The sequence below is a fragment of the Ylistrum balloti genome, unplaced genomic scaffold, assembly GCF_031769215.1.
Source record: "Ylistrum balloti isolate Yb309-2 unplaced genomic scaffold, AGI_CSIRO_Ybal_v1 Utg370416, whole genome shotgun sequence".
Classification (NCBI taxonomy): domain Eukaryota; kingdom Metazoa; phylum Mollusca; class Bivalvia; order Pectinida; family Pectinidae; genus Ylistrum; species Ylistrum balloti.
Window position 1 is genome coordinate 588,709 of NW_026782282.1, and position 72,089 is coordinate 660,797.

General features: G+C 33.5%; 3 protein-coding genes across 3 annotated transcripts; 1 reads left to right on the top strand and 2 right to left on the bottom strand.

The window, feature by feature from the left end:
- Nucleotides 1-1,490: 1,490 nt before the first annotated feature.
- Nucleotides 1,491-15,850, bottom strand: LOC132554558 (uncharacterized). The gene is made up of 10 exons (XM_060218883.1): nucleotides 15,811-15,850; nucleotides 11,092-12,139; nucleotides 10,585-10,786; nucleotides 9,878-9,907; nucleotides 7,617-7,705; nucleotides 6,074-6,088; nucleotides 3,645-3,715; nucleotides 3,001-3,103; nucleotides 2,034-2,064; nucleotides 1,491-1,793 (listed from the first exon to the last, which is right to left on the bottom strand). Exons 1-10 carry the CDS (start codon nucleotides 15,848-15,850, stop codon nucleotides 1,605-1,607), a joined length of 1,818 nt encoding a protein of 605 aa, XP_060074866.1. The 3' UTR covers nucleotides 1,491-1,604.
- Nucleotides 15,851-16,148: 298 nt separating this feature from the next.
- Nucleotides 16,149-27,676, top strand: LOC132554513 (nuclear protein localization protein 4 homolog). The gene is made up of 15 exons (XM_060218829.1): nucleotides 16,149-16,213; nucleotides 16,665-16,748; nucleotides 18,311-18,423; nucleotides 18,688-18,903; nucleotides 19,508-19,556; nucleotides 19,891-19,985; nucleotides 20,129-20,252; nucleotides 20,694-20,873; nucleotides 21,251-21,412; nucleotides 23,943-24,069; nucleotides 24,528-24,688; nucleotides 24,955-25,134; nucleotides 25,447-25,563; nucleotides 25,981-26,092; nucleotides 26,971-27,676. The coding sequence occupies exons 1-15, from the start codon at nucleotides 16,193-16,195 to the stop codon at nucleotides 27,132-27,134; spliced, it is 1,905 nt and encodes a 634-aa protein (XP_060074812.1). The 5' UTR covers nucleotides 16,149-16,192; the 3' UTR covers nucleotides 27,135-27,676.
- A 2,988-nt stretch (nucleotides 27,677-30,664) lies between these two features.
- On the bottom strand, nucleotides 30,665-31,408 carry LOC132554569 (probable GH family 25 lysozyme 3). Its single transcript, XM_060218894.1, has one exon. It carries the CDS (start codon nucleotides 31,406-31,408, stop codon nucleotides 30,665-30,667), a length of 744 nt encoding a protein of 247 aa, XP_060074877.1.
- Nucleotides 31,409-72,089: the final 40,681 nt, after the last annotated feature.

The window sequence follows — 72,089 nt, forward strand, 5'->3', positions numbered from 1 at the left end:
TTGTCTTAAGGAAAAGTTTATAAAATATGATGCAGCCATACATTATACTGGCCTACACTTGAAAATATGAAGAAAAACAAATATGGAAATCAAAGAGCAAAGATATGCAGGTTATCAAAAAGAGTTAAAATTTGAATGATCCATACAAGTTTCTAGATCAAGTATAATTAAGTACACTGCATTACAAATGAAATTGAAGTTTCAAAAAAGTGTAACAGTGGAAATGTGTCTAACAGAAGAAAACAAAAAACTTTTCAACTTTTACCTACAAATACTCGTTATTCCTATGATGAAAGAGCATCTATCGAAATGTAATGATACAGTCTGAGGAAACACTACACATTTATTGACTGGGTTTGAGGTCAACATGTGTTATGTTGAACCAGAGGACTTAACAGTTGTCTGAGGCCAAAGGCAACAGTTTGGTTTTATAAGTTTCCTTATCTAATTTCAACCCGATAAGAAGTTATATTTGGCAAAATAAATGTCTATAGTGTAAATAGTAAATGTGTTAAGTATTCATAATTCTGATGTTTCATAAGACTGTCATAATTTCATTTTCACAGGAGGAAATAACATTGTAATGTTTCAAGATTATTCTGGTAGCTTGTATTCCATCTATAATTAATACAGAGTTATCTGCTTCTGTAAGCAGGTATTGACTGCTATGTCATTTTTTTGTGAGAGCAATTTCCTGAGAAATCAAAGCAATTTTCTTGTGCAAATTTATGACGTAACAATTAAAACCTGTACCCAAGAGAAATTAACTCTGTTTTACAAAAAAAAAAAAAAAATGCAATTGGTTTGCGTAGAGAAATATTTGAGGAAGAAGCATGTTAACTACCTACTTGTAACCTAAAAAGATATAAAAAGAGATAAAAAAAGATTTAGAAAAACATAAAAACAAGCAAAATAAATGATTTTTTTCAAGATATCTACTTAAGAATATAGGACAAACATCTACTGAAAGTTTAAACCTTATGACTAGCAAATTACTTTGGCAATGTGTACAATATATGCAATACTTACTGTTTAAATGAAAATATATGTAACATTAAAAAAATGTGAAATTAAATTTGTCTGAAAAATTTGTTTCCGGCATAGATATTCCTTAGGAGATTAATTTCATATAAAACTTTTTATTTATGTTTTATAAGTTGTCAATTCAACCTAGCCAGTTATAGATTTTAACACCATTGTTTCTTGCAAAAATTATTTTGATCAGAGCACTTCAGTGTGCAAAAGCTTCAAGTTCTTGTGTCTTTTTCACATTTACAGTCGGCAAACATGCGATACATTCTAAAAGTTACTGAACCTTGATGCACAGAAAAAACAATGATTATGTTTACTGCCTTACTTGGTAAAGCAGAATAAGAATTGAAATGTCTTGTAATGTTGTACAATCAAAAATCAGTTCATTATACCACTAAAAAAAAACAAAAAAAAACATGTAAACTATTTTATGCATTAACAGAATAAAAATTGTTTTGGCCAGTAATAAGTAACAATTGAGCAAATTATAAATTAAAAACAACTTTATTGACCAGTTTCAAATTTAAATTTGAAAATTGTTTTTTTTTAATTTTTTGCTGTACATATGATGTTTAAGTATCATCACTTACAACACTCTCATCTGAACGAGGCAGATGAACTTGATGTTTGAAATATTTCCTTTCACTCTCGATTCCCGCGTCCACTTCCAGTGTTGCGAGCTCCTCCAGACAGAGTTTATGCTGCTCTCTGATCTCATGCATTATGTCATCATGCTGTCGGCAAAATTCTTGAATTCCGAACTAAAAGTAGACCAGTGAATCAAATGTGAATCACAAATCTTTTTTTATTCTTCAATTTTCTTTTATTTATTATTATAAAGTTTTATCAGAATTTCAGAACTCCATTTATCCAGCAATTATAATTATATAATTACTATTGTATTGTCCTGTAATAAGCCCACCACCCTTGGATCAGAAGTTATAAATGAATATGTTGACCTCCGGGCTGATTGTAGATTAGTTACAGTGAAATGTACTTACTGTATCTGTATGTCTTGGAGATTTTAACAATCTGAAACATGTAAGAAAGAATTATGACCACTAGGAACGGGAAAATAAATCAAAACGTAGTGAAAACAAAGCATTAAAATTCATAAAAACACCGAGTGACGTTTCTGAGCTGTATTCTACCATAGAAAGCTTACTTGCATACACCTGCATGGACTTAAATCACAACAGATCTACTGAAATGATCAGTGGTATGCTACACACTGCCTAAAAACGATATAATTTTTTGTTTCTTTGTTTGTTGGTGTTTTTTTTCGAGACACCATTCTAATGGTATTTAATATATATGAGTGTACCGCTCATCTAATTTCACACAAAAGAAAAATTTACAACACTTTATGTGCCATAGACAACACTTTCACCGAGAAGGACCAATTTAAATCCTGTTTAGGTCAGGAATTGAATTAGCATCAATCTGCATACTGGCTGATCATGATTTCAAACAACCAAAGACTTTGCAGCTAAAAGATGGTATATACCGATATTTTTTTATTTCAAAAGGATCAATTTTTAAACCATTACCAAGGACATACTTTTTTTGATAACGAACTTGATTTTGTAAATAACTGTAAACGTACATGTTCTAGCTAAGTTTCACTTTACCACTTTTTGCATTAAACATATTTTACTGATTGCACTCTTTGTATGTTGTAAAAAACTGTAAGAAAAAGTGTGAAAGTACAAATTCATTTTTTATGGCACTAATTGGTCCAAAATTTCTGTTGCGCTGACTTTTTAATACGCCAAAATAAAAACATTTATATATGAATAATAACAAAGATTTACCAATACATTTCTAACTGATGGTCAAATACAGTACCAGGAGTCTTTATTCCGAAATGGAAGGATTGGCAAGTGGCCTGGAAATTTGAAAGGGTAAAAAGAGTAGATGATGCAGAGCTTGAAATGATTTCTGATTGAAGAATCAGAATACACTCACCTTTCAGGAATCAGAGCCATTGTTTGTGCGTGTGTAAGTCTATATTTGTCAATCTCTGCTTGGTACTTTACTATTGAACAGTCGGTTTCCAGTGTCCCAATACCTGTAAATGTGTCAAAGACATAGCTGGTGAGATCAAGGTACTTGAAAAACTGGAATATCTGCATTCTTTGTACAAGGCATAGTGTTATTGAGTGCAAAAAGCCAATTTCATTCTTTGATTTTTTTTTTTTTTAATTAATTTTTTATTTCACAAGTACACGGTGTGTAACAAATATTTGCCATTGCTCAATTTTCTAAATATCATAAAAATCTAGAGCAAAGTTTTCACTGTCTTGATGTCACTTTTACAATCAATGAGACATATACACTGGAGCCTCTTTATCTCAAACACTTGAAACTCGAAGACCAAGTTTAATGCAAAGCGTTTTGTTGATCCCAGCCTAACTTTACACAAAACATTAGCACTCACTTAAACTGAATGCTTGGTTGTCTCAAAAATTTCCCAAGGTCCCACCAAGTGTGAGATTTAAGGTTCAACTGCATTGATATACAGAATCAAAATGTACCTATCATTCCTTTATCAGAGTAAATTAAATTTTCATCAATTTCTAAGTAAGCCCAGTGTAAAGAAATACTGTCACCTTTCAGCAATTCTTCCAGTTCTTTGATCTCCCTCCTTATAATACCAGATGTCCTCTTTCCTTGAAAACGTCTACAACGGAAAATTGATTATGATGGAAAAGATCAATTATGGTACATAGATATTAGGTTAAGATGGTGCTAACGCCTGAAGTAAAAATTTACTGATAAAAAAAATTCTATACAAAATAAACTCATACCCCTCCCTCAAGTTTGAGATGAGTTATGACTTATATTCTCTTTTTTATTCAGATAAGAAGCAAACTGATATTGAAATATACACTAAATGTGTTGTTTTTGTTTTGAGCTTTTGCTGTGAGCAATATTTTGGCATGTCTATTTTTCAACTGTCGGTACACATGTGTCAATATGTATTTAATCATGGTCATGTTAGAGTACTGATATAAATCCAACATCCCATAATAGTTACATTTATTTCATAAACACACTAAAATTCAATCCTTCCAAAAAATTATGAAGACTGAGATTTCTTTTCATTGTACAAAAGAAGAGATAAAAAAAATTCTTTCTAAAAACTTTCGTCCACATGGTGCTTTTTACTCACGGAATCATAATAAAATATGAAACCTACAAAGAAAAATCTGAGTTTTTTGTTTATTTTTCTCAGCATTAGGCATGAAATCGATATAAAAACACAAAAAGTGCAATGTTAATGTAAAACAACCATTACCAGACACTATAGTTCTAAAATCTATAACCACCACTAGTGATAATGGTGGATCGCACAAAATAAAAGGAATAACACAGAATTTAGATCTAATAAACGACGATCTGTCCTATAAGGACTAGTAAAACACCTATACCTACAGAGTACATCAAATTCTATTCACTTCCTTTTAAACCAAAGAAAGCTTTATTTGTTTGTTTACAACCAGAGTTACTTGAGACAGAATCTGATTGTAGCATTGTAGAGGCGGCTACCACATTGAATATCATGCAGAAGGGCCATCACATGCAATTAAGAGCAATCAGAGGAATGTGTCTAGAACAAGGACACAACCACAACTGCATAGGACAGTCCATGATCTAAAAACTGCCCTGGGTAGGAATTGAACCATACACCTCAGATATCTTCACTTGAAGTTATAAAGTCCTCTGTTCTAACAACTGAGGTGCCATGGATCTGTCTAAATATAGCACATGCATTAAACGACATGCATGCTGAAATATAAGTCATGCAGAACTGGAAAAAAATACACGTATGAAAAATAGCAAGCTCTTTAACTGGCAGCTTCGAGTGCAGTTTATGACAGCATCACACATCCAATTGGCCTTGACCTTTGACATTCAAGTATAAAATACTTGGTAACAATGGTAACTGTTTTAAACAATTAATGGCATTTGCAGTTCATAGCTTTTGTTGGAAATCTCTGTGATAGAAACCAGAAGAAATCAGAAGGAAAACAAAAAGAAAACAACAAGATGGCCTTTACTGTCACCTCAGTGACAATGCTTTTGTCTTAGAAATAATCTTGTTAACAAGGTAAGATAATCAAACTACATTGTACATGTAAAATGTGCCACTCCATAATAATGCTTCTAACCATGTTGGAGTTACAAGAGATAAATTCATCCATCCACGAAGAATTTATCCTACCATGAATCTGGGTATCTAGAAGATTTTTGAAATTTGAGTAATTTTGACCCCATTTTAGCCTCATCATCAGCCCCTGGGGTCAACCAGGATCAATATCAATTATACCATAAAATTGTCATCTTATACTAATAAACATCTAACAATGTTTGAATTATTTCCCACGAAAATCAATTAAATAATGTTTAACAAGAGGTCCATTGGCCTTTACAGTCATCTGACTATAAAGACCTTATATATGACAGAGACCAAATGCTTCCACCACTAAGTCAATTTCTGCAAACTTGAAATTCTATTCCTTTGTACATGCTAATATACAAATACCACGACTTATGACCAATTGCTTGTTGAAAGAAGAAATTTTCAAGTTCTCAAAATATTCCCGTCTTTAGAGGGCTTGATACAGAAATATTGGGAGGAATATAAGAAATTTAGTTAAAATCTTCTGTAAGGAACTGCAGACTGACCGACTGACCAACAGACCGACCAACTGACTGAAAGGCAGACATACAGACAGACAGACAGACAGACATACAGAAAGACAGACAGACAGACAAATACCAGAATGACCTAGAAATAAAATTGAATAAATCTGAAAACAATAGTGAAAATGTATCTCTAGCTTTCATTAGCACATGCATCTTGCTATAAATGTAATGAAAAAACATAATGTATATAAGAAGACAGAAAAGTACGACAGTGTGTTGATGGTGCCGAGAAAATGATCTCTAATATAGCCCACACAGACAGTTTCCATGCTACATATACCACTATAGACTTAAGTGCTTCTAGACCATCACAGGTGCTACTACAAACCTTCGAGTTTTTTTTCTGGATAAAAATGAACAAATGTCAAAATGATATAATGTTTTATATACTACAGCTATGAAAATAAATAAAAATCGAATTTAAAGACTTGCTGAAACAGAGAAAATAATTGCATTTCTATACAATGTATGTTTGAAGGATCTATGCATTCAAGATAAGAAAATAACAGAAAAAAAGTTGTGGTAAAAATATTCATCTGCTTCTTGTGAGTTCCTGGTAAGTTTTCAAACTTTCCACAGAAAGTATTCCTCTTCATACCGTAATTCATGAATCTTTCATTTATTTGGATATTGATAAAGTGAATCAAATTGGTTCGCAAATTGTAGAGAACAAATTATCAAAAATTTATGTTCTCTAAATAAAATGGAAGTGTTGTCCATATGAGCAAAAGCAGAAAAACAAATTTTCTATTTATAGTAACAGTAGCCTTGACCTTAAACTTTCCCACCTATAACAATCCAAAGCGAATATGTTTTGGTAAGAAAACACTGTATGAAATTTGACCCAAGGAAACTCGACAAGTCAAATACAGATATCTGACAACAATAATGGTACAATGTTGATCTCTATATGTTACATTTACAGGCGACATCACCAAATATATTATTTGTGACATTGTCACTATATATATTTTTCATGTACCTACACTGTAAACAGACAGCATTTCTGTTTTAAAAAGCAGATTTAACTCTAAGCCAAAACATAAAGATTTATTACAGATAAATAAGATATTGATCGAATGACTCTTCTTTTGTAAGTGCTAAACTTTGACACATATCTCAGACTTTTCTGTATGCTCATATAAAATATGTACATTACTATCATATCTTATTTTTACTACACCAGGGTTAAATCCAATATTTATTGTAGACTTTGGTATAAATAACTGTCACTAGAACCTCATTCTCATCAGCTGAAATTAATATCTAAGGTAGATCATCAAGAAAATTATGAATTAAAAGTTTTCCATATCGAGGAAAAAGTTCCAAAATTGTGGTCCTTTAGATTATTCCACTGTTACAAACTTAAAATCCTTTAAATTATTCCAATGTTACAAACTTAAAATCCTATAAATTATTCCACTGTTACAAACTTAAACTCCTTAGGATTATTCCACTGTTACAAACTTAAACTCCTTAGGATTATTCCACTGTTACAAACTTAAACTCCTTAGGATTATTCCACTGTTACAAACTTAAATCCTATAAATTATTCCACTGTTACAAACTTAAAATCCTTTAGATTATTCCACTGTTACAAACTTAAAATCCTATAAATTATTCCACTGTTACAAACTTAAACTCCTTAGGATTATTCCACTGTTACAAACTTAAACTCCTTAGGATTATTCCACTGTTACAAACTTAAAATCCTTTAGATTATTCCACTGTTACAAACTTAAAATCCATATTTTATTTGATGTCCTTCTGAAAATGAGTGTCACATTATGGTATTTGGTTCCACATATGCCTGAAATTTAAAGATATCATTGTTGAAATAAATTTTGATTAATTTAAGTGAGAATACATACTCGTGCAATATACTGCCATCTTCTCCATAAATACGACTGTGACTTTTGCTGTGTTCACAAACCCAGTCCTCAACTAAAGGCTTTTTATTCTACAAAATACCAAAACCACCAACCATTTAACAGTCAAATCTTACACAGAAGTCTTAAAACTTTCACCTTGATGATAAATCTTGAAATATCTCACAGCTAGTTAGAATATTGTAAAATTCTTAATCAATTTACTGTGTAATGAAAACAACAAATCATTGTATTTTGATAAAGTTTTATGTTTGTAGTGCTGATAAAGAGGTTTGACTGTAAATTTGCATACAAGGGACAATACATGTTAATTTACATATTAATGTATGTGACATACAAACTGAATGATACAATGTATGTTACATACATATCAGTGATCAAGCACTGATGTTTGGATGGTTAAACAAATGTAGTGACATTACATATAACCAGATACCATACACAAAACATGCTACAAATAATATACACTTATTGACAGCTAAGAATATGTTATATATACAACCAAAACATGAGTTGGTATTATTCAGCTTATCTGTAATAAGCCCAAAGGGGTTGGGGTTGGGGGGTGGGGGACTGGGGGAGGGGCAGGGGAAGAAGGGGCAAGGAAAACTCAAAGTTAAGTGTATTGACTTGGCTTACGGGTGGAGAATGATAAAATACCTTGGTAACAGTTGCTAGTATTTTTACTGGGTTGGGGTATTATCAGATATGAGTTAATTGCTGACTGTATTTAATAAAATGGGGCAGACATGTTGTGTTGACCTCTGATTACTATAAGTCTGATAACAGGATGGACATTTTTTTAAAAATCAAACATAAATTGATTAAAAGTGATCTTTCTTTCTTGAATTTCAATTAAACAATAGCAGTCAGTGGGTTTTAATAGTCTGTTACATAACATAACATAAACAATAGCAGTCAGTGGGTTTTAATAGTCTGTTACATAACATAACATAACATAACATAACATAACATAACATAACATAACACATAACACATAACATAACATAACATAACATAACATAACATAACATAACATAACACATAACATAACACATAACATATCATAACATAACATAACACATAACATTACATAACATAACATAACACATAACATAACATAACACATAACATAACATAACATAACATAACATAACATAACATAACATAACATAACACATAACACATAACATAACATAACATAACATAACATAACATAACATAACATAACACATAACATAACACATAACATAACATAACACATAACACATAACATAACATAACATAACACATAACATAACACATAACATAACATAACACAACATAACACATAACATAACATAACATAACATAACACAACACATAACACAACACATAACACAATATAACACATAACATAACACAACATAACATTACATAACATAACACAACACATAACACATAACACATAACATAACATAACACATAACATAACATAACATAACATAACAGGTCATTATGACAAGATTCATGTTGCAATTGATTGCTATTACATGTATAGGTCCGTATTTCCGCACCTGAGTATAAGCGGCACGGCTAGTTTTAAGCAATTTTTTTTTTTCCATTTGATCCACATATAAGATGCACATGAATATAAACTGCACCCTTTCTTACAATGTGGTAACCGTAAAGTTTGTTGACATAACAGACAATGGGTATATAACTGGTACAGGCAGGATAACATTTACCAAAACATATATATTGGATATGTATTGGTATCGGATATGTGAAGGATAAACCGAGAAATAAATCACTAAAGTTCAAATTTGCAAAATCTTGGAAACATTTTAAAAAGGGAGTAAAAAATACTGGACTAAATTTTACCAAATATTTACTATAAATCTACACTGATTGTGAAAAATTGGCGACTTTTATTTATCATTTAATCAGTAAAGACTGTGTTGACGTTTATCTACAATATCAAGAAATATAACAGGCTGCTTTTGATATTTTAGTTTTGTCAAAACACTGGAGAAGCCAATCGACAGGCTCTGTTAAATAAGCACCATGTGTAAACAAGAGATAGGGTTGTGTCATCTTTACTGTTTCATCACTTACAGGCTGTGAATTACTTCCCTTTATGAAATGGACTTGCAGGTCCCCTGGGGTTGACAAAATATGAAAAGTACGAAAAGAAAATATTTCTAAATTGCTTTGAATTTAGATATTTGTAAAATATGCTTCTTGATTATATCTATACTTACAAATGAAGGGTGTTCATATTTCTTTGGTGTCTGAAATGTAAAACAAACAAAAATTTAATCAACATTAAACTAGTTGGACGCTACTTAACAAGCATAAAAAAAGAATATATGTATTTTATATCATAACCCTGCATTGACAGATATCTCTATTGTCTCCTGCTTGTATGATATTTGTATTTAAATATATATTCATATACAACCATATTTAATTTCCATGTATATTGTCTACTAATGTATTATTCCCTATGAAATCCAGATTTAAATATAAACTTTTTTATTGTACAACAATTGTAAAACAAGTTATTTCAAATTATACTAATCACTCTTATTGGCCCAGATGTACTGGTTAGCATGTAAGGGGTCTAACTGTGGGAGGAAACCGGAGTAACTTGGGAAAACCCACACAGTCAGGCAGATGACCTCTAACATAGCCATGGTAAAGAGAAGCACTACAGCATTTTCTTACTAATGAACTTTTTATCATCAATTTTTTTTTCTAATCACCCAGATTCATTCATATTAACACATAAATAGCAAAAATAATGTCTGGGGTTGGGGAAATTTTGGGTGGGGCAAGAGGGTTCACTTCACCATGGCCATGGTAAAGTGAAGCATTATACTTTTTTCTTACTAATGAACTTTTAAAATAAATACAATATAAAGGTAAGTTAAAAATGCTGAATTTGTGAACAGCTTGAGAACAATACCTCCGGAGGAAGGATTTTTTCCTTATATGGTAACTCTTCTTCCATGCTCTGAGGAGGGGGAACCTCTGGGATGTCTGTCAGATCCTGTCCTATCAAGGATGGCAAGAACACCAGACATTTCTTTGGATCTACACCGATAAGCTCTTCCATTACATCTTCCATTAGCCAGGGCCTTAGTGGCTCCAAATCTTCTGGTATAGGCCTGTGTTATAAAACCATCAAATCAATATATGTTATACTTAATCATGTTAGTTAAATCATCACATACAAAATGTACTGATTATGGTCTTCTGAAGACTAGAAAGGTAGCTGTTTTAAAGAACAATGGCATTAATCAACTTGATCTCATAAAAATAATTTGATGATTTTTGTCTTGCATTTAATTTACAAACAGATGTATCTAAATTTTCAATTTTTGATACAAATAGAGCATTGAAAGTAATTACTATACATAATTCTGTGTATGAGGAAATATTATTTAAGTCATCGTCTCCTGAGATCTTTTACCTTTTCCTGTCCTCTGATCCATCTGTAATCTGGAGCATGCCTTGTGGTTCTGTTGATAACTTATAAGGAAAATTCTCTGTAGTACTTGGACTGTCAGACTCATCAGCAGAGCTACCAAATATCTGTCTCTTTTTCTCTAAGCCAAACACTGATGGTTTTAAACGACCTTCTTTTTCTTTGTCTTTTTCATCACTAAGCTCCTTAGTTACATTTGTATCGGTAGAAAAAACATCATTCAATACACTTTTCTCAGCCATTTTATTTGTACAGGGTGTATGGAATGGTTTTAATTTTGGTTCATTTTCTACATGTTTAGAATTCACAGGTTGCTGGTAGTTATACACAGGAACGGGTGCGTCACCGCCGATATCAACAACAGGCATCTGCCTTCCATTGATAGGAACCATTGCCATTTCGCAAGCATCAGCAGCAATTTCTTCATTGTTATTGATTTCTAGGTTTCCTAAACCTTTATGAATGTTTAAAACTGATGAATCATTACTATATTTATATTGCTGACTAGAATATCTACTTCTCGCACTATTTGTCCTTTTGGCAGATGGAATTCTCTTTTTTGTTGTATTTTTATGTAAAACAGATGATGAACATCTTGGTGTAGTTCTTTCATGACCACTATGATTCAATGACCCATTTACAGCGAGGTTCACTGATCCATGAACTGCGGCATCACTGTGATTCACTGATCCATTCACGACTGCACTGTATGGTCTGTTCACTGTTTTCCTTTCAGTGTCTTTGACAACATTAACATCAGCACCATTTCTGAAATATTGAGCATTCTTTTCCAATCGTCCTGTTGCACTTTGTGCCCTGTTTAAAATCTTTGATTTGCTTACAGATGTTGGAGGTTTTCCAGCACACAAACAATCTCCTATCAAGTTCCCAGTACCTTTATCTTGATGGAGGGCTTCTGTCTTATGTGTGAAAAGTCTGTTTTTATGAGTAGTCGGAAAAAGAGAAGAATTCCTGTTGTGAAATCCTTTCACTGAGTAGTTTGTTAAATGTTCTGGCAGTCCTTTCTCAGCACCTAAAAATACATATCAATAGAATACTGTCAAATATTTACTAGTTTTCTAACTCCTAGAAAGTTGTAAATATTTACATTTACCCGGACTGTCAATTACATACAATGGCATTTTCAATAAAGCCATATTCATTCAGTAATAAGCCCACCCACATCTGTTGTAGTTTTGGTAGATTAATGCCAAATTATATGTCATTGTCCTGTAATTAGCTCTGTTCATTACTTTGAGTCAGAGACTACATAGTGTTGACTTCAAAGACTTTTTTGTTTTTTGTGTCTAGGTATCATTCAAACCATGTATATGGGTTAAGTGACTCATAATATTGATACATTAGTGCACTCTGACTGTAGATAATAATAATAAATTTATTCAGGAAAGATCTGCACAAATGTATACAAAGCATGATAAATAAAATACATGTTACATAGTACATAAGGTGAAAAATTGACATAAATAAAAAAATGCAACACCGGAACATAAAATCACAATAAAGACAGCTGATATATATGTTAAACAAATCTATCCAAGGATAGCCCAAAAAGCTTAACAATATAAGCTTATTTCCGTTGGGGTCCTGGGCATAAACATTAGATCTTATAATGATTATACTGGTGTGAATGACTGTCCGTTACCAGCTGATGCTCGACCACAAATAATTTGTTGGAATTTCATTTCAACAAAGTGTCATGAATTTTGGCTTTTCTTCCATCACAAAAATATATATGAACCACATGTCTTGCACTATACATACTTATCATCTATGTATCTTTGGAATGTGTGGCATAAAAAAATCAAACGTTTGCATTTCACCATTTGATTGGTTCCAAACAAAACACCTGATCATAGCTAGGCTTAGCTTACACCTGTTCTTTGAAGACTATAAAGAAACACTATGCAAATCTGGTTGGTTTGGGGCTGATCTGTAGTAATGTCATTAGATTGTTTTTGCAACAGTTTCTCCTCTCTGCTAAATGTATTTTCGGTGTAAGGTGTACTGTACAGAGTTCTAAATCTACTGAAACATGCATGTATTCTGAGGGTGCAGAAAAGATATGTATTGTATATAAAAGGAACTTATTTCTGCATCTCTTGGTCAGTTCATGGATTATCACGCTGGAGATCCTGGTTTGATTCTTGCCAGAGCAATTCCCTAGAATATGTTTCTGCCTGTTCTATTGTAGATTAGCCACATTTGCACAGTACATGGCAGAGTGAAAAAATACTACAACAGAAGGCATCGCTCTACAGACAAGTTAAAAACATCAAATGGAAAAATTATCACCAACATCAAAAAGAAAGTAAATGCAAAATCCAGTCAGTGAAGTGGACATACATCAACAACACTTTATCAGAGGGACTGAAAAACTATTATCACTAAATCTTCTGGAAATATGTTAAAAAAAACAAGACAATATTGGTGTAGCTCCATTACAAGAGAAAGGCATACTCATCAACAATATTAAAGGCAAAACAGAAATATTGATCAAACAATTAATGTCTATATTTAGCAATAACAACACAGACAATATATCAATGAAAAAGAAATCAAACATGACATCCCAAATCTAGTCATCAATGTGGACAGGGTCATAAATCTATTAAAGAGCCAGACCCACTCCGTTATAGATATTTTTTATATTTTATTGACTGGAAATGTTGTATACTAATAGATAATATATAAATAAAGACTTGTGTAAAGTTTCGAACTTGAAATTGAATGGGTACCAGAGATATCGGTGCCAGAATTAGTCTCATTAATCAACACCAGGATATGAATATTGATGAGGAAAAGTCATGTGATACGTTCAGACACGGTCAGAACCAAAACAAAAATGGAGGAAGAGGTGAGTAGCACATCTATGTGACATCGCTTGTAAAGAGATTTTACCGATAAATGCAATCAATACTCTATATATCCTTTATGGAAATCATCTAACTTATGTATTGATCACATCTTTCAATGCTTAGATATGACACAAAAATGTGCAGATTACAAGAAAAACTATGATTAATTGCATTCCATCTTTCCGTATGCTCGCCAATATAAATCTTTGCCTTTGATATGTCACGGTCTCGTGCAATCTTCCTTCTTTTCGCCTCTGAGTCTGTCAAAACACGTTTTCTTCCCCGCTTGCAACCTTTCTGCCATGTTGGATGATGGCAGATTTATTTAGTTCTTTGCGCATGCATCAGAGGGCAGGACTTCCCGCATGATTATGAATTAGCACTGAGTCATTTCGAATTCTTTTTTAAAACTATTTATTACATTAGATTGGTAGCGATTTACTTTAAAATTACAGTATCAGAGGGTTAGTCCGAACTTTTACTACCCATGAAAAATAGAAAATCATGAATTTTTTTTTTATATAAAATAATATCGGTCGAGGAATTGGTCTGGCTCTTTAAAGGGAAAAAAAAAACATACCAAAAGCTGCTGGTTGGATAAAATACCAAATAAAATACTCAAAGAATGTGCAGAACAACTAGCTCCCTGACTAACATCAAAACATATCAAAATAGATAAAGGCAAGTTATCATAAGACTTGCTCAATTGAAATATATCATGCATCTTCAAAATGGGAGATAAACACTCTGCAGAACACTACAGACCTAACTCCTTAACATCTGTGCCATGTGAGATCCTAGACCATATAATATGCATGCATATATTACTATATCTCAAAAGAAACACCTTCTTAACATCATTAAGGCATGTAAGCATATTAGACCTTTCAAAAACATTTGATACAGTACCTCAAAACAAACTGCTGTACAAATTAACCAATACAGATTCATGGAACCCATTCACTCTTGGCTGACCACATTCTTAACAAATATGAAAATGTGTGTCGTCTTGAAAGGGGAACACTCCAAAGAAGTTACCATATACTCTGGAGTCTGACAAGGGACATTACCTATTCCTGTGTCATATCAATAACCAACCAGGCTCGGTTAAGTCATCAGTTCAGTTATTTACAGCTGACTGTCAACTTTAAAGGAATTTACAAAAAAAATTCCAGACCATGTGACCCTTTAAAATGACCCAAAAAAACCTGGAAATTGGGGCTGAAGAATGAAATTTAGTGTCAAAAAGTGCTAGATACACAGCATTGAGAACCAATTTCAAAACTTATATACTTTGAACAGACACTTTCTCCAACAAGTACAACACAATCTTTATCTTGGCCTCTTAATTTCAGAAGACCTTAAATGGAATAAGCATATAATGAACATGACCAGGAGAGCAAATTTGACACTAAGCTTCCTAAGACAAAACCTGCATCATTGTAACAGAAAAAAAAATGCTGGTAACATTTGTTATCTTTACCCATCAGCTGATGATCATCAATGATTGATCAGTTATCCATAATTAACGTGGAAGAAACAGTATGCCGAAATCAAAAGAGTAATCTGCAGACTTTACAGTACTGTGAACCAGTCAATGTCAACTGACAAACTGCTGTGTTGGACTTGGAGGATAAACTGACATTTTGATGCTTTCATATTTGCACCCTCAGAATACATGTATGTCATAAAAAATGTAGAACTACAAATGGTTGAGCCTTGTTATCTTTTTATGTCAAAGATGTATTTATGATAGTTATTTGAAATACGACATGTAACGCCGACGTTGAAGTAAGTGAATATCGCAACTATAAGAGAATATACATACAATTCGCTTGTGTGAAATCCACTGTTCGGACAGACGCCATATTGTTTACATTCTGACAAGTGCTTGCCGACGCAGAAAATGTTGTCGAAAAAAAATGAAAAACAAATAGTTTTGTTGGCAATTACCTTAAGTAACTTCAAAGTAAGGCGTAATAAATATTATACTATTTGATATATATTTTCATAAAATTTACGAATTATTTTATTTATAAGGATGATTCGGGCAAAACACCGGCATGTGATCTTAATCAGGAGAGCGCTTGACTTTTGAGGAGAATAGTTTACAGAAGATAAGGTTTCATCTCATTGAGACTTTCTTTAGTCACAGCTGTCTGCTTGGTCCAAAAAACCCTAGGAAAAGTCGTTACGATTTCTACAGAAAGATGTCAAAATCGAAAAACATAGTAAGTTTAGTTTGTATTTTCGTCATGTTCTTTCGAATTAATCGAAGCTAAGCCCGTGTTCATTTGTATATTTTAGGAAAACAACACTTTGGCTTAGAACTCATTTTTGCATGTCATGACAATCTGCGATGCTACTGCAATGCGTAAAGTCTAATTTTATTCATTGACACACTCTCGAGAATATTCGACGACGGAAAACACAATTATATACGACAATTTCAACCTGATTTATCCGATTCCATGGAGCCTACTGTAACATTCAAATGGGAATAATTCCCACTTTCATAATAAAGCCTACTGTTGACTAATAATCATCGGGTTATTATAGACACGTATGATGGGAGTACTGCTAACTCCACTGGTAAGTTATATGATGGAAACCCATAGTTGATACAATGATTGTACACTTTATTTTGTTGATTTTATGTATGTATTTTCTTACACTCCACAGATTGTTCGTGTTCAGTCTCCAGATCATGGAACCAAAAGAGTGGAGGCCAGACAGAATGAAACAATTGCTGATTTCTTGAACAAGGTAGCAAACTTTACGTCAAAGAAAGATGTCATAAACTGACAAAGAAAAAAAAACATGATATGTTGTATATACAACAAAATGATACAATCTTTCTGGCAGTAGAAATTTGTATTGTAGCATGCTGTGTATGTGTTCCCATTAATTTGAAGTTAGGTCATATTGCACCATCCCCGAAGAAAAGTTAAAAATGAAACTTTGAAACGGTAGGCTAATATCAATAACCTGTGAAATTAGTATGTAAAGTAGTTGGTAACATCATGAACCATAATGGCCAAAAAAACATCGTAAATGGCTTAAATGACATGTAGATAGACCTGTATCTGCTTTTCGAATTCTTAGATGCTGTCATAAAAATCTAGGTAATAGGGATCAAAATGAAATGTTATAATCCATTTCGCAAGATTATCTGATACTGTTACTGCCGTATCAGCAAAAAAGGGTGGATTAAAATCCTTTGTTTTAGGAGGCAGGCTGTTATTTTAGAAAGGAAATGACGTTATTAAAAGGCATCCATCAGGACTCAGATTAAGATTCGCTTCCTTTTGATTTTCCTTGATAATCCCAAAATTCCACTTGTTGTCTCATCACTGATGATACCATATTGCATACCTTACAATAAAATCTTCAACTTATGTCTTCACCTTCAACAAGACCTGGACAAATCATCACGTTGGAAAAATTCATTGAAAATGTCCTTCCGCTCCTACAAATTGCAATGTCTATTTCTAACAAAAATATATATAATTATATTACACGTAATCTTATGACAAGGTGTTAAATCATGTTGATTAAGTGATCAATGATACTCATTGGAACCTGAAATGGGAATCAGAATCAGTATCAACAATATCGACATTAAAGCAAACTCCAGTCTGGGTTTTGTCTGAAGGAACTTTTGAGATCATGTACCGTCAAGGAGCAGGCATATAAAACCCAATAGTAAGAACATGTTTGCTCAGTTGAGGTTCCATATACCACAAAAAGATGAATAGAATTGATACTGAAAAGAAAGACAAGATATGTCTCAAGCACAGATATATTTATTAATCAGCCATAATTTGTTATAGAGACCAACTTTATTCAATTTAAAAAGTATTGTCTATTATGTGTGCTTAAAAGATCACTACCTGTCTTCTCCAGTAGACCTATGAATAAGGATGAAAAATTTCCTGAATGGTTGAAGTCCATGATTTGTACTACAGGTTTTTAGGGACTCTCCTATATAGATACATTGTTTGGGGAGTTTCAAAATATAAAAGGTAATACTGTAATTCATAGATTCCAGATTTTTCTAGTGCATTTAAGGTAGTCCTGTATCATTTTGTGAGATTCCTGGCTCCCAGCATACTACATCAAGAGATAATTACATGTTTGTACTTGTAGCAAGATACTCATTTTATGGTGGCAGACTAGATTACAAGGAAAACAACAGAAAAAAAAAGAAAAATAATGTTCATGTCAACCAATTCCCAGATAATTTCATAAATAGTTTTACCAAAAATGGAAAACAGCTTATAAGGAATTGAGAAATTTTCAGATTTAAACTTTTCTTTTCTTTACAGCTTCAAGCTGAGTTTGGACTAGGTGACACAGGATGGAATGTTTATAAATCCAGGGACAAGAAAGACTGGATCAGAACATCCCGTGCTAGAACACTGGACTCCTACAAAATAAGGTAAAACAGTGTTTGAAAGTATATTGTTTGATTGAGAAATTAATATTATCTAAATGCTTGTGATGCTACATTTTAGCTGTCTTTTACTTTTACCCCATTTGTGATACACTGAAGTTAATGACGAGGTGGTTAGCTTTCAGACCTTAAATACAGTTTATGTTTGAAATTTCAAGTATTGTGAATGTGTTATTTTACCCAGGTTTATAAGCAATTAATATGCACAAAAAGCAATGTGTATTGAATTGATTCTAATTGATGTTGTAGACATGGGGACATGCTGTATTTATTTTTGTCTGGCAAGACAACAAAAAATCAGGAGTTCTCTAACATAGGACAGAATATTACGGTATCAGCTGGCTCCTCCCAGATGTCATCTGGTTTGGTTTTACCCATACCAGGTCAGGGAGTTGTTGAGGATGAGGTGGACCAGATTCTGGACAAAGAGGATGGCAAGATCTACAGAAAACGCAACGAACAGCTGTGAGTACTGACATAAGAGATTGGTACATAGGCAGTAGATAAGGCCAACAATGACTGCTGAAGCTCGGAGTCATATTTTAGATTGTTGCACAGAAACTCTCTGATAACGTGAGAAAAATAAACTTTTGAATATTAATTTTTTCATTAAAATTTGGTGTTACTTAATATGAATTTATTTACAGATCACAATAAACAAAATAAAATCCTTTTATTCCATCAGATTATCTGACAATATTCTTTAAACTGACTAACATCTAACCAATAAATTTTGCTGATATCATCGGACAGATGTTGTCCAGTTATCTCTACCTTCATTCAATATTCTTTGAAGCAAGCATAAGGGTTTATCAGACTCTCAATATGCAGATTGTGTCCTACTTCGAGGTAATTTCCTCCCTGAATTTTATAGCAATTTGTATGTACCCTGAAAATATGGTTATGTAATCTCAGAACTTGGAACGATATTCAAGATTTGTCCTACACTCAGGGAAAATTATACACATTTTGGCTATGGTAAACAAGCTGTAGAAGGGGCGAAAAAAAAAAACCACTTAGGAATATTTTGATTACAGATGACTAATTGCTTTGTATTATTTGATTTTAGATGTCATCATGGTCCACAAGGAAAATGTTTGCACTGTGTACCACTAATGGTAAGTATAGAGATATTATAGACATTCATTATTCTTTTTTTCACACTTATCAGTTACCAAGGAAAATTATTCATAAGGCATTGCCTGTCTACTACAATGTATTTCATTTTCTGATGAAATAGGGATATTTGTAATCTCCATTTTGATACTCCTGTGAATTGTATTCTAGTTAGCATTGTATTTGCTTAAATTAATATGTTTTATAAAGAACATTCCTCAATTTATAACACCATCAGATTCTTTATACCAGACAGAAATTTGTTTAAAAAAAATAGACTGCAGTAATGAATTTATGAAGATTTTTTTTGAAGTATACAAAATTCTTCTTCTTCAGCCCTATGATGAGGAATTTCTACACAGCTGTGATCCTCCAATCAAATTCCTCTCCTTCCACTCACACTTACGTAAACTGACCGGCGGTGTGGACAAGTATGTACCACTACATATTTCTTCTTCATCAAAAGTTCTTTGCAGAATTGCATAAATGTCACTTTTAGAATAGATGCTTTCTTCAAATTATTTGAGTTGAGAAAGTAAAGATTTGCATATATGTTTACTTTTGTGTTGTCCAGGGGGAAATTTGCTTTCTTAGAGAATATTAGCTGTAAAATAAAGACCGGATGCACAGAACATCCACCGTGGCCAGGAGGCATCTGTACAAAATGTCAGCCTAATGCAGTTACGCTTAACAGACAGGTAAAGAGTGTGACAAGGTTTTGATGCGTTTATCATTGGCAATATTTGCCAACACTTAAAATGTTGAAGAATGATTTTTAATGTATTGTAATACGAAATAAGAAATTGTGTAAATAATGTTAACCAATACCATACTGCTGATACACCTTATGGTATTTCTTCTGTATGGTACTGGAATATCGGAAACTTTAAATAAGAGACAGTATCCTTTCTGATGGAAATCAAAACTAGGATATGCAGTAATTTTTCACGTAGAGTTATAGGCAAATTTTTATCTTAATTAACATTTTCTATGTCTGACATAAAGCAATGACCAAGTAATAGAGATTTACTTTCTGAACTAGCCAGATGAGTGATGCAGGCCCCTTGGGCCTCACGTTCTTGTATCAAAAAAATACCTGGGAATAAGTAAAACCTATTTCATGTATTTTTTACTTACAGAAATACAGACATGTAGATTACATAATGTATGAAAACGCATCTATTGTTGACCGTTTCCTTAACTTCTGGAGGACAACAGGCAACCAAAGGATTGGCATTATGTATGGAAAGTATGAACAACACAAAGACACCCCATTGGGTATAAAGGCCACTGTTTGTGCTATCTATGAACCACCGCAGGTAATTAAGGGACTTCAATGATAATTAAAAAGAGTTATTGCTAATTTAAACTCAAATGTTTAGATATTTTTTACACCAATTATGTTTCAGGTTGGATTTCTAATTTCAATTTATTTTAATTAATGAACTTTTTAAACATATTGTGACAATTGAACTTTACTATTTACCAAGGTCTTTGATATTAGAAATTTTAAGTCTGTCACTTCACATTTAATGTGTATTTCTCAATTTATTGTTTATTTTATTTATTTTCTGATGACAGTCCTCTTGCTTTAATAGTTTACAAGTGTATCAATATGATGGGTGATATGTTTTGTTAACATGATTGTTTGTTTAAAAGAAACATCTTCAAGAAATATTTTTACTTTGTGTTTCAGGTAAATTCAAAGAGCAGAGTTGAACTTCTGGATGACCCAAAAGAAGACCAGGTCAATAAAGTGGCAGATAGACTGGGTATTGGTCCAGTTGGCTGGATTTTTACAGACCTCATTGCTGACGATCTTGGAAAGGGCACTGTGAAGCACTTCAGGGGAAATATTGTAAGTAGAGGGATCATTCTTAATATTGTTCTGTTTGATTTCTTGTAGTTTGATAAATTATGTAGGTTATTGAGTCTATCAAGTCTGATTGGTGCTTAGAACATTGTAACTACCTTTACAAATAACTGTACCTGTACTTGTATAGCTGGTAGTATTAGAGATTTGAAAATTCTTTTTTAGGTATGATTGTAATGTAACTTGTTTATATGTATTAGGGTCACTTTTCGATATTTCTCACATCGTTATTCTGCATAAACTCTGTCACCACTGTGTTAGATTTGTTTTTCATTAAATTTGTTTCATTGATCCTACCGATTCAAATGCTTGCTAGCTGAATCAGGAATTATTGTGATTTCAATAGTTAGTTTAGATATTTCAATAGTTAGTTGAGATATTTCAGTAGTAAGTTGAGATATTTCAATAGTTAGTTGAGATATTTCAGTAGTAAGTTGAGATATTTCAGTAGTTAGTTTAGATATTTCAGTAGTTAGTTTAGATAATTCAATAGTAAGTTTAAATATTTCAGTAGTAAGTTGAGATATTTCAGTAGTTAGTTAATTTAACAGTTAGGTTAGATATTTCAATAGTTAATTAATTCAATAGTTAGTTTGTATAATCAATAGTTAGTTTGTATAATTCAAAAATAAGTTTAAATATTTCAAAAGTTAGTTTAGATAATTCAATAGTAATTTTAGATATTTCAGTAGTTAGTTGAGATATTTCAGTAGTCAGTAGTTAGTTGAGATATTTCAGTAGTTAGTTTAGATATTTCAGTAGTTAGTTTAGATAATTCAATAGTAAGTTTAAATATTTCAGTAGTAAGTTGAGATATTTCAGTAGTTAGTTGAGATATTTCAATAGTTAGTTGAGATAATTCAATAGTAAGTTTAAATATTTCAGTAGTAAGTTGAGATATTTCAGTAGTTAGTTGAGATATTTCAATAGTTAGTTGAGATATTTCAATAGTTAGTTGAGATAATTCAATAGTAAGTTTAAATATTTCAGTAGTAAGTTGAGATATTTCAGTAGTTAGTTTAGATATTTCAGTAGTTAGTTGAGATATTTCAGTAGTTAGTTGAGATATTTCAGTAGTCAGTAGTTAGTTGAGATATTTCAGTAGTTAGTTTAGATATTTCAGTAGTTAGTTTAGATAATTCAATAGTAAGTTTAAATATTTCAGTAGTAAGTTGAGATATTTCAGTAGTTAGTTGAGATATTTCAATAGTTAGTTGAGATATTTCAGTAGTTAGTTTAGATATTTCAGTAGTTAGTTTAGATATTTCAGTAGTTAGTTGAGATAGTTTAGTTGAGATATTTCAGTAGTTAGTTTAGATATTTCAGTAGATATTTTAGTTTAGATATTTCAGTAGTTAGTTTAGATATTTCAGTAGTTAGTTTAGATATTTCAGTAGTTAGTTTAGATAATTCAATAGTTAGTTGAGATATTTCAGTAGTTAGTTTAGATATTTCAGTAGTTAGTTTAGATATTTCAGTAGTTAGTTTAGATATTTCAGTAGTTAGTTTAGATATTTCAGTAGTTAGTTTAGATAATTCAATAGTTAGTTTAGATAATTCAATAGTTAGTTTAGATATTTCAGTAGTTAGTTGAGATATTTCAGTAGTTAGATATTTGAGATATTTCAGTAGTTAGTTGAGTCAGTAGTTAGTTTAGATATTTCAGTAGTTAGTTGAGATATTTCAGTAGTTAGTTGAGATATTTCAATAGTTAGTTTAGATATTTCAGTAGTTAGTTGAGATATTTCAGTAGTTAGTTTAGATAATTCAATAGTAAGTTTAAATATTTCAGTAGTTAGTTGAGATATTTAGTAAGTTTAAATATTTCAGTAGTAAGTTGAGATATTTCAGTAGTTAGTTTAGATATTTCAGTAGTTAGTTTAGATATTTCAGTAGTAAGTTTAAATATTTCAGTAGTAAGTTTAGATATTTCAATAGTAAGTTTAAATATTTCAGTAGTAAGTTGAGATATTTCAGTAGTTAGTTTAGATATTTCAGTAGTTAGTTTAGATATTTCAGTAGTAAGTTTAAATATTTCAGTAGTAAGTTTAGATATTTCAATAGTAAGTTTAAATATTTCAGTAGTAAGTTGAGATATTTCAGTAGTTAGTTTAGATATTTCAGTAGTTAGTTTAGATATTTCAGTAGTAAGTTTAAATATTTCAGTAGTAAGTTTAGATATTTCAATAGTAAGTTTAAATATTTCAGTAGTAAGTTGAGATATTTCAGTAGTTAGTTTAGATATTTCAGTAGTTAGTTGAGATATTTCAGTAGTTAGTTTAGATATTTCAGTAGTAAGTTTAAATATTTCAGTAGTAAGTTTAGATATTTCAATAGTAAGTTTAAATATTTCAGTAGTAAGTTGAGATATTTCAGTAGTTAGTTTAGATATTTCAGTAGTTAGTTTAGATATGCTGTTTACAGTGATCTAATAAAGACTATAGGAAGTAGCATCAAGTTGTAATGCATGGTTAAGATAATGTCAGCAGATTATTATATCATTTGTATTTTCCAGAATTCACATTTTCTGAGTGCTGAAGAATGCATCATGGCAGCTGATTTCCAGAACAAACACACCAATCCATGTAAACTAGCTACAGAAGGCCACTTTGGCTCCAAGTTTGTCACAGTTGTAGTCACAGGTAAAGATGTCATTACTGACACTAAAGAAGACAAATTCATAGATAACTTACAAGGTTGGGAATTTCACATTGATATGATATCTGTGATACCATTTTTGTTGCTGAAGTAACCTACATTAACAGTAGCATTGTTGTTCACTTAAGTATTGGTTAAGGAAAGAAAATTGTTTTAAACTGAAATTCAGTTTGATCTTGTATGAACCTGTCAAGGAACAATGTTGCTGGTTATAAAACCAGGGAGACAATACTTTCAGATCATGGGATGAACTTTTTACACAATAAGGAAACCACAATTGTTGGTAATTCTAATGAAAGACAGAAAATGGATGGGCTTATCACCAGGCATGGGCTTATCATTGGATAAACATGGTATTCAGTTTTTTGGGTCCTGAATAAAGCAAGTTTGACTGTACCAATAAATTGTTTCTCTATAAGTGACATACATCATATACCACCAGGTGATGCAAGTAATCAGATCCATTTTGAGGGCTATCAGGTATCCAACCAGTGTATGGCATTAGTAAGGGATGATTGCCTGATACCCACTAAGGATGCTCCAGAACTAGGCTACGTTAAAGAATCGTCGGACAAGCAGTATGTGCCTGATGTATTTTACAAGGTAAGATTTACTTGTATAATTCCATTTCTGTTTCAAAAACCAATCAATCATAACATATGTGTATGGTTGTAATATTGTTAATGACAGAATATTGTCATCAGAAGATTTTACATGTCATGTTTCTTTACAAAAATTCATTTCAATACTTTATGAGATATCAACTTAATTTTAACATTGTCTTATCTTTAATTTATTGCCTTCTTTCCACTCCCATCCCACTTTTTTGCTGCTATTTCAAATTGAATGAGTTTCATTTTTAATTGCAGGTCAAAGATACTTACGGCAATGAAATAACCCAGCTAGCCCGTCCCTTACCTGTGGAATATCTACTTGTTGACCTGCCTGCAGCCTTTCCACTCACAGCACAATACACATTTAAGGCCCATCTACATACAGAGATAAAACCGTTCCCTCCATCCAACAGGGATCAACTTGGGGAAGCTCAGGTAATATAGCTAATGCACATCAGAGACCAGCAAGGGGTAATGTGTACAACAAAAAAACTAGCCACAAACAGGTCAAAGGTCACATTTACACAAAAAAAAAATCAAGCAGTCTCATTTTCAAAAAAAAAAAATTTAATCTAATGTCTTTGAAGTGGGCACTCCTTGATTTGTTTGGAGCTATGTGATATTTTTTATGTGTAGCAAGGATTTTTGCATATAGAAATTAAAGAAAAAAAATTAAAAACTTAAAACTTTCTTAGTTTGCAAGCAGCTTCAGTTTGAACTTTTAATAATCTTCACTTCTTGCTTCAGGATTTCAATGCTCTGGTGAGTTATTTGCAGCAGTTTCCTCCAAACCGATTCCTTGAAGCCATGTCCGACTTCCATATCTTGATATTCCTTGGAACCTCTGATATGTTACCAGTACAGGTATGTGTACAAATCAAATATATCTCTATGAAATCACATTTTCAGTTCAAATATAAAACAGCTTGAAACTTGTTTTGGAATTGCTGATGTGAATTGTCATTTCAGATATTGAGTGCTAATACTATCAGGAAATATCAACTTAATTCTTTTTAGATTTTCAAGGTAAAAAGAAAATGCCAGGAAACATTTTGGGTTTTTATCAACATCAATTTGGCATTAGACCATGAGATAGCATATGTTTGTTCTGAAAGTTATATTTTAGTAGTAAGAATAATTCTTCTTTCTAAACACTAAGTTATTTTCTAGCTGTTGAAATGGTAAAAAAATACAAATTGTCAAAAGGTGGGTTTTTTTTCTCTCTTTTAATTACAGCTCTACTCGCTTTAAAAATTTATGATGTTATTGATATCTTGACAGGAGAAAATTGGAATGCTATTAGATGCTGTTAAAACAAATGATGAGAAACTTGCTTCTGATTTCAAAAAGACAGAAGAATGGGCAACAGTAGAGGAGATGATGGCTGCTCATGGTAAGTGAATCAAAGAGTTGCCCTAAATATAAATGTATCGGTAAATGTTCCTGCATAAAGACGTTATAAACAAAGGTGTAGAATTCAAGCATGAAGGTCATCAGAACACTTGCGTTTGATCGGTGAGATTATACCTGGCAAAAAGGAGGAGTCATGGAGACGGAAAACCTGTAACTATCGAAATGTTGGATTTTATGCCAGAACTACCCAGTGTTTTTAATACTCTGATCACTCCCTTGTAATACCTACCATGGGACAAGCCTTACAGTCGTATGTCGTTATCTCGAACTCCTATTAAATTGATTACGAGGATAATCTCCAATTTTTCCAACGGTCAAGCCGACTTCAAAATAATGAAGTTTGACTGGTTGTTTTATAAAAGGAGAGGTCTTTCCTTGGGGTTTTGGTATTAAGTAGGATAATATAAACTCTTTGATGAATTATTCATGAAATAACTATAATGTACCTGCATAGCCTGTTAATTAGGAAAATGCACCAATTGGATATGAGTGTTTAAAAAATGCTGAAATTAATAATTTTAAAATGTCTTAGAATTTTAAAGTTCATTAAAATGTTTTTTTGTTTTTTTTTAATTTTCCAAAATAAATTATATTAATTCATTTAAATCCTAAAGATTGAAAGTTGCTTATGCTAACTGTATCTTTTTAATTGATGTTCACTGTAAATGAACCACAATCATACTTGTTACACTATAGCTCTGATAAGCTGAAAAGGAAAAGCACACTTTTGATAAAAGTCTTATAAGCAATGTTGAGGATGATAATGACGATGTACTCTGAATCTTTCACTGAAGATAATGAAAACTCCTAGCATTATACAATATACATGTATAAAGGAGATATTTTGATCCGTTCCAGAACCATCTCCAGGCCTGTCCAGGGAAAGATCATATGTAGGACCCGGAGCATCTCCCCTCCCTCCCATCGGGGCATCACCGGGGACATCTTGGACATGTGCACACTGCACATTTATAAACTCTTCGGACAAAAGTGCCTGTGATATGTGTTCATTACCAAAGTAATTTGCATCGCGTGTGTGTGCTTGATGTCAATGAACAACATTTAAAGATTGAAAAGTATTTATATTTACTTAAAAGAAGACGAAAGAAAAGTCTTTTGCTAGACCGTTAACAATGAATGAAGTTTCACTAAACATCACCTGCGCATGTAACCCTATTTACTTGTTGAAATGTGTACGTGAAAATGACTTGACTTCTGCAAAACAGATATATTGAGATCCTGTAAGGCCTTGATAGATTGTTTTTGTGTTCAGATCCATTTGTTAATCATTCCAACCTTCAGATCAGCAGAGTTTTAACAATACATCAATTTCTCTCTTTGTTTCTTCAAACTTTAAATCTTTCAAACGTTAAGATATGATTTTTATCAAAACAGCTACTAATCAGGAAAAATCTGTATAGATGTAGTATTTATTTTCTATCACTTATAATGAGTTCAAACCTTGTACTTCACTTATTTATACCTAGCCAGTTTGAGTCATATTGCACACATTTGTACAGTTGTAGCCTTACTTGTTTCTGATTAAACTAAGTGTGGATAGGTCTTTTGATTCTTTCATCTTTGTTATTGACATATATGTCTTATTTTTTTTCATGTTTATTTCATGTACACAAATATAGCAAGGTTTGTAAAATGTATTGAAGGTGTGACATTACAAATACTATACAACATTTCAGGACACACTTTGTTAGACACAATCCTAAGTATTGTGTTTTTTAAACATTCTCATATTTCAATCATATTATCAAACAAATTCTTAAATAAAATGCACATCTCTCTTAGGTCTGATGAAAGTTTCAAAAAGAATTTTTTTTTTTTTTTTTTTTTTTGAAGATCATCATTTACAAAGTTGAGCAACATAAACGTCTGTCATTTTTCAGGGCTTTTACTTTCACTGTTTAATAATTCAATTGTAAAAATAAAAAAAAATCTGAAGTGGAAATTTCTGTATCTTAATGTTAAGGTCTGTGAAAGAATATATTACCAGACCAGAAAACAACTTTAGATGGGAAGAAGATGTAAGGAGCAAGTTTAGCATGAATCCATATCAGAGATTTCATTCTTAAATTTACAAAGAAAAAAATTGCATCTGTCAGAGAACAAAATGTCTTTGCATTTATAAATACCTTGTAGCATTTTTTTTTTCAGTTAAGTGAAATATTATAAAGAACAGATAGCTTTATTGTGAATTAATAACGATGTATAGAAATCATGAATATTGACCGTGTTAGTGCATTGTGATTTATTATCAGGATACTCTTCAGTGTTGGTTATATACATGTAAGATGCAGAAATGTAATGTAGAAAAACATGGTATGAACTAAATATACATACTACAGTATTATTGAATTAAAAAAAATCAGTGAAAAAAGAGTGAGGGTATGGTATGGGTTTATCACTGAATAGTACACTATTTTGGAATGGAAATAAGATGCAAACTGAGATTTTTTTTTTTTTTTTTGCTTTTTGCAAATGATATAAAAGCACCTTTAACATTTTCCAGACTCCAGACATTAGATATATCAACATGGTGAAAGTATAATTCTAAGACTTTAATAAAGTACTTTCAGACACAGACTTCAGTAAGTCAGTGGTTAGTGCATTTTTTCAAATGTCAGATATAATTACAGAATGTAAGTACAGCATCAACCAGTGTGCAATCTTATGGGGTCAGATTTTTACCTTTGAAATTTGTCTCTCCCTGCAGACAGGTTGAGTATGCTTAATGTTATTAAAGTAGAGTTTGAATTACACTTTACTTGTAAATAGTACTGATCTTTTGTTCTCGATATTTATATACAATTTCTTCACTAAGAAATAGAATTAATTTTTGTAATCAAAGTCATTGTCAAAGACACAGAACAGGAGGAGATAACTCATAGCTACTTCTCAATAACAGTTTATACCATTACGGAATTAATTATAGGTCTCTGATTAAAAACTTTCATTGATTTTTCTTTGCTCCATTTTTCATATTTGTGCAGAATTCCTAATGCCATCATATGTCTATTAATTGTATTTCATACTTTGGTATAAAAAGACATTCCCAAATCACATAAGTTTTAAACTTAAAAAGAAATACAAATATCAATGGTTTATCTTGAACTGGTTAGGTTCGCTACATTCTTTCCGAGTTTTGTAAATTAGTTATTGAGTGAAATGAAAACAATTCTGTAAAGATTATAAATATATATAGCATTGGAAGTCAATTTGTTTTAAGAAATGTTATTTATCTTCATGGTATATTTGAAAGTAGAAAGTTTGAAATCAAAATATGAAGCAATGATTAAATTCCTTGGATAAATGATACATTGTTTTCTATAATGTCCCATTAAAATTGGGAAATTTAAGATGCTATACATGTACGAAATGTCCCATTATTTCTTTTGTCATGTCCCAACTTTTAAAAATGTATATAAATCACTGACAAAGTATCAAAGCACATTTTAACAACAGCAACCTCAATCCCTTGTGAAAAGTCCAGAGAGACACACATTCTGATCTCATTTGCCTTTATCCTATATAACAACCATTAAATGCAGGATTTGGAATTTAAGAAAGAATTAATTCTAACATGAGTACTTTCCATCCTACATCCTCCTTAGAGAGAGCCTCATTTTGACCTCAGTGACCCTTCCTACTCGACAAGAATGAATGTTTTTGGGAGCCTCATTTTTAGTAGCATATGTCCATTTACATGACTAAATATAATTAGAGATAGAGTCTAACCTCATGCCCCTCTTTTCAATGTGTTGCTCCCTGAAGTTACAGCTTGAAATGTTACAGTAGGATGAAGCCTCACATTTCTGTAGCCAATCTTTATAGAAGCGAAACAGTCAATGTTGTGTCACTAAACATTACAACATCTGATTTTGTTTCAGAAACTAAAATGTACATACTTTTGTAATTAACATATCCTCATAATCAACTGTTTTCAAATTTTGAAACATGTACATACCTCATGGTCACTGAGAAATACATTTTGAATTTTGTTTCATCTACTGTTTTGTAGGATACGTTATCATAAGTATGAATACATGTTCAAAACATGTTATTTGTGTGGTATGTAGAAATGCCAATAAGATTTCTGCGATTCTTATTTTCTCTGAAAGGAATTTTTGGTATACTCTTGGTTAAGACGATACCTAGAACATGTGGTATTTTTTTTTTCAAACTGAGTAACAATGATTGCAATTTTAACTAAGTTATGTAAGAAATTAATGTAATACATTAATGACCATTTTGTTGCAATAATACTTCAAATATAGTGCTATCTGTAATGAGTACCCTGTGTAAATAGTTACTACCTTACAGTGTGTAGAATATTGCATACCTACCTTGCCCTTGATAACAGGAACATTGGCTAAATATAATTTATTAAGGACAGATAAATAATCATACCTGTACTTATACCTAACACAAAGGCTTAATATCAATCTATAACTAAAGAGCAACAGTAAAGATGGCTCATTTTCTTAAGTAACCTTCAGTGGTGAAAGTACAACCATGGGAACCGTAACAAGAGAGAGAACTATGATGTACCCTTACTGGACCTTGATGTACCCTTACTGGACCTTGATGTACCCTTACTGGACCCTGATGTACCCTTACTGGACCGTGATGTACCCTTACTGGACCTTGATGTACCCTGACTGGACAATGATGTACCCTTACTGGACGATGATGTACCCTTACTGGACGATGATGTACCCTTACTGGACGATGATGTACCCTTACTAGACCGTGATGTACCCTTACTGGGCCGTGATGTACCCTTACTGGACCCTGATGTATCCTTACTGGACCCTGATGTACCCTTACTGGACCCTGATGTACCCTTACTGGACCCTGATGTACCCTTACTGGACCTTGATGTACCCTTACTGGACCATGATGTACCCTTACTGGACTCTGATGTACCCTTACTGGACTCTGATGTACCCTTACTGGACCCTGATGTATCCTTACTGGACCCTGATGTATCCTTACTGGACCCTGATGTACCCTTACTGGACCTTGATGTACCCTTACTGGACCCTGATGTACCCTTACTGGACGATGATGTACCCTTACTGGACCGTGATGTACCCTTACTGGACGATGATGTACCCTTTCTGTACGATGATGTACCCTTACTGGACCTAGATGTACCCTTACTGGACCTATATGTACCCTTACTTTCCAACAAGATAAAATTTGTATTAATCCAATATAAAGGTTCTTGGCCTAGTAAATCTACATGAACATCAAAGCTTGTCATGAATAGGTCATTCATGTATTTAGGCTGCTATGAAAAAACTACTCATCATTCTTGTATTCTCAATTCCTTACTCAGAATAACTCACACCAACATCATTTTCATTAATCTAATGCTTTTTCTATCTTAAGTTTTAATATCTTTTATTCCATGAGTTTCACATCAGTTACAAAACGAACATGATGTGTTGGCATATTTTCTTCCAACATCATATCTGCAGTGTTGATATTGCCTAACTTAGAATGCTTAACTTATCTACTATTTTGTATTTTGTGCTCAATAACAGAATTTACCTGGTATGTTTTGTTAGTATGAATGCTATAGAAATAAAATGTTCTGTCTGGAATCTGTAAAAAACTTGTTCAGTTCACTCATATACTCAATATTTATGCTTTTCTTAAGCATTCTGTATATACACTGATTTCATAACATGTCTTGATTCCAATCGCCTCAAATGAGTTGGTCTTGGATTAAGCTAAGTCTACATCATTACATATACATCCTGTTGAAAGAGTTAACAATAATCTGTCACATTTGTTTCAAAATGCTTGAACTTCTGGAATATCCTGATGATGAGAAATAGTCACAAAAAGTAGATGAATATCACAAGCCAAACGTTTTGTTTTCTGATGTTAAACGGACCAAGAATTAGAAAGAATATTCTATAAAAAAAATATTTGTTTCCTGATGTTAAAAGAACCAAGAAATAGAAAGAACATTATTATTTTAAAAAAGTATTTATTTTCTGATGTAAAAAGGACAGATAGTTGAAATCAAATGCAGTTTCGAGTAACAGAGATAGACATTGGAAGGAAATATTGCTGAAGATTGAAATAGTATAAGTTGTAGAATGGTTGTTGTACAATGAATATAGATGTACATAAGGACAACTGTATAACTAAGATAACATTTGGGGTTATTACATAATTGACCTGTATCCAGTAATATAGCTTTAAGTAGAGGTGTTTTTGTTCCTGTTTAGCCTAATGATGGACGAACCTTTCTTTTATGTCCTTTACAAGTTAAACAATCTTTTACAAGTTAACAATCTTTTACAAGTTCAACAATTCTAATCTGATCATATGGGAACAGCAGCTGATGGAGAGACTACCAGAGTGCAGACAGGAGAAAGAAAGGGCATATTCAAAGTGTTAGACATTCAGATCAATTTTTTAAATCTATAATATCCACTAATGCATGTGTCGAGTAGCAATAGATCTTGCATACCTTTTACACATTCCTTAGATAATTCTGTTAACTAACAGCTTACCTCTGTACCACCATATGTACATGTAGTCCCAAACATATTTACCTTTAAAGCTTTCAACTGACAATTTGTGTCTTAATCAATCTGTAGTCCGTTTCTCTAACAACTTGAAGCCCCAGATTCTATCAAAATTCATATGTACGAAATGGTTAGATTTTGTTTGTTTTTTCTAGGCATTTTGCATCGATGTATGTGAGAGTTGAAATCATCAGGACTGGTATTTCAAAAATGTTAGAAATATTGAACATAAATTGATCACTTGCAGACAACAATAGACCTCATTGAAACATGTTCTTTGTTTTTGATGTCGGTATTTTATCAATAATGCTTGTGTTACACCGGATATGAAGCGCCAGTCAATAGATCATGTTTCAAACGTCAAGGTCTTGTGGTTTTATTAAACTTAAATTGGTTTACTGATCTGTAATCAGAATTATCTTTGTACAAGGAGTGAATTCAACTATGTACTTACACTAAGATCAGATATGCATGTGACAGGATTAAAAAATTGAACATAGGAAAGAAAATCACCTGATTTTACAGGAACCCTGAGAGATAGGGATTCCTCACGGGATGCACATTAAGTCTCCTCTAACCAGATGCAGTGGGATACAGAAGGCAAATTCTATCACGGGTTAAACACAGTTCCTTATCAGCTAGAAGAACTCAAAGACAGGTTTGTAATTATACAAAAGACAAACAAAACCCCCACATGTTTCAATACTAGACGAACTACACTACATCCATCCTCGATAATCCAGGGGTTACGATCATTTTCGCTCTCTGCACCTTGGAACATGTCATTGCAAAATCGAAGATTCCATGTGCAACACCTTGTGGACAAGACGAAAAAACTAGTGTAATTCTTTGATGTACATCAAACGAATCTTGAGCTCACATAACAGTATAATGTAATGGCTCTGAAGTTTGGTGTCACTTTTTAGCTAACCTGGCCCAAAGGGCCAAATGAGCTTTTGCCATAGCGTCCTACGTCCGTCAACTTTTCATTTAAACAACTTCTTCTGAAATACCGAAAGGTGTATAGTTATCATATTTGGCTGGAAGGTTCCTTTGATGAAGCCCAACAAAGTTTGCAAAAAGAAATGACCTTGACCCATATTCCAGGAGGTCTAGAATCATTATATATGGCTGGCAGGTTCCTTTGATGAAGCCCAACAAAGTTTGCAAAAAGAAATGACCTTGACCCGTATTCAAGGTCACAGAGGTCAAATATGGTATAACCTTTAAACAACTTCTTCCAAAATACCAAGAGGCTTAGAATCATAATATATGGCTGGAAGGTTCCTTTGATGAAGCCCAACAAAGTTTGCGAAAAGAAATGACCTTGACCCATATTCAAGGTCACAGAGGTCAAATATGTTAAAACCTTTAAACGACTTCTCCCCAAATACCGGAAGGTCTAGAATCATTATATTGGGCTACTCTTATGGTGACCTACAAAGTTTGCTAAAAGAAATGACCTTGACCAATCTTCAAGGTCACCGGGGTCAAATGTGTTATACGTGGAACATTTGCACAAATATAGTACTGTTGGTCATAAAGATCCAGATGAGCGAACAGGACCTCGGGGCCTCTTGTTTGTAATCTTCAAAAGGAGTGTATGAGCCTGTGATTGGTCAGTTCTTTTCTCCTAGAACCAATCACGTTACTCCGCTTGTGTCTTCAGTTTAGCCACGACATGTTCCAGGGGTAATCGTAAATCCTAGAGTAACGAGGATGCACTGCATCATACAACGGCTTCCTCCTAAGACTGAAATCTTTGAGGCGAATGAGGTAAAGACACAACAGTGAATAACACCTTTAGATATATATTTAGAACTAGTTACAGTACAGCCAAATATGGATTAAATCACAGAATACAGCTGTTTCGTCCTTCATTGATTTGTTGGAGATTCTAAGGACCTACAATTTAAAACCTGAGAGGTGAATTTGAAAATTCGAATTGAGGAGGTACGCTAACCCTACAATTCAATAAATAAAAAAAAATGTCTATCTATTTATGACAATTTTAAAGAGTGTCAGGTACATGTGTACGTGTATATCCTGTACTATATTAGAATGAATAAAAAATGGCACGCAGGTTACGACAAACGCCGGGAACTGAAAGATTGCCAGCAGTGTCTACCACCTATAATCTCGAAGAGACATGGGCCAGTTCATGTAGACTAACCCCACAATTGAATAGATTCCAAAGTGTTCAATATTGGATTGACCTATCCCAGAACCAAGAGATTAGTCTTCGTTGTTTCACTTAAAAACAAACACACACACACACACACACACGCACCCTCCACCACCACCACCACCACACACATACACACATATATACTGCGAATAATGTAATGGGTCCGGTGTTAGGGATGAACATGTAAATTACCAGAATGTATTCTGCAAATGAGCTCGTGCTGTATAAGCTGCTGAGCAGGTGAACAATACAGGCTCTTGGGACCTCTTGTGTTGATTTTACTACAGTGGACATCACCACTTCCATATACTGTATAAATAAGATGTCCGTGTACTCATGTTTCCTTGGTTGCCTAAGGCATTAGTATACACATAAGTCTTTCACCTATGTCTTATTCGTTTCTGTTTATTTTCGTGGGTTGTCCATGGTAGCAGAAGCAGTGAATACATAACGAAGATTTCGTGTTATAGTTTAGCTCAACAACTTACAATTTGCGCTTATCAACCGACCATATTACAAATCCATCAGATTTTTCATTTACGCGAAGACAAAATGTACACAGCAAAACATACAGATTTGAGTTTTTGCACAATGCAAACCGTCCAGCAAAGACTCAATTAAAAAAAAAATATCTGAAATATTGATCATTAAATGGCTAAGTACAGACAACAATAGGTTCCATTAAAAACAAGCCATTCTTTGTTATGTCGTGTCCTGGTTTACAGTTAATACAGATGTTACATTGGATACAGGTTACTCTACAATAGAAGATTTGTTACATCAATATTTCAAATGTCCGCTCGCATTAGTCTTAATCCACTTAAAAAGGTCCTTCACACAGTGGGAACACAAATCTAACCAAGGCTGTTTTGGAAACTCTTGAATGACCACATCGGCTTTAACGTCATCGTTAAGGTCGATGGTTAGGAGGACACCTAAAGAAGGACATAAAGAACAGTCACAAAGTCAAGATATAAAGGAAAACAACATGATATTTGAATATATGGGTGACAAGGAAATCCCTACTTTCAAGGGTCCTTGTGTCACATAGGGATTCCAATTTCAATGACGGCCACACATTCTATCCCCGCTCCAGCACGGGTTAAACAAAGTTCGTCCTTTATTCAGTTAGGAAACCACTTGGGAAGGTTTTGTTTCTAGTATAAACTTTCTTTTAAACAAAGTCAGTTTTCTATGTAATGTATAAACTTTGACAACGGTAGTCTGTGCATGCAAAGGCTAGTTTAAAACGCACACAGAACGGACGTCACCTTTGAATAAAAGAAACACACAACAGTTTCGTCCTTGTAGAACTAGTCAGTGATGGAACTTGATTTTTAAAATTGGAAAGGGACCGAAGGGGAAAAATGACAAAAATAAATGAAGACCGGATACATATTTTAAGAATTTAACACGGCTTTGTGAAAAAAAGTCACACGTTAGTTGAAGAACTTTCAAGCTTTAGTGTTTAAGTATAGCGGGGTAGAACAACCCAGTGCAGTTGAATTTGATATCTTAATTAACTATACTTATGTGTCTGTCCCTGCATTCCTAAGCATATATTTAGGACATTTTGCTTGTCAGTGACTAAACAAACAAAATACCCCTCAGTGTATATATCTTGTTATCACTATTTTTAAGTAAAATAGTCGGAGTTGTATATAAAACAATATTTTGATGGTGTTATGTATTGTGAAATCCTGTTCTGTAGCTTAGAGTACATCCTCCCATCCAATCAACACCCTTCCTTTCTTGTCCTTGTCAAATGGATATGACATCAGTAAAATTGTCAGCGTGATAAAAAAAATTAAATTACATGTAATTCAAAATTGAGATTAAAGTATTATAGTAAGGGTTTCGACAATACACCAGTTCGTATTACCTTTTGATAATATGAATGCTTTTGTAAAAAAATATTTGTTTTACAATATCACTCGGTTAACCAAGGTGTGGAGTCATAGAAAAAATATTGACATCTAATTCACGAGCTCCGAGAACAATGTGACATAACGTATGATGGATACGGTGACACTATTGATCTCGTTTTATATGGAATGATGGCGGCCATGCGTTGCAGATGCCATATAACTTTTATCTTATATTCCATCATCACGTCATCTATCTTGCCAAGCGAAATAAAAGTACATCCAGTCTCGACGGGGAAAAAAAACAGAATTCATACAAACATTAATAAAAGAGTTTTACTATATCCAAAGACCAATGGGGAAAAATCACCATTGCATGTTCCAGAAAGCGTTTTTCTACTAAGCTGACGACACACACAATGTAAAGCTTCCGCACAAGACAGGATTTCATGGGATGCATTTGAAGAAAAATTTGAAAAAAACCATAGATAAAATAACATAATCTTATGTATGTTCTTATAGAAACCGTACATTTCAATTTACCATTTAAAAAAAAGTGATAATTTTATTTTGCAAAATTTCTTTATAGATCTAGCTCGATCGATTTACAAACGTTTGCCCTGATTCACCATGATAGGTTTGCGTTGTTAAAACCCGTACAGAATGAAATATTTGTTTAAATTACAAATATTAAACCAGAAAATAAGCATAATGCAATAACAAAACAGCGGAAATATTAGTGACCAGCATAAACACGTGTGTTCTATAATCCAGAGACCTTTCAGTTCCGCATTTCCCGATGCGCTATACTAGTATTCAGACAGTTTGGCTGGGAATACTCCAACTGATTTCGCCTGTCCAAACTGACCACAGGAAAGATATTTCGATGTTAACAATTGTTTTAAAAGTAATAACAATAGGTTCTTAAAAGATAAAGAACAGTCAGATATTTTACAACTTGGACAGAATATCCTTTTAACTGCATTATTGGTATCCTCGTATCAGGAAAAGCAAACACGTCATTCTTGAGAGAAAACACTAACTTTTTACTCCATGCTATTTCACGATATCAAGAAACGGATGATTTTTTTCCCTGTAACTTTTAAACTGAAAAACTATGCTTTACAATTTAAAATTTACAGTATACATGGGCGACCTGAAAGAATACATACACAATTTTTGCCTAAAAGTTAGATTAATACGGAAACACATAGTAAAGGAAATGTGATTATTTGTTCCGAAAGGGCAAAGTTAGATTAATACGGAAACACATAGTAAAGGAAATGTGATTATTTGTTCCGAAAGGGAAAGCTACTCCTGCTTGATCGATGTCGCTATTCACGTGATCACAAGTCAATGTTAGTAAATGATTACCGCAAAATCATACTTTTGGCCATCGAAGATATATACGTATAAGTTCTGAAAGGAGTTTTCATTTCACGAGATTTTACGAAACGAAGTTTTTATTTTCATAGATTTCTGCGAGCAAAAATAAAACTTCGAGGCGACTGGCATAAAATCTCATACAAAATAAAGTGAATTGAAGACATTTTTATCACTAACAAAAAGTAAGAAACTGGCACGTTTTAATGTTAAAAATGCGAAGGACAAAACCAAACGGAGGCAGCCATTTTGTTGCGCCATCTACAATTCATGACATAACATCACTGTAAACAATCGCTTTTTGACGGACGTAGTTCGTGATAGCTATTGTCTTCATGAACCTGCGTGTGGAAATTATACAGCAACAGCCAACGAAACAAGCCCCTGAATATAGAGACAACCTGTGACATGTTAACACAATAAATTGAGGAAGCAAAGTTATTGCTATCTAGAAACGGACATTTCATATGAGGGCAGTTAAAACATCTTCCTGATAACAGTTTGTGTGTACTGTTTAGACCACCCTGGGAACAAGCCTATGTTTGAGGGTTGTTTTTTGTTTGTTTGTTTGCTGTTTGTTTTTCTCCTTTTGGCAAATTGCATTGACTTCCTTATAAATTTGGCAACTTCGGTCAATTACATTGGCTTTCTTGTAACTACGGTAACTTTGATCAATTACAATAGATTTCTCGTAACTTTGACAATTTTGGCCAATTACATTGGCTTTCTTGTAACTTTGACAATTTTGGACAATTTTGGTCAATAACATTAGCTTTCCTGTAACTTTGGCAATTTTGGTCAATAACATTAGCTTTCCTGTAACTTTGGCAATTTTGGTCAATTACATTGGCTTTCTTTTAACTTTTGCAAATTTGTTCAATAACATCAGCTTTCTTGTAACAATGGCAACTTTGTCCAATAATATACATATACTTGTATATATAATCTATTGTTTCAAATTAGTCTCCATTAAGGTAATTCTTTTCATTCCTTGGCAAAAGACCCAGATAAATATTCTAAGGACTTTTTTCACACCAAACAGACTTAGATAAGCAAGGACAGTCAACAAGAAAAAGATAATGTTTATAAGGAGACCATGAAAATGCTCAGCAAATAAAACTAGATTAAAAATACTAAAGTCATTATCTTCCAATGTGAGAATTAACGCCAATATCTGAGCTATTTCACGTTTTCAAAATGAAGTTGCAATAATGAAACCACCAGACGCGCTAACGAGCAAAGGGCACCTCGTGATATTATTCCGAGAAATAAAATGTTTTCAGAAGATCATGATTAAAATTACAGATCTTGGTGATATTAACTCACCGTCATTACTTCAAATGATGCATTTTAATTCATTCAGTGGGCTTTATAATGATTGTTCTTGGCATAAAAACACTCTCCCCAATACGTCCTCAATAAGCAAAACAAGCGAATATATTTCTCCTGTCCTCCATAAACTGCTCCTATTACCAATATTTATCAGGGAACCTTCGATGTCCAATAAATGCATGGACAGCTCAATAGTGTGACAATGGACATTGCTTAACAACCACGCCATATTAAATTTCATGAGCAGAACATTTGAAAGCCATGTCTCTGAACGAATGGAATTCAATATTATCATATTTCTACTAATAAAACGTTAAGTGAAAACTTCCAAATTTTTAATTTATCAGTTCTGCTGTCCTTTAACTATTACATTTCGATATAAATTATTGCCGGTCTCTCAGCGCCTGATTACTTTCGAGTGAACCATGTAAAACCGACGTTCATCCTTTCATGTACGTAAATATCTAGTCATGCTGTATTGACTTAATACTTCCATTGCAATCTGAATGTTTACTCGGTAAAAAGGGGTATTGTACAAAGGATTGGGCAATCCTACAAACACAATGAAATATATATCATTTCCTTAAATTTTATAACGAGTATAACTTAAAAACGCCGTTATTATCAATACTTTTCTCTATATTCCTTTTTTTTTTTGTAATATAACAACCGAGGAAAAAAAGTTTCGTGTTCTATTGTAAAGTTTTGTTCTGTTAAGCATTTAACGCGAATGGTGATGAACGGTACACAGAACACGTGTTTACATTGATAAGGCAATCGATCACAAGAATCAATTTTACTGATCCCATTGTTGACCATGGCCGCTACAGTTATTGTTGATATTGATATTTAAAATTTTGTCGGGCTCAGATAAAAATCGTTAAGATTTATAATGCTTTAACTAGTTAACTGGAAACAATGAAGTTCCGCATTCCACATCTTGTTCCAAGAATATTTTGTATTTCTTCGGAAGCTGAAATCACGGACTGACGTGGTTGTGTCTGTGAGCAAGCGACGTTACCCTTATTACGTCGAAAGCTTGCGTTGGGCCTCCCGCATGTGGTTCACTGAGGTAGCCACCATTTACTACAGAAATACCCTACCTCAATATGTTCAAAAAGCAAAGAGACACACAAATGAATAACAAATACAAATTGAGAGTTTGATACAGCAGAACCAAACAATTAATTACACTGAATCATAAAGCTGTGTCGGTTTTCTACGACTGTTAAAGGCTTAAACTTTGAAGCAAAGGAGGCGACTGAGGAAAATCCAAAGTGATCGAAAGAAAAGTCACAATCTAGACGGGGAGGTGCAGCAGCTCGATAATTAAGCAAATTTTACAATTTTCAAATGTTAGAAAATTTTAGAACACACGTTTTTTTTTCTCTCCGTTGATTGGACTCTTCACATAGCATACTTTCTTTTTACATGGATTCTTGTCTATTCACATTTCCCCTCCATTTAACGCGGCCATTTTTATCAGGTACTTATTTCACTTTATGTATATATTGTCATTTTTAGGAAAACAGCTGTTTTGAGCAATCCAGCTGTAACTCATAGGAGAATGAATTAAATCATTATTTCGAATCTTTGATAAAAAAAATATTGTTTCGTATTTTTGTTAGTAAGAATATGGATTTTTCGATAATTTCTTTAATCTTCAAGATGCCAAAAATCAAATTCAGATGAAACAACATCGATGAATAATCGAATGTAATGGGCCCTATATTGTGCACGGTAAATATTTATACTGCTTACAAAGATTCACACGAACAAATATTTATACGAATATATAAAACTATAAAATCATATATTTTCGGAGGGTTCAAATTTCGCGGTTTCTAAATTATAATTTTTGTTTATACTTGATTTCGTGGTTCAATCTTGCTCAGGAAATCTGATAGTGTTGTAATATAATCCACGTCAAATTTTACCCGTTAGTTTTTTTGGGGGGAAATAAATCTCCCACGAAAATAAATAATTTTACAGTAGTTATTGTAAATTGAATTTGGACTAGGATTATCTGTAAGCTGCTGGATATTATAGATAAACAGGATATTTGGGGCGATGATAAAGGTTTGTCTCATAAAAACATCAATGTAACGATTTTTTTTAAAAACATATAATCCCCGACACGCCAAGGCACTTTCAGATCAATAAGGTTTTACCTCGTCTCGACATTCACAATTAGACTAATTGAAAACTACAGACCATGATATTCTGATAGTTGGAAAGTGGCGTGATTCATCACCAAATTTATTAACTGTCCGTTTAATTAAAATGTTATTATTATGCAATACATGACACATTCACTAGCATTTTTGTGATTGATTAGCTCAAAGAAAACAAAACCGCATGTCATCAGATATAAGGAATAGGATCTCAAACGCCATGCATTAGCGTATAACACACACACATATATATTGAAAGTATCAATACCAATAATGCGATGTGAATATGCAGTTTCTGTTACCGTTAAAAGGTAAAGTCACATTAAAAATATCTGTTGTCGCATATAGATTTGAATAATGAATTAGTAAACTAATTCTGCCTTAGTCGAAAGAACATTCACATGGTCTCAAAACAGACATACGTTGTTTGATCTCTACGTAGATTTTAGAAACGACATTGTCAACAAAATAGATGTGACAAAGCAACAAAGAATGTTTCCATTCAAACTCAAAATTCATTAAATGTGTGGAAATATGAAAAGAAGAGAGTTAAATTGAGTTTCAGTATAAGGAGAATAAGACAACGTGTTCCGGGAGAGAAACCGTCTTCAGTCTCATAAACGACACCGGTCATGTAAATCAATGTCACGTTTCCAAAATGAGAACAAGATTTATAATGACGTAGCCACTTGGCCCACAAAAATAAGACACATCGTCAGTAGTCGACATCTTCCACGAAAGTCATTACTTTGGGTACAAGCCCTTACAATGAGTCGCCTTCATCAAAGGTCGGGAGGTATGCTTGTTACTGTCTAGAAATGGAATTGATTAAATACGATTTTATTTCCTTATGACAGTCAGTTAATGTAAATGCTTAGCATGCTTGTCCTGTTTAATACCCATGAGATTAAGAAAATATGTACGTTCAATTACCGAAAGAATGACCATATGGGGGTTTTCATACTGCAGATTGATGGGGATTATAGGGAGCTTTTATGGATATTTTGGGAAATATTCTAGTTCCCTGCGCGACGTGACGTTGGGCGTGTTAAGTATGCCTGTTAGTTCTGTTGTTGTTCTCATTTGGGAACGTCACATTATTTATATTGAACAAGATTTACATGGCAAGTGTCATCGACGAAGCAGAAGACGCGTGCCTTTCCGGATCATCTGGTCTTGTTCTCTTGGTACTTCTCCTTGGGTCTCCATGTAAATATTTCTTTTGTTACATATCTAGACCTAGTTTCATCGGATGTGTGCTTGACTTCAGATTTTACTGGCATACCGGTTTTTTTCTTTGCTGTTCTTTTACAAATCAAAGAGATGACATCGTGTTAAACGGACTGTCCTCTTCCTTCCCATTATTATCGTTTACCTAACACAAGGTATAATGTTTGGACTGTCTCTGGTGTAGTAGGTTTAAATAGTCATTATTGATTGTAAAGTTTAGTTGGAACTATATACATAGTTGAAACAATGAATGAATCAAAATGGAGAGCTGCGATTTGTTTAACTTCGCCTGTCATCAGCGGAAGGGTTATAGCGCTCTCACCAAACCAATACTGCCATTGATTTTTATAGCATTACACTACTTAGAGTCAAGCCAACTCTACTATTGTACATTCTATAGCTGGTCTAACAAGCCCACTTAAGCCATGAGCATTTGGGACCGTGGCTATTTCTCGATACATTCAAAATAACATGAAAAGGATTAAACAGGATGAGATATATACAGATGATTCACTTCATGTTTAATTGTATATACTAGTAATATTGGGACTGTATTCAACAAGATGGACACCATTCTTTTCGTCGTGTTGTTCATCACATTGCCATTTGAAGGTAAGTAAATGTCTTTACCCCATCAATCATAATTTTTTATTTCAAAAATATTACTACGATTTTCTTTTGCAGAAGACCTTATGAAGTGATGTTGATATGTTCCAAATTACACTTTTGTTTTATTTATTAATATCAATTGTGTTATTGGTATATAGACATAGAAAGAGCTTATATAGCTTGAACTTTCAGAAATGTTGAATAATTGTTTGATAACCCATTACTTTGGTCTTAAATATCAATTGTAAATACTTTCCTATACTTAAAAAAGACAACTGTGTGACCATTCCTTGCTCACCATTTATTGTCCAAAGCACATGTAGACATTCTATCTGGCCTGTCACACCTTTGACCCCTTACATCATTGAAAAAAGTAACATGTAATGAAACATCTGTAGCAGTTCTACGCACTACTTGTCAAGCATTATCTTACTTGCTTACTTCAGTTTCATCATGTAAAAGTATTATTTTTTCAATCTCTTGAAGATTTGAAAATATTTATGAAAATAGTACTAAAATTAAGCATTGCATTGCAAGTTTTTCAAAACAAAGAACTTAAATTCGCGATTCACCTTTCACATTTTCAACCTCGTCTCATTCCTATTCTACTAACGACACGTCCTTTCTAAAGTCATAGTTGTATTAGAATTTTTTGTTACGTGATCAGCGAAGTGATGTAATCTATGTACAAAAGTGAATATTCTTTCTTCATCTCGATTTTGCCTTGCCTCTCGAGTTTTTTTGTATATATCCTCTCTAGAATTTTATAAGAGTCATAGAATCATATGGTTTGCAGACAATGTCTTCTGTTGTGTGACTTGATAGTTATGAAGGCTGTTTTGTGTTTCCGGTTCCGGTTCTGGTTTCTGTTTGTATGAATTTACCGTCACAGATTGTCTGTGCCTTAGTTGTAATCACATTCTTTATAATGATGTACTGACATAGTTTGATATAAAATGAATTCCAGCATTATATTGCCATCTATAGTTGTACTTATAAATCGAGAACGGGCGATTTATGTGACGATCTGAAATTTCACTCATGGACTACATTTTTTGCTGGCATAGTTGAAGGCGTGATTTGGTTGGTAGTGTCAATAATTTCAACGTTTTCTGGTTACTAAGGTACTTCTCTTGAGTATAACTCTGGAAGTCTTAGGTAGATTTCAACTTAAGTTTGCAGGAATTATCCCCACAAATCACAGATTTCAAATTCATGAAATCTAATTTGGTTACCACTTTCTCGGATTTTCAGCACTCGGAAATAAATAGTTCAGCTGGTCGCTCTTGTTCTTGGGAAAAAAAACTGTCTGTATTGCAAAAAGAAGGCACAGAGACCCTCTCAGTTTTAATCATGAAAAGTATCCTAGAATAATCAATAGTCTTTCTAAAAGGTTTAGCACTAGAAAGTGGTCAATAAAAAATTCAAATCATTTTGGAACATTGTCATTTTTTTTTAAAGTTCGTCAAACGAAAACCTAGCATTTTTGCATGATTTTCTCCCTCATTATCGAAGTGTCATACCCTTTGTAATGAAAGACAAAACATTCTTTTTAAAATAAAGTTGCCACGAGAATAACAGAGCATGTCTTTTATTCAGGAAAAAATAAGAATAATGCATGGAATTGAATTATTTTATGCTACACATATTCTGACGTCTGTACCGGAAAGAGGTGTGAAGATTTTTTGCTTTTAATCTGATTTTGAAAATCAACAGAAAACAATGTAAGACTGTATTTTAACTTCTCAGAAGAGTAAGCCTACATCCTTACAGTCCATGTGTGTCGTATTTACAAATGGTCATTTGGGTTGTAGACAAATTCCTCGATGGTCGACTTAATAGTTTTGATGTCAGTTATTTGATTCCGTTTCCTAATTTTTGTCGTCATTTAGTGTTCCCGCTTCCTGTTTTGACGTCAGTTATGTGTTTCCGTTTCCTGTTTTGACGTCAGTTATGTGTTTTCGTTTCCTGTTTTGACGTCAGTTATGTGTTTCCGTTTCCTGATTTGATATCAGTTACGTGTTTCCGCTTCCTGTTTTGACGTCATTTATGTGTTTCCGTTTCCTGTATTGACATCAGTTATGTGTTTCCGTTTCCAGTTTTGACGTCAGTTATGTGTTTCCGTTTTCTGTTTTGACGTCAGCTATGTGTTTCCGTTTCTTGTTTTCTGTTCGTTTACAGTAAAAATTTGTCCTGGAGTGACAACACTGCGATATCTTCTTATTTCATGTTAATACTCCACTTTTTTCGCAATCTGTTGACCAGGAATTTGTCTACAGACTTTGATGTGCTTATCAAAGTCTACAGCAACACCACCTAATGATATTTGGAATGACACTGCGTATAACAGTTACGCTGAACCGTACATGCCCTGGTGGTCAAAGTATGATATACCGTGTGGGACTTACTATCGCAGTCCAATATTGGACCATTGGACAAGACTCAACATCACCAAGGTAAAATGGCATACTGTTTGTATTTCCGAGGGATTCTACCGGTTAGCTGGTAATTTTTAAAGGACAAAATTTCCTCGATTTTCTCATAAAACGATCGAATTTTCGCGAACTCGTTAATGTACGTCGAAATAGCGAACATGTTATCCCCGCGGGGGAAAAAACAAAGCAAAACAAAAAACAAAACAAAAAAACAAAAAAACAAAAAACAAACAAAACTGGCTGACTAGTATTTCTGCGTCATTCCTTTTTTGAGAGGTACGTCATGAGAAAATGACGCAACAAACTATTTACGTAACAATCAATAACTACTCACAACGACAGATCATTCTGCAGTAGAAAAAGACGGAATAAATTAAAATAACATATCTTCCTTCAATATATGAAATTACACAAAACAAAAATCCATTTTATGACTTCTACAAATAATGCATACCTGTTGCTTCAATCTTTTGATGCAATTTTGAAAATCTTTACTAAAACGAAAAACCTACAATAGATGCTGTTAGGAACCATCGATAACCATATATGGCTACTGTTAGACATTTTCTAATAGTAAAACATAAACATGCGAGATATATATAAGAAAATTCTCATTGAAAGGAACTTGCGCCACTCAAGAACATAACGGACAATGTTATCCAAGTTCACTACAGAGGGAGTATGACATTTTTACAATGACTTGTAAATGCTAAAGCATGTTCATTGATTTTGTATTGCATTGAATTAATGCCGTTTTGTTTACAGAGATTATTCTTTGCGTTTGACAAATTCCTTTCCAACAATAGTACAAAGGATTTGACATTTGTCTCATTATATAATTGGTATTATCAAACTTTAACAGTGTTTTGTTGAAGAAATGGTGTATGTTATATGTGTTTATATACGTGTATAATTAATTAAGTTGGGCCAGGTGACGAGTTATTGTATAATTTTCATTGTAACATCGTAATACCATCAGGTGACGAGTTATTGTATAATTTACATTGTAACATCGTAATACCATCAGGTGACGAGTTATTGTATAATTTACATTGTAACATCGTAATACCATCAGGTAACTAGTTATTGTATAATTTACATTCTTACACCATGGTAAAATATGTTTATTCGATTTTAATATACTGATATTAACAGGAATAATTATGACGTTTATTGAATACTAAATAATTGATCTTCAAGCATAAGTATATTGAAAGAATTGTGTTTATTGAGTATTTTACTTTATCACATATCCCAAGGGATACCGATCAGTACCATGCTTTCTTACCTTTGTATTGCAGTTGAGATTAAGTGTTTTCAACACACACAAACAAACCTATTATTATGAAGACTTCGACATGAACAGCCTCAATATCTCCGGAATACTTTCGGATTGGGGATTGAACAACGTTTCCTTCTACATGACCGGGTAAGTGTTAATAGAACGCTGTTGAACGGAACTTCGATAAGAGCATGTCAGTTTGGCCGTATAAATCATCACTTACTTGCATTAACCAAGATTTATATGTCGTTTGTGTGATGAAGCAGAATACGCTTACCCTTACTCAACACATGGTCTTGCACTCATTCAATGGCCTCCATGTGTATAGTACTTCTGACCCTATTTGTCATATTGTCATCGAATTCGAGTTCGAATTAAGATCATATAGACATATCTACGTTTTCTTTAATTGGAAAGATCTGTAAAATGATGGTAGAATGACCAATGAAGCTGGCACACATGCAATATATAGTTGGTTGCTCGAGTTATTTTATTGACACAGTCGATAGAAGACCTTAATAAATCATGTTTTCATGATGGAATGATTTTACAAAAACGTATGATTTTTCAGTTTTACTAAAACAGTATCTACTAGTCATTCATATTATATTTCTTACTGTGACGTCATAAAAGTGATAACAAAAATATATCACGTAATTTTATGAGGTCACAGTGAGGACAGAATGACGTATTCCCAAAGTCGCCTTCTAAGATCACTGACAAGTCATGGAAAGACAAAACAGCTGTATAGCAGTTTAATGTATTATTTGACTGTATCTACGAAATTTGTAGGTTGTGCTTTTCACCCAGGTTTCAATTGTCGAGACTTTTCAGCAATATCTTTTAGCGTTTCAGACGAGATTTATGGCACTCTCCGCTCTTAGCTAGCCAGCTAGTGATTCTTTGAGATAGTCTAAAAATATATAAATCAATTACACATTAAACAGTTCTCGTGTAACTAATGGTTATGATTATTTCAAGAAAACAAGTGTTACATCCATGTATTAGAGTATAAAGATAATCCTAATCCCCTATTGATCAAGTAGATAGAATTTTTCATTGTTTTCTAGAGAGAACGGTATGGACTTCTTGGTCGCTGATCCATATGATTCGAGAAACATCGAATTTGGTATGCTGCCACAACCTGGTGGGACAAGACTGATACTCGACAGAACGGAAAACTATTTCAGATTACCTAACGCAACAGGTTACTAAAATTTTTAAATTATAGTTTGTTCAACCATCAACTGGTTGTATGTTGTCATAGCCAGCTGAGTATGAAGATAAAGCTTAAAAAAGACCTTACGAGTTTAGCATTAGTTCGGGCACAAACTGACTCTGTTTATCCCGTCTCGATACAGTGGCACAATGCTAAAATGCATTTCTTCTAGGGTCATCAGTAATGAATAGAGAAATAAGGTAATATTATAATTACTTAGGTTACAAGCTGCACATACATAAACATCTGATGATACTGAATTTCCTTACTCCAACAAATACAGGTAACAGAAGTCAATTTCGTTATCACAGGCCATCCATGTAAAATTAGAGTGGAGGAATATAATACCGTTTATCGTTTTCTGTAACTGCCATGAGGCTGAGCTAATTATTCATTTTTGTTTACCTGCTTATATTTACCTATATGACCTTCACCCTAGATTGACCTTTGTTCCCGCCAGATTTCCAGGAATGTGTACACTATCCTGGGGGTATACCAGATTCACATACGACCACCTTGAATGTTACCAATCAGGAAGAATGTGTGTACAGCTGTTACCGTCGCAAGGACAAGTCAGCTATTCTGTACACTGTGGTAAACACAAACTCTCCACATTCCTTTAATGTCCTCGAAAGCGTATAATTCTATCATTTATTTATTTTTGTTAATGAGTTTGATTCTGTTAACGCGATCGAGTAAACAACCAATACAAACCAAACACACGCACAGAAAATCACAACACCATCGGAATGTGCACTCAATATATGATTTATTGAAAATGTACTCTAGTTTCGTTGTGGAACGTTAGCGTGAAAAAAAAATATTTCAAGGAAATAAATACAGTTTCACTGACTTTGATATGACCCATAATTTCATTTTACTTTCTGAAATAATAACGTAGATCTTCATTTGAAAACAAAATATTCCATAGCTGCTATCTGTTCCAATCAAAAGCAATGTTAAAGACGATAGCATATCAAAAGTATTTTTTTTACAAGCAAGATTAAATCAAATCATAATAATATAATATATGTTACAACTGTTAAAAAAATATCATTATCTGGTTTTTGTAGTTTACATAATTATTTACGTAACAGTTGATATATTATATTGTCATAGTATCATATTTTACTGCCAACCTGCGTACCATTATGTTTACAGTCCGATCATGTGTGTCATTGTTACAATCGATCCTTGTCCAGCAATGGCTATGCAGTGTCTGATAGCAACTTGTGTGGAACCAATTGTCACGGAGACGCCTCACAAATGTGTGGAAATGAAACTCATGCTCTCCTTATTAATGCTGGTATGTACCGGACATGATCTCCGGAAAATGTTTCCATGCAATGACATCTTTTTAACAAACTGCTTTTCTTACTTGAGAGACAAAAGGGTAAACCTAAGCGGAATTTTTGTTGCTATATATTGTGTAACTTACATGCCGGTAGCGCGCTCACGTTTATCTCTAGATCAATATACAGGTTTTTGTAAAGGTAATAATTTCGCAAGTTCTAACTCTATTTTTCATTACACTTTTTATTAAAAGAAACAACAGTATTTTTCGATGGTTTTAACTTTCATGGTATTTCTCAAAGTTCAAAGCAAAGATAATGTGTTTTCAAGGGAAAATTATTAAACTGATTGGTTTTCATTTTTTTTTTTCAATGAATAATTTTATTTCACCTCACAATTAGCCAAAATAAATCCCTCGAAAATACCAACTTTTACAGTACTTCAGTAAATTGACATATAATTACGCAAAATAAACGTCGAAATCTTCAGGCTGTCACATGAAATGTAATGGTATCATCATACTGTTTCAGAGGTCACATAATACAGGTACCATATGGATCCCCTGAACAGGAGTTTTGTTTTATCTATCGAACTTTGATCGGCTTTGATTTTAGTGTAGTTTCTCTTAAATTAATTCCCACAAATATTTTAATATCATCAATGTTCACGTATTATTCATTTTGTCATTACAATCTGAAAAAAAAGATTATTTGCATCTAAATAATGATGGCTTTTATGAGTTCTATCTATCCTAGAAACCAAAACTCTCGAATGTTGAAGATATGGGTCAAGATGCACGCATGGAGTATTTCATTTTTATTTCCATAGTATTATTGATATATCTCTACAATATAAGCATAGTAGTAATCCAAATTCTAGTTACCAAGAGTAACTTTGAATGCCAAATTTCACTATCAACAGAAGCTGCTGTAAATGAAGGATTTAGAGACGAAGAAGACCAAGCTAAAATGATCAGTGTCACAATACCAATGACTGGAGAAGTAGAGGTAAACTATGCGACAGCATGATCCTTTTTTACCAAAAGCTTTAATGAAATGCTTATATCTTTTATCATTTATATCTTAATGTAACCAAATTCATCGACTAGACGGCAATAGCAATTATTTAACTATATTATGTACGTAGTTTGTGTGCAATAAACCCATTCGATCATTTGAATGCATTTACTATTTGTCGGCTTGAAGACACCATCCTCGTTACGATCACTTTCGCTCTCTGCACCCCTAGAATATGTCATGGTAGAATGAAAGGTTCCTTGTGAAAAAGAGTAGTTTGATCTTTTCATGTGCATAAAAAATATCGAGGACGCTACTTCAAATATTACAATATACCTTTAGGCGACCTCGAGATTCAATTGATATACATCAAAGGATCAAACTAGTCTGTTACACAAGGTGTCGCAGATGGAACCTTCAATGTTGCCATGGCATATTCCTGGGGTGCAGGGAGCGAAAGGGATTGTAACAACTGGAGTATCGAGGATGTAAATACTGTATAGTGATCTTCCGAGTCTCAATTTCATATAAGAGTTTCGACATATTATGACAAAAAATTGTTTTCATGTCAGTGAGCATTTGGTTATGTTATGTCGCGTTATGTCCTTTTCGTATGACGTCATCTCGCAATGTACTTGAGACATATTTCAGCCATTTATCGTTTTTCATTTATGTTCATAGCAAAATATATACAAGACGTGTTTTGATTCAAGCTTCGTAAATGGAAACAACCATAGTTGCCAGATTTTGGATACCAGGCGAATGTTAATACGATATTTACTTTATTTCAAGGTCGATTTTTCAAACACAAGCTACGCGGACTATGATGGAAAAGTCTTTATAACTAAGATGGAACTTTCTGACGAACAATGGCCGTCGGTGAAGCTGTTTCAGTCACAGACACCTTGTGGAGATGATGTTGTTTTCAGAAAACACAATTTTGTAAGATGATTTTGAAAATTTTGACAAACAATTTATCATTTCTTTCTTTCCATTATCGTAGAAATTAGGCAAATATATTTTGAGTGGTCTTTCATGAGTACCTGTCTTTGTTTTGTTACATTTTGAAAGTAGACAAAACGTTGAAATATAAAAAAGTGGTGGTAAGTTCAGACGGGGTGTCTTTAGCGCTTAATTACATTATAGCGTAACGATTGTTTAGCGAGGCAGTGTACCAATTTAAATGGTTAACTCCGTGTACCGTTTTCTGTTATTTTCATGCCGACTCACCTCCCTGAAGAATTGAGGACCTTAGTAAACAGTTTACTGTATGTGTATGTTGCAAATACAATTCCTAACAAAACTATATATTATCTGCTCTAATAAGAATGCAGTGTATATGTCTTCTACCACCTGGGCATTTACATGTCATCAGATAATTTGCTATTTTCAAAGTATTGATCAGAAATAGCATTCTGGTTGGACCATGATTCAATAAGATACAATTTTCTCAGTGAAATACAAGGTTTTATTATGAAAATATTTATACACAATGAAAAGAAGTTTTGATTTCTTGAATTTAGATATTGTCAATCAGATTACTAATTTTTTTTATTTTACAAGGCATTCGCAAATCACAATGGTACCATTTACCATGACAACCTGATGGTAGCCTGCATAAAATTGCAAAACAAAACCGAACTGATTGCGCCTTTGGAAATCAATATTACTTTAAGTCAAAGTAAGTATACGACATTTCTAGTCTATATGTTTCCATAAGACTTTATAAAAAACCAAAATGTCAACAGAATCATAATCCAAACTCAGTAAACTAGGGCAAAATTTGAACAAAAGAAAGATTTACACGGAGAATAAGCCAGGTGTTCCTGAAATGTAAGCGGCTTCTGCTTAATCGACAATACCCGTCATGTAAATCTTGGTGAATCCGAGTAAGTAATGTAACGTTCTTAAGTAAGAACAAGGACTAAAACAACAAAACCAATCGGCAAACTAACGAGCATCAAACACGTCCAGCTTCACATCACACACACAAAGAAACATAATATTTCGCTATAAGATCACAACGACGACCATAATTTTCATCAACCTGCATCTTTTGAAACCATGTGTTACGAGATCGTTCGTAAGTTGACGACTTATTGCACGAAAATCGTAATAATAGGGACAGACTATAGGTTGGGGATGTTGTTATCCAGAAATGTAAAATTCACAGAATAGAAATTGACATTATCACGCTTATCACACAACTTGGTGGAAAGCTATCCATGTTGGTTTCGTTAAGGTTAATTTGCTTTTTTCAGATGTAAATATAAAATTATCAACCAATTATTAACAAAACAATAAAACAGCGATAGGTACTGAGGCTAGAAAAAGAAAACAGGAAGATAATAAAACTTTAACATTAATCTTTACTCTGTGTGTACAAAACAAAATCCAATCTCACAATCATGACGTATAGTGAACTTTACGAAATCTGAGCAACTGGGAAAAAAGAATTTTAATTACTGAATGTTAGATATTTGTTTGATTATTGTTTAGAATAGTTATTTGTAAAATTACGATATTTCAGGTCACGTGGTGTTTGCTAATCGATTTGCAATACAAGCTGAATTCGATAACAGTAAGTACTTCATTCTGTAAAAAAAATCTCTGTTAAGAATAAATATAAATTCGTCTTGAAGTAGGAATGGATGGATAATACCCAACTTTGGTCTGAAGCATTCGTAGGTGAAGGGGAATCAATCTTGCATGGACATAAGGTCTTGGCCCCCTGAGACGGGGCCCAATAGAGGAAAAAGGGTACATTCTTTGAAATCCTACTCTTCCTGTAGGAATGAATGGAAATTGACCAAATTTAGTCTGAACAATTCTTGGCTGAAGGGGAAGCAACATTTTATAGGCGTAAGGTGTAGGCCTCCTATGACGTCATGAGCGAGGCCCAATAGTGGAAATAGAGCAAATTCCTTAAACTGTTTCTTCTCCATTAGGAATGGTCAGAGGTATCATTGGGTGAAGGGGAACAAAGTTTGTGTAAGAATTGGTTCTCAGTTCCCAGGGCCTTGGGAACGAGGCCCAAAAAGGGAAATTTTGCAAACTCTTCAAAAGCCTATTCCTCCTATCGGAATGAATGAAGTATTATTGGATGAAGGGGAATAAGTTTTGTATAAACTGAACATCTCGGCCACTTAGGGCGGGATGGGTAGGTACAATTAGGCTAATTTCAGTACTTAAAAATCCTTCTTTTATGCAAAGGATATTGTCTGTGTTTGGTCTGAAGCAGTTTTTACGAATAGTGTATATGACCTCTGTTTAACTTAAATGTCGCAGCCCAATGGGTAGTTATATAAGAAATTGATTGTCTTACTTGAAATTCTTTCTTAAATGACTAAAAGCTAAATTAGCCAGGCGAGCAATGCAGGCTCCTTGGGCCTCTTGTTCAATTCCCTTCTAATCTGAGACAAAGGCATCGCAATATTCAGGTGTTCAATAATTTAATATCAAATAAAATCGCAAAAAACGAGAGTTAGGTGTACAAAAAAAAACATAACTATATAAGATTTCATTACACCTGTGAAAATGAACCGTTTTTTGTACAATGTCTAAAATGTAAAATTTGAACGTTAAAATAACAATCTTCACAGTATCTTTAATGACGTTTATGAGATAATGATTTCTAAAAACACATCTAGTGTGATTTTTCTTCTTTAATCACATCTTCTTTGTTATGTTATTGTTAAACTGTAAAACCGTTCATTTTCGTGATGGTTTTATTTTCGTTGAATTTGTTAATCCTCTCTATCCACGACTTTCGAAGTCCATGAAATAACGATTGGCATTGGCATCGATTTCGGCACAAGAGGATTCCGGGATAATTTTTAACCATGAAACCAAGTGCCAATGTTTTTTTTTTTTTTTTATATTTTTCCAAAAAAGAAGTGAATCATTCTTGTCACAACCTCAAAGCGAGAGCTGTGGATATAACGCATCTGATTGATTACATTTTATCTATTCTCATAGATATCTGCGAGTATAAGGATGTAGGTATGGTGGAGTCCATCGTTCCCGACTCGAACATTGACATCTGGTCTCCAGTATCCGGAAGTATTGAAGTGTCCACAATCAAAACTAGTGGAATTGTCATCGATGCTTATCCGCCGCCGTTCCCGAAGCCACGAATTAAGGCGTATGGAATTGCAGGAGGTTTCCCTTACATATCGCACATAGAAATAAAGACAACAGCGTCACAGATCAACATAGAAGCTTCAGCTTGTGGTGGTGGGGTCGAAAGTCGATCGCTTACACAAGTATCTTATTCAAATAGGTACTATAGATTCAATGCAACTGAACTGGCTCCAGGCGAAAATTTTACCTGTATAGAATACGTCGTTGTGGAAATCGAGACAGACTCTCTTACATCACATGAAAGCTTTACCTTCATAATGAACATATTTGGATGTACATATAATACAGATACAGGTGAGTATACTAGGTACTGTATAAGGACTGTTTCAAAAATACGATTTCTTACAAGCTTTGCATGTTTGTAGTACTAAAATGGCAGTTTCAAAATTTCACTTGAATTTTCATCTATAAAAAAAGTGAACTGACCCTCTCCGCTTCGATTTAGAAATTCGATTGCACCGCCGTTATGAGTTATACAAACATCAGCCTGGCCCACCTGGTACTGTCCGGTACTACCTGAAACAGCCTGGTACCGTTTAGTAACAGCATGATAAATGTGAATATTGATATTAGATTTCCATTTAGAGACAGAATTGTCTGTCTAGTTTACGTGTGCAGACAAACAGAGCCTGGCTCGACGAGACTAAGCGATTAGTAATTTTACCCGACAAATTGACGGGAGAAAACATCATGAGCTAGCCTATTAGGAAAATATGTTGTCACATATGTTTACCACAATAAAATACATCGGTGATAATACTGCGCTTGGTCAAAATAGTTCTGGTATAATTCCTTTTATTTAACTGCATATTACTGGGGTCCTGTGACACATGATACAGTGGTCAGCTAAACTTCGCTTCGAAAAATACGACAGGTCAGGGCAATCAATTATGTCATCTTGATATTATATTCCCTTTCCAAGATCGCATTTTTTTTTATTTTTCTCGCGGAAAAAATTCAAGTGTCTGCGATCGCTATATATCGCTTCATATAATACCGACACTGAAAGTTAACATTTTGCAGTATGTTCATAATCACCTCAAGGCCTCAACATAGGAAATTAGCATGGTGAAATTGGAAGAGCAAATTGCATATGTCATTAATAAATTTTGAAATTGTGTCAATAATGTGTTTGACAATGTCTTTATATAAAAGCTAATATGATTACAATATCATTAAATAAATATTTATATATTAATGATAATTTGATGCCAATTTAAGCTGTCTGGATTTATCTCCCTTTAATATCCGTTCCTTTATATTGGAATTTATGAAATTACTGATGGTGAGTTCAGTTTGATAAAAATAACTATTACAAGAATATATTATTCATCACTTAAAATTGTTCTTAATATGATATTTATTGTGTATTTGCTAGATACTTCTTCGTCAATGAATAAATCATATGAATATTGTAATTCATAAAAATAACTTTTTTAGAATATTCATATTTACTTAGCTTGACCAACATTTCTCCGCAATAACTGGTCCTAAGTGTACATTTTAAGAGTGTTTTCAACGTAAATCTTTCTTTGGTTCATATGTTGCCATCGTTTCATCAAATTGGAATTAAAATTGGTTATAAATATGTCTACTCTTTGAAGGGTTCATGAGATGAATTACCTACTTTTATTAATATCAGGTTTCATTTGCGAGAGCGTGACGGAATTAATTGACGTAACATCCGGTTTTACCTACGACAACATTGTGGTACATAGTTCAAAGTCAGACCTTCGTCCAGGCCCAGTGAAACCTTGTGGAGGAAGCTTATACATGACTAGAGCAAATTTTGCAGAGCCTTTGATTATAACCGTTATCCTTCTCACCGATACAAGAAAGGGGTCGCTTCCGGTCAATTACGTACGGGTTGTTGGAGCTGTCAGCCTCATCGAAATAGAGTACACAGAAAGTTACAGTAACAATGCGGTCATTCCACTGCCTTTTGGCACAGTACTTGTCGATGACAATCTTGAAGCAAACTTCAGCTCAATAGACATGTATTCAGTGAGAATAGTTGACCGAAGTAAGGACAGCGTATACAACATTACAGAGGTTACAATCAAGGCGTGCATTCTGACAGGTACGTGTCGTTTCAACATTACTTTAACCTACAGTTTAGAAATTTCAACACATGCTGTAGATCTAAAAGTATTTCATCAATGGGATTAGGCCTTTCGGTTAATCAGAAGTCATGTAACGGTTTTGAGAATGTTTACCCCTGTGACCTTGAAATATGTATCAAGGTCACTTCTTTTCACAAACAATATTCCCATTTGCTCTTCATTCTACTATTTGAATATGTTAGCTTGATAATAGATTACTTAGTTCAAACATGAATAAAACCAATATTCTGTTTACCATATGGTAAGTATGGTATTATATCGCTCATTGCAACTTTTCCACATATATGCAATAGCAATTTGAAAAGATTTATTTCACAAACTGTATATGATCTTCATAAAGAACAGTCAATATTTGATAAGGAATGTTGTGTTTCAACAGATTTATCAAGCCATGTACAACTTCTTACTACAACATGATGATCTATTGATCAATATTTCATAAATGATTATAAATAAAAGGGGTGTATAAACAACAAAAGGCTCATTTGACAACAGCCGACCTCAATTAGAAATGGTGTTTAGATATTGCACCAGAATGAGGTCAAATGTGACAGTCTGTTCTTTTATGCTTTCAGCCGATATTTTTAATGGGATTTACTTAAATGACACAAGACATTGTGAGGAAACTACGACTTCTTCCACCACAAGTACAACAACAACAACAACAACAACTACTACGACAACAACACCTACAACCACAACAACAGCTCCCACCACGGCCACCACATCTAACGCCATCACACTAGCCTCTTCTACGGCGATGGAATGTTGTGCGTGTACTACTGTGAGACCTACCATATCTGTCCAGCAGGCGGAAGAACAAGCCGAGCAAATGGCAAAAGAACTCCAAGTGGACGTATCAACATTGTCATCTACAATCAGGAAAAAAACATCCGCCAAAGACGAACGACCATCCGCAACAATGGTCGGTTCCATAGGCGCCGTGATGTTGTCGCTGACTTTCGGTCTTGTGGTCATACTTGACGCCGATTATATCTACAAAGTTTACAAGATCATTCAGAAATGGCGGCGGCTCCAGCAGAGGCTTAAACTAGCCAATGCTGACTCCGCTGCAGCTGAGGCTGGCGAACCCAAACAAAATGAGAATGATCAAAAACAAATTTAATCTTGTATGCAATTATAATTTATGATGCAAACATCTGAAGAGTGAAGATATTGGTTGTGGAAACAAAAGTCCAACACCAACAGCACACCTTAACCGTTCGTACAGAATGGTCACAAGGTTAGTAAAAGTGAAATCATCGACAGGTGAACACACCTGAAATGAAAGAGACTTCAATATTCCAGGTGAAGATAACAATCATGGCAATCTGTTGGACAAAACACATATTCTTAACAAGAAAGCAAATAATTTCGTTTTTACACGTATACTACTGGATAGATTACTTATTTTTGAAGGAAATATTTATGCGAGTTTTATCGTACAAAATTCGCAAACGCGCCTCATTTACCTCCCTTTACAAATAATATGTTTTTCCTAAACGAGAGACCAAAATGTTTTGTATCGTTTTGATGTGTGTACGAAGCTAACATACATTTTGATGTATTCAACACTTTTCTGAAAACTTGGTTATTTAATTCAGTCAATGGGTTAATGTCGAACATTGGAAGTAATTTATTACCACTCATGTCTTTAACTCACTACTTTCTGCTAGACGTAATATTTGATCTTAAGTCTAGTTTGTTGATAAATATAGTTATCTGGCAGTCATTACGTCATTTCGCACGATAACACACAATGTAACGTGCCCTGATACTCATCAACACCGCATGTACATATAATATTTTCGAGTGGCATATATTTTATGTAAATACTAATCATAAAATCCATTGACCCCCATCCTCCATACTAGCATGGGTTACACCCCATTCGCTCTCTGCACCCCTGGAACATACCATTATGTGACCTCGAGAATCATTTGTTGTACTTCAAAGGATTAAACTAGTCATTTTTTTTCTTGTCCACAAGATGTCGCCCATGAGACCTTCAATTTTGACATGACATGTTCCAAGGGTGCAGAGAGCGAAATTGATCGTTATCCTTAGAGTATCGAGGATGGCCGACTCCACGTTGTACCGTTAATAGTAAATTTGATAAGTGGACATAATCATTCGCGGATACCTTCGAATTTATTGAATATTAAATCCTAAGAAAATATATGATCTCATACTCACAGTAAGATTATTTTGTGACATTTTAGGTTTTGAAAGAAAAAATAAAAAAATAAAATAAACCTTGCGTCAGATATTTAATTTTTATTAATGTAATGAAGTTTGTTATCATTGATTGAATATGTACCTAAACTTAATACAGAATGCCATCACAATATTGAACAAGCTAATGTTATTCCGGGTAAGGAAGGACTTGGAAGGTAAATCATATTTACTGGTCAAATGAAAATTGGTGTATTATCGAGGGACTGTTTTCGTTCGTTTACCTTCCCTGTAATCGTGCTGGTGTTGTTTTTAATTCTTGGTGATTACGGTGTCAACAGATGACACTTACAGTTCATCCCAGTGTTTTACGCCGATGTCGCTCGACTTCCGTGCTGGTTATATTATACTGACAACCGATAAGTCGTCCTAATTGCCGCAATTTTAAGGCGAACGTCACGATCGGAACAATGGGGGGTAGGGGGTGGGGGTGGGGGTTGTGTCTACATGTATTACTATTTAAGTGAGTCCGTAACACGTTGCTGACCTTTTGCTTGATGGAGCATTTTGAAATAAAGAACTTATTCTTTAAAGACATCGTCTTGTTTTTAATTCACGCCTCATTGATGAAGTTGTATGTATCTACCAGTAGTTCTGCTCAAGAAATTGTAGGTAATTACTGCATTCGTAGATTACATATACTTCATTCTTGATGCAATGGAAACAAAAGTATTTTCTACTTTCTAAAGTTAACAACAGAAGCAATTAGCAAGTCATCGCCAACTATTCACTTCACTACAAAATGAATATAGTATCTGCCTAATTAATGATATTCAAAATACAGCACTAATGTGGGGAAACAGCATTTATTTAAGTCACACAACATGCATGTTTCAATTAGTATTATCTACTTTCATGTACGATTTTCATGTGCATCTTTATTGAATTATAAGTGACGAAAATGGAAAGGCACGTCATAGGACTATCAAAGTCACTAGACCATAAAACTAGGTCACATGACCTACTATTATATGTAATGCAATGCTAATCTCTTTGACAACAACAATTAAAACTATGGTTACTGTAAGCCATCAGCCGAAGGCATAACAAACATCAATAAGTAAACGAAATAAAGATATCAGACTGATGATAATCAATAAATTGTATTTGTATTGTAATCCTGTAAATAACCACACAGTTAAGGATATACACGTGTAGTTGGCATTCTTTTGAAACCACCTGATTCTGATTTATAATTATAACTAACACCTCTAATTGATCTGTCCTCAATCCCTTCACCGCTAATGGACCTTACACACAGTCCTTTCATCCCCAATGGACCTTGCAACAGTCCGTTCACCACTAATTGACCTGCCCTCAATCCATTAAACACTAATTGACCTGCCCTCAATCCCTTCATCACTAACTGACATGCAATCAATCCCTTCTCCACTAATTGACCTGCCCTCAATCCCTTCACCACCAGTTGACCTGCCCTCAATCCCTTCACCACTAATTGACCTGCCCTCAATCCATTCACGACTAATTGACCTGCCTTCAATCATTCACCAATTGACCTGCCCTCAATCCCTTCACCACTAATTGACCTGCCCTCAATCCCTTCACCACTTATTAACCTGCCCTCAATCTCTTCACCACTAATTGATCTGCCCTCAATCCCTTCACCACTAATTGACCTACCATAAGTTTATTAATCTGTAATGGAGGTGCCCTCAGTCCTTACATCTCTAATGGACCTTACACACAGTCCCTTCACCACTAATGGACCTTACACACAGTCCTTACACCACTAATGGACCTTACACACAGTCCTTCACCACTAATAAACCTTACACACAGTCCTTTCACCGCTAATGGACCTTACACACAGTCCTTTCACCACTAATGGACCTTACACGAAGTCCTTTCACTGCTAATGGACCTTACACACAGTCCCTTCACCACTAATGGACCTTACACACAGTCCTTACACCACTAATGGACTTTACACACAGTCCTTCACCACTAATGAACCTTACACACAGTCCTTTCACCACTAATGGACCTTACACAGTCCTTTCACCACTAATGGACCTTACACACAGTCCTTTCACCACTAATGGACCTTACACACAGTCCTTTCACCGCTAATGGACCTTACACACAGTCCCTTCACCACTAATGGACCTTACACACAGTCCTTTCACCACTAATGGACCTTACACACAATCCTTTCACCGCTAATGGACCTTACACACAGTCCCTTCACCACTAATGGACCTTACACACAGTCCTTTCACCACTAATGGACCTTACACACAGTCCTTTCACCTCTAATTGACCTGCCTCAGTCCTTTCATCTCTAATGGACCTTACACCCTGCGCTCAGTCCTTTAACCTCCAGTGGACCTACCTTAAGTCCTTTCACCACTAATGGATCTGTCTTGAAGTCAACTTCTATTTGAGGAAATTTTATCACCTACTCAAACGATGATTTTATGAAAAGTAAGTCTGTTATAACTTTCTGGGGTGTTGTTTGGATGTTTAGGACTGAGTGACACATCCAACACCCCTTCCCTTTTCCCAGGGGGTGTTCTCTTTTTTGGTACAAATTATTATAAAGTTATTTATTGCAAAACAATTTTTTCCTTTTTATACTAATCACAGGCTTGTTGGTCTGGATTAAAGTGTGTGATGGGTCTTACTGTTTGAGGAAACTGGAGAACTTTGAGAAAACCCACTTTTTAGGTAAATACGGTTAATTGAACCAAGGATGTCTTGGTGAGAGGCAAGTGTGTTACCACTTTACCATCCAACCAATTTCTGTTACTGCTTTACATCTAATTAGTGAAAAACCACCAATACAATTGTCAATTCAACAAACACAGAAGATGTTATTTTAACAGTTTTAATGTGACACATTGAAGCTATTCTAACATATGTATTTCTCAACATAAAATAACAACACTCTTTTTTGTAACAGAAAACAAAAACATACACGTAAATACAAATTATAATTACAAATCTTGGCATTAACATTATAGATGATTACGATATAACCTTTAGATGTGGGACAAATTATGTGTGGGACATTGTTGACATTTAAGTACAATGGAGAAATGGCTTCACATATGACACAAGTGGAAGCACTGGGGCAATAAAGCGAAAATGGAATTCAAATGGATGTTAAATATTCTGACACTTTGTGATAAAACAAACAAATGTCAAATCTCAAGATTCAAATTTTGTTACCAAAATTTTATCTTTGTCAAAAATTTCTATTTCAGACAGCAATCTTTGCATCAAATATAAGAGATTTTTCTATCTAAATTTAAATTCTTTATCATTAAACTACTTCCTTTGCTGCAGTTCAAGACAATATTTCTTGCCTCGCATACTTAGCTAATACTACAGCAAAATCAAATATGCATAGTCATGCCATTATCAATTTTCAAATTATGTACTGTAAAATCATAAATTTTGGTAGGTTTTTCATTTTTGTTGAATTCATGGGTATTCAACATCCATGAATTTATATGTCCACGAAATGAAAAAACAAAGTATGGATTATAGCACTAGAGGATTTCATGAGCAAAGCATATCCACGAAATCAAATGTTAACGAAAATGTATATTTCTGGAAATGTGTGCCTCACAAAAATAAAGGATTTTACAGGAACAAACAATACTGAATAGGTTTAAGAATATGGTAATGACCATTCTGAGATTTCTGTGACTTTCAGAAATGTAAATACCATCGGACATGGAGCGTTTATATGACCATATATGACATTCTATATTAGAATATCTGTTGCGTTATAATACTATAATTGACATTTTTCCAAAGTGATATGAAGAATAAAAACTAGCTTGAATATCCAATAACCTTGTCTGCTTCATGACCTTGAATAAATTGATTTCATATTCTGTCAGAAACATAAAGAGTTCAAGGATGTTCAATGACCTAAGAAAACCACACTATGGACACAAAACAAATTACACATACACACAACCTTTGAACTCTAATTCAACTTCTCTCAAATGCTGTAGTAACTGCCTACTTTGAATGTCATGGGTATATACAAATGTAAAGTTATACATCAAACAATAGGAAACAGTGATTGTGAATCTACATATACACTCTTGTTACCTGTCAAATACTGAACACTTTGTCATTTTCTTATCAACAGTCTGAAATTTACAGAATTAAATAACTTAAACAGAACAATCAAAATCAAAATTAAAAAAAAAAAAATAAAGTAAGTTAACAAAAAAGACATATGAAAATAAAGAATACTGGAAAAAAAATTGGTTCCTTTGATTGGCTTGGTTTTCTAGATGTGTTCTGCTTGTGTGCACTAAAATGACAAGAAAAATCCCTTTTAAACAAATTCCTTTCTGACCAATCACAACTCAGTAATGTTTAAGCAGATTCTTGGCCATCTGTTTAGAAAGATATTTTCTACCAAATAATATTAACAGTCACATGTAATATTGATTTCAGCACCATTCATTGAAAAACATTTTTTCCCCCAACAAATTTTAACATGGGACACACCCATACTACTTATAATTTTAGGAAGCTCTCACTGTATTCAAGGCCCTAAATATGTCGATTAAAAAACCAAATCTGCATTTTTAAACACTAACTTCATTTAAGTGTCTCTCACAGTACCACAGAACACTACTGTATATATCTATGATTTTTCTACATATTCCAATACACATCTTGTGGTTGCACCAATTCATCAATAAGCTTTTCTTTAAAGAATTTCTTTTAAAAGCGAAAGTTTGAGTACCCAAAAAATGCATGTATATATATCAAAAGAACATGTGTAAAGAATTATCCTTCATTACATAATCCAAACGTTTCTGTTTGTTTATTGGACATTGTGACAAAAACGTAATTAATACATTCGTCTTTTCAATACCATATAAATCGTAACCATCATTGATGTCACTTTCATCAGAAGACTCATCATTAGAAAGTTACAAGTCATCTTCCTTGACAGAAATTGTGAACACAACACAACAAAAACTGTGGTAACATTAAAGAAAATTTGTTCTAACAATGAAATCAGCTTATAATACAATAAAGCAAAATGTTGCCTTGGTGTTTATATAAGTCTTTATGTCTGTAAATTACAAAACGATGGACCAGTGTTATCTTCATAGTGTACTTTTATCTGATTTTTGCACATTTTTTAAAATTAATTTTTCTTCTTCTTACACAATGGTCCTAAATGTACCAGTGAATTATTGCCAACAATTCCGAGAAGAAACTAGGCTTTCAGCATTAATAGTTTTTTTTTCACATAACCAAATAAAAAAAAATCAAGTACAATAAAATACATTTTTGATGGTATAGGTCATGCTGAATTTGTATCTATTTGGACACTAAAAGAATACCTGTGGCTGTTTCAGTTTGGCCGATTCAACTGGCTACAACTTACAGACAATACCATTATAAACATGTCCGGCATCTTAATCACTACAGTGAAAGCTTTTGACCTTCACCTTGGCTATACAATTTAATAATGAAAGCTTTTGACCTTCACGTTGGCTATACAAAGTAATAGTGAAAACTTTTGACCTTCACTTTTTGCTGTACAATGTAATAGTGAAAACATTTGACCTTGACCTTTGCTATACAATGTAACAGTGAAAGCTTTTGACCTTGACCTTTGCCATACAATGTAATAGTAATGACCTTTGCAATACAATGTAATAGTGATAGCTTCTGACCTTCACTTTTGCTGTGCAATGTAACAGTGAAAGCTTTTGACCTTGACCTTGACGATACATTGTAATAGTGAAAGCCATTGATCTTGGGCATACAAGGTCATGTATAGTTAATATACAGTGTCCAGCATTTTTATCTACATTGTACAAGTGTCACTGTATTTTCTTCTGTATCATCTTGTATCATTGAAGAGTCAATTGGAGTCAATTGGACTCCTTTATACCATCACTATTAGCTTGAACCATGTGGCTGTCCTCTTTCCCCATATCATCATTCTTCCCCCCTTGTTCAAACGCATTATTATGCTTACTTTCCCTTGGTTCTATGGGACTTTGTGGTTGTTCACAGTCATATGAACCAAGGAGATTGTTCAATTCTTTCCTAAAACAATAATGTTTTCTGTCTGAATTCAAATGTCCTCTATCAACGAAATAATCTGCCATCGAATCAAGAACTGTTTCCTTATTCATATCATCTCTCCCCCTCTCCCACTCCATGTTGTCAATTTTTTCTTTTAAATCCTTATTTTCCAACATGGCATGGTTATTTTCTATCTTAAAATTGCCATTTTTCAATTCTTCCTCCCTTAGATAATTTCCACCATAATTTTCACCATTGCCTACCATATCATCTCTTTCCCTCTCTGATTTATAATCATTCAATTTATCAATCTTCTTTTCAAAATCATAGCTTTTTCTTGAACAGTTATCAACTTCTTTCTCTAAAACAAAGAGTTTTTCTTCATAATATTCATTTTCCCCTACAAACTTGTTGCTTGTGTCACTGTCGTTCATTTCGGTATTCATTTCATCATCAATGTAAATTTCATTATAATCCTTTCCTCTTTCCATAGTATTGATGTTCTGCAGTTTTCTCTCCTCTTCCTCTGAAATCTTCTCTGTTTCATTTCCAATTTCCCTATCGCTGTATTCCATCTTCTCTACCTCCTGTCCAGATATTTTGCCAGTAGAATGAGGATTGTTTGCTTCAGCTAATAATAAAATGTAAAATTTTTCACAAAATCATTCTCTGCTATAATAATTTAAACACTTACAATACAATACACTTACATATATACACCACATAACAGTGAATCGCTTGATAAAGAAGATGCCCATGGGTCTAAATGATCACCTGACTGATCTTAACTACACTGACTGTAAAGGGCCATAACTCTCTATAAGTAACATCAGTCAAATTAAGTCCCCTTGTTGAACTCATCTGAGATCTTATTGATATGAGGCAGCCTACTTAGTCTCGTCGTAATCTGTTCATGCTTACTAAAATTAAAGTGTTCACAAGGTCCAACGAAAAATGAAAATGCAAAGGGCCGTAACTCTGCAAATAACGATCAAATCAGTCCCACTGTAAAACACATCAGAGATCTTAATGATATAAGACTGCAAACCAAATCTCATCAAAATCTGTTCATAAAAGTTATAGTATTCACAGGAAAAAGTTAAAACACGATGATGAATGAATAAAGATTGCAAGGATGAACCATGATCCATAGTAAGGTGACCTAAGAAAGTAATCATCATTTAAGTTTAAAAAATAAGTTTTAACAATGTGAAACAGCAATGATAGATCTTAAGTTGAAGTTAATCAAACCCATTACCGAGATATATTAGCAGTAAGATGGTCTACCAGATGGTATAATGGACAGTACATTCTCAAGGTTTTAACAGAGTCAGAAAAAATGGGGTTTATAAATAGGTTTAACTGCGGAACAGAAATCTGGGGCATTCAATGTTTTTTCAATCTCATTTTTTCACGATTTGCTTTTATTTTAATGATACTGAAATGGTAGTTATAAAGATAGGAGACATTATTGATGAATAAACCATTTGACTCCAGATTCAGAAAAGGTAAGTAGAAAAATGTAAATATTTCAAACTTCTTTTTTTTTAATTTTTAAAATTTTTTTTGGAGAAATGGGTTACCAACTACTGGGGATTACTTAACTTATTAACCAACCCATTATAAGTTTCCATTTGGATCATAATAATTAACAATTAATTACTTACAAGTATGAGTCTCTCATGATAAATAAAACACCAATGTGTTTTATGGACATTCACTGGCTTACAACATTAAAGTAAACAAACTGAGATTTTTTTCTATAAAAAGTCAAAACATCTAAACATCAACAAGTAAATAAACCAGAATATCCAGTACAAAAACATGCAATGAATGGAAAAGTGAAAAAAAATAAAAAACAAAAAAAAATTAAATAAGGTAAAAAAAAGTGATGATATGAATGCCGTTGAGGTCTAAAGCAACATGTACACATCACCGCAGCAACAATATATCCCCTTTCACAAGCAAATATTTGGTATACATATAGTAACCACTACAACCGACAGCAAACGGATTGTGACTAGAAATAAACTGCTTGATTTAAATTGGATCCTCATATTTATATCATTAATCAAACCAAAGCATTAGTTTTAATAAAGAGGCAATCATATCAGTTATAATCAATTACTGATGAAAAGATCATTCAATCAAATGGGATACTTTCATTTTAATATAGATATATAAATGCTGATACCAGTTATGTAAAATTTACATATTTTCATGTTTTTGTCTCAATAATGGAGGACTCTTAATGTCTTCTCCCCCCCCCTTCCTTTGTTTTAATGGAGAAAAGACCAGAGAAAGACTTCTGAAGTGGGTTTGTATTTGGAAAAAAAAGAGAAAAGATCTTCCAAAGAAGAATAGACATATATGCATTTTATTTTTTCTTCTCAGCAGCTGTTCAATATTTAGGCTACTTACGGTTCAATATTAAGACTAGTTACTGTCTAATATTTAGACTAGTTAAATTAATATGAAAATATCATGATTATCATTTATATAATACAACCTATAAAAATTTTGCAACCGTTTCTCATGGTAAAAGACTTTTTCCTACTTCATACATGCTCTCAAGTAATACCACTGTAGTACAATCTCGGAGGAAAACCAGCCAAAATACCTCAGGATCTACCGCTTGTGATGGCGCATCTCTCAGTCTCTGGGCGAGGGCTTCGTGCGAGCCAAACCTGTTCAGGTCCTGATACAAGTTATTTGACAAAGGAAACTGCTTCTGAACTTTTTTATATTCCTCTGAAAAAGTAAACTTTGTGGTGCAATACATATCGCCAGCAACCGAGGTTGTTCAATGAAGCGGCAAAGTAACTCAAGCAGCTGTGAAAGCCGTTACCCAGATTCTCATGATCCAACTTAATTAAAGCCTTGCTATGGCTGTCCTTTTAAATCAGTGGGCTTTACAATGAATTTCATTTATAGTAATCATTCATGAATTCATATGGCTACCATGTGATACGAGATTCAAAATCTGTGTTCACAAAATGTGTTTTTTTTGAAAAGCAAAAATATTTCAGCCCCCAAAATACATGCATTTACCATACTTATCCTGCATTCAGACCGCAGTGCCAATATACAAATTCTGACTCAAGAGCCATTGGTGGGCTTAGCGCTGAATGACATATTAATGTTTGTTTGTTATGCAATTAAACAGCAATATATATGGGTGCACTAATTACAGGTCACAGGCTTATAGTTGGATATATGTAGTATACTATTTAGTTATTAATGCATGGATTTTCTCTGTAAATCCAATTTCGATAAAATTTAAGTAAAATGAATTGGAATGGTGTGTCTCTTTGAAGTTCTCAAATTATGTCGGAGAATTTCATGGATTTAAATTATCATGCACAAATGGAAAATCTACTAAAACAGATGAAAATGGAAACGAAACAGAAAAAAGTGAATATCACTGATATCATAAGAAACTGAAATCTTGACAAACATATACCAAATTGGATGACGTAGATGGTACTATCTTGACAAACATATACCAAATTGGATGACGTAGATGGTACTATCTTGACAAACATATACCAAATTGGATGACGTAGATGCTACTATCTTGACAAACATATACCAAATTGGATGACGTAGATGCTACTATCTTGACAAACATATACCAAATTGGATGACGTAGATGGTACTATCTTGACAAACATATACCAAATTGGATGACGTAGATGGTACTATCTTGACAAACATATACCAAATTGGATGACGTAGATGGTACAAACTTGACAAACATATACCAAATTGGATGACGTAGATGGTACTATCTTGACAAACATATACCAAATTGGATGACGTAGATGGTACTATCTTGACAAACATATACCAAATTGGATGACGTAGATGCTACTATCTTGACAAACATATACCAAATTGGATGACGTAGATGGTACTATCTTGACAAACATATACCAAATTGGATGACGTAGATGGTACTATCTTGACAAACATATACCAAATTGGATGACGTAGATGGTACTATCTTGACAAACATATACCAAATTGGATGACGTAGATGGTACTATCTTGACAAACATATACCAAATTGGATGACGTAGATGGTACTATCTTGACAAACATATACCAAATTGGATGACGTAGATGGTACTATCTTGACAAACATATACCAAATTGGATGACGTAGATGCTACTATCTTGACAAACATATACCAAATTGGATGACGTAGATGGTACTATCTTGACAAACATATACCAAATTGGATGACGTAGATGGTACTATCTTGACAAACATATACCAAATTGGATGACGTAGATGGTACTATCTTGACAAACATATACCAAATTGGATGACGTAGATGGTACTATCTTGACAAACATATACCAAATTGGATGACGTAGATGGTACTATCTTGACAAACATATACCAAATTGGATGACGTAGATGGTACTATCTTGACAAACATATACCAAATTGGATGACGTAGATGCTACTATCTTGACAAACATATACCAAATTGGATGACGTAGATGCTACTATCTTGACAAACATATACCAAATTGGATGACGTAGATGGTACTATCTTGACAAACATATAATTATCTTGACAAACATATACCAAATTGGATGACGTAGATGGTGACAAACATATACCAAATTGGATGACGTAGATGGTACTATCTTGACAAACATATACCAAATTGGATTAAGACATTTCAAAAAGCTAAAATCTTCAATATTTGGAGTCTTTTAATTAATTCATGTCTGTTTTAGTAGCACTTTCCACTTTCCTTTTTTTTTTTAACCTTTTTTTTTTAACCTCTCTTTTAAGTTTTAGTTTTATCTGACATGGCTTTTAATATCTTTTTAAAATATAAATTTGAAACAGGAGATCTGTCTCGAAAATGTTTGATCCACATGTATTCATTACAGAGATATGTTGGTAACCATACCAGGACCTCAATATATCACATGCACCATCTCAATACACCCAAGTAGTAACTAGTCCCACACATGCCACAGTCTACCAAGAGGCATGCATCAACAAGTCCTCAGCAACAACAGATGAAAAAGATACAGACAGAAAGGAGAATTTTGAAGTTAACATAACATTACAACAAATATAGCTCTTTTTTCATGGAAAACATGAAAAGTGTATCCACAATCAAAATTCATAAATATCTATTTGATATTACAAATTGAAAAATGTTTGAAGCATTGAACTTGAAAAAAAAACAGATACATTTCATCTCCAGTTCAAAGAGGATAAAGCACAGCTAGTCTGGGGGAAAATAACTCATAAACAAAATACATATAAGGAGAAACCAAGCAATAATATATTGATTAAGTAAAATGTCACTTACCACGGGTACACACAACTTACCTAAGCTTTTCTTGACAAACTCATAAGCCTTGAGACAGAACTTGTGAGTCGCTCTCAGTCTTCCAACAGCGCCTGAGTTTGGCTCATCTGACATTAGCTCCTCAGACAAGAACTCGGCCACTGAGTTAACTCTCTGGTGCACATGCTGCACAACACTTTTGACAGATGTTGGAAAGTTTTCTGTGATATCACAACTAAAGTACATGTCCGACAGTTTGGAGTCAACAGTTCGAATGTCCATCATCAGCCCCTGTAAAACTCTCTGGCGCTGGATCTTTTCTCTCTCCCTGTTAACACACAGTTTAAAAGCAATTAAATCAAAATGTTTGAAAAAAAACTCTTCTTCCACTCCATATTCAAAGACAATATACTGAATTTTTTCCCCCCGATGGCTCAAATTTAGACAGTGTTTACTAAATGCTTAAAGCAAAAAAGATTCAAAACAGACAATTGTTTTCTTAATTATACCTTCAAAGTGTTGGCTTTTCTCAAATCAGTTTTACCATATTACATAGAACAACATTCATTTAAGTTTGTAGTAATCAGAATATCAAGGTACAATTATTATGAAGATGATTGTTGGCTGAGAAAATCTTCCAAAAGAAACAGTCTGCTCCATAAAAGGAGAAAGAAAACAATATGATTTATTCAATGTTGTAAATTAAAACATCAACTCACTTTCTTTTTTCTTCTTCAACAATGGCTGCCTCATCTTTATCCTCAGACTAAAAAACAAATACGTAACAGGTTAAGAACAGGAAAAATTCTTCACAAACATTAGTGGTGAGCAGTCATATCAAATTTCAAAGTTAATATTTCTTACAATAACGGTCATTGCATCTACTTACACTCTTCTGCAATACCTAGTCTCTTTAACGGCATAAATGTTCAGAGTCGAAAATTTTGCATGAAAATCATTAATGAATTTATCATGAATACCTACCCTGATTTTCAGAGTCGAAAATTTTGCATGAAAATCATTAATGAATTTATCATGAATACCTACCCTGAGTTTAGTCATTATAGCGATGTGATTTGCCGAGTCCTCAATGCACATCCTCAGATAGGGAAACATTTCGTCGGCAGCCTCCCCGTACTCTTTTCGGAAATAGTTGTAACAACGCAAGTAATATCTCTCTTTCACACGCATCTTGTTTAATCGTTTCTTCGTGAGACATCCTGTGAATGTAAACAACTGACGTTTCCTTTCTTCCCGAGCAAGTTGTTTCTCAGTGGAAAGATTTCTAACCAGAGATGACATGCCTTTTTTTGTTTCCAAGTCAATTTTGTCTTGTAACTCGTCCAGTTTTTTCTTCAGTGATGAAAGCTTCTGGTACGTTTTTGATGGAATTGGATTACACAGAATAAGAAACATCCCCTCCTCAGAGAAGAATTTCCTTTCTTCTTGTTTTGTAAGAAGTTCTGATGGAACTCTCTGGCTGCACACACCGAAATAATTTGACTGTGTAATACGCATTT

What these genes read in the sequence shown, in the direction of transcription:
- LOC132554558 (XM_060218883.1), bottom strand. Translation starts at nt 15,850, where the DNA reads ATGGCGTCTGTCCGAACAGTGGATTTCACACAAGCGAATT. An exon ending in AATATGAACACCCTTCATTT is followed by an intron (nt 7,706 to 9,877) that starts GTAAGTATAGAT and finishes GGTATTTTGTAG; the next exon opens with AATAAAAAGCCTTTAGTTGA. An exon ending in ATGGCTCTGATTCCTGAAAG is followed by an intron (nt 2,065 to 3,000) that starts GTGAGTGTATTC and finishes TACATGTTTCAG; the next exon opens with ATTGTTAAAATCTCCAAGAC.
- LOC132554569 (XM_060218894.1), bottom strand. Translation starts at nt 31,408, where the DNA reads ATGAATGACCTATTCATGACAAGCTTTGATGTTCATGTAGATTTACTA.
- LOC132554513 (XM_060218829.1), top strand. Translation starts at nt 16,193, where the DNA reads ATGTCAAAATCGAAAAACATA. An exon ending in TTGCTGATTTCTTGAACAAG is followed by an intron (nt 16,749 to 18,310) that starts GTAGCAAACTTT and finishes TTTTCTTTACAG; the next exon opens with CTTCAAGCTGAGTTTGGACT. An exon ending in TGCCTGATGTATTTTACAAG is followed by an intron (nt 24,689 to 24,954) that starts GTAAGATTTACT and finishes TTTTAATTGCAG; the next exon opens with GTCAAAGATACTTACGGCAA.